This window comes from Carcharodon carcharias, chromosome 14, assembly GCF_017639515.1.
Source record: "Carcharodon carcharias isolate sCarCar2 chromosome 14, sCarCar2.pri, whole genome shotgun sequence".
Lineage (NCBI taxonomy): Eukaryota > Metazoa > Chordata > Chondrichthyes > Lamniformes > Lamnidae > Carcharodon > Carcharodon carcharias.
Window position 1 is genome coordinate 123,491,113 of NC_054480.1, and position 72,089 is coordinate 123,563,201.

A 72,089-nucleotide genomic window follows, 5' to 3' on the forward strand; every position below is an offset into this window, starting at 1 on the left:
CCCTTTAGAACAGAGACACTGCCCCTTTAATACAGCGACACTGTCCCTTTAGAACAGAGACACCGCCCTTTTAATACAGCTACACTGCCCGTTTAGAACAGCGACACAGACCCTTTAATACAGCGACACCATCCCTTTAATACAGTGACACTGCCCCTTTAATACAGCGACACCGCCTCTTTAATACACGACACTGTTTTTTTAATACTGCAACACTGCCATTTTAGAACAGAGAGACTGCCCCTTTAATAGAGCAACACTGCCCCTTTAGAACAGGGACACTGCCCCTTTAATACAGCGACACCATCCCTTTAATACAGCGACACTGCCCCTTTAATAGAGCGACATCGCCTCTTTAATACAGCGACACAGTTTTTTAAATACAGCGACACTGCCCCTTTAATACAGTGACACCGCCTCTTTAATACAGCGACACTGTCCCTTTGGAACAGCGACACTGCCCCTTTAGAATAGCGACACTGCCCCTTTAGAACTGCGACACTACCCCTTTAATACAGTGACACTGACCCTTTAATACATCGACACTGCTGTTTAACACAGTGACCTTGTACCTTTAATACAGCATCACTGTCCATTTAGAACAGAGACACTGCCCCTTTAATACAGCAACACTGACCCTTTAGAACGGTGACACTGCCCCTTCAATACACCAACACTGCCCCTTTAGAACAGCGACATTTTCTCTTTAATACAGCGACAATGTCACTTTGGAACAGCGACACTGTCACTTTAATACAGCGACACAGACCCTTTAATACAGCGACACTGCTGTTTAAAACAGCGACATTGTCCCCTTAATACAGCAACACCATCCCTTTAATACAGCGACACTGCCCCTTAAATACAGCGACACCGCCTCTTTAATACAGCAACACTTTTTTTAATACAGCTACACTGTCCCTTTAGAACGGTGATACTGCCCCTTCAATACACCGACACTGCCCCTTTGGAACAGAGACACTGCCCCTTTAATACAGCTACACTGCCCCTTTAGAACAGCAACACTGCCCCTTTAATACAGCGACACCATCCCTTTAATACAGCGACACCGCCTCTTTAATACAGCGACTCTGTTTATTTAATACAGCAACACTGACCTTAAGAACGGTGACACTGCCCCTTCAATACAACGACACTGCCCCTTTAGAACAGCGACATTGTCTCTTTAATACAGCGAAACTGTCCCTTTGGAACAGCGACACTGCCCCTTTAGAATAGCGACACTGTCCCTTTAGAACAGCGACACTGCCCCTCTAATACAGCCACACTGACCCTTTAATACATCGACACTGCTGTTTAACACAGCGACATTGTCCCTTTAATACAGCAACACTGCCCCTTTAGAACAGATACACTGCCCCTTTAATACAGCTAAACTGTCCCTTGAGACCAGAGACACTGCCCCTTTAATACAGCGACACTGTCCCTTTAGAACAAAGACACTGCCCTTTTAATACAGCTACACTGCCCCTTTAGAACAGCGACACTGCCCCTTTAACACAGCGACACTGTCCCTTTAGAAAAGTGACATTTTCCTTTAATAAAACAACACTGTCCCTTTAGAACAGCGACACTGCCCCTTTAATACAGTGATACTGTTCCTTTATTACAACTACACTGCCCCTTTAACACAGCGACACTGTCCCTTTAGAACAGCGACATTGTCTCTTTAATACAGCGACACTGTCCCTTTGGAACAGCAACACTGCCCATTTAATACAGCAACACCATCCCTTTAATACAGCAACACTGCCCCTTTAATACAGCGACACCGCCTCTTTAATGCAGCAACACTGATTTTTTAATACAGCAACACTGACCCTTTAGAACGGTGACACTGCCCCTTCAATACACCGGCACTGCCCCTTTAGAACAGCGACACTGTCCCTTTAATACAGCGACACAGACCCTTTAATACATCGACACAGCTGTTTAAAACAGCGACATTGTCCCTTTAATACAGCAACACCATCGCTTTAATACAGCGACACTGCCCCTTAAATACAGCGACACCGCCTCTTTAATACAGCAACACTTTTTTTAATACAGCTACACTGTCCCTTTAGAACGGTGACATTGCCCATTCAATACACCGACACTGACCCTTTAGAACAGCGACATTGTCTCTTTAATACAGCGACACTGTCCCTTGGAACAGCAACACTGCCCCTTTAGAATAGCGACACTGTCCCTTTAGAACCGCAACACTACCCCTTTAATACAGCTACACTGCCCCTTTAGAACAGCAACACTGCCCCTTTAATACAGCGACAACATCCCTTTAATACAGCGACACCGCATCTTTAATACAGCAACACTGTTTTTTTAATGCAGCAACACTGACCCTCTGGAACGTTGACACTGCCCCTTCAATACACCGACACTGCCCCTTTAGAACAGCGATATTGTCTCTTTGGAACAGCGACACTCCCCCTTTAATACATCGACACAGACCCTTTAATACATCGACATTGCTGTTTAACACAGTGACATTGCCCTTTTAATACAGCAATACTGCCCCTTTAGAACAGAGACACTGCCCCTTTTATATACCTACACTGTCCCTTTAGAACAGAGACACTGCGCCTTTAATACAGCGACACTGCCCCTTTAATACAGCGACACACTCCCTTTAATACAGCAACACCATCCATTTAATACAGCAACACTGCCCCTTTAATACAGCGACACCGCCTCTTTAATACAGCAACACTGTTTTTTTAATACAGCAACACTGACCCTTGAGAACGATGAAACTGCCCCTTCAATACACCGACACTGCCCCTTTAGAACAGCGACACTGTCCCTTTAATACAGCGACACAAACCCTTTAATACATCGACACAGCTGTTTAAAACAGCGACATTGTCCCTTTAATACAGCAACACCATCCCTTTAATACAGCGACACTGCCCCTTAAATACAGCGACACCGCCTCTTTAATACAGCAGCACTGTTTTTTTAATACAGCTACACTGTCCCTTTAGAACGGTGACACTGCCCCTTCAATACAACGACACTGCCCCTTTAGAACAGCGACATTGTCTCTTTAATACAGCGACACTGTCCCTTTGGAACAGCGACACTGCCCCTTTAGAATAGTGACACTGCCCCTTTAGAACCGCGACACTGCCCCTTTAATACAGCGACACTGACCCTTTAATACATCGACACTGCTGTTTAACACAGACATTGTCCCTTTAATACAGCAACACTGCCCCTTTAGAACAGAGACACTGCCCCTTTAATATACCTACACTGTCCCCTTTAGAACAGAGACACTGCACCTTTAATACAGCGACACCTCCCCTTTAATACAGCGACACACTCCCTTTAATACAGCGACACTGTCTCTTTAATATGGCAACACTGTCCCTTTAACATAGCAACACTGTCCCTTTAATACACCGACACTGTGCCTTTAGAACAGCATCACTGCCACTTTAATTCAACATCATTGCCCCTTTTATTCAGTGACACAGCCCATTTAATACAGCGATGCTGCCCCTTTAATGCACCAACACTGTCCCTTTTATACACTGAGACTGACCTTTTGATACAACGACATTGTTACTTTAACATTGTGCCAATGCTCCTTTAATACAGCGAAACTGCTCCTTTAATACAGCGAAGCTGCCCCTATAATACTGCGATTCCGTCCCTTTAATACAGCGACACCATTCCTTTAATACAGCGACACTGTCTCTTTAATATAGCAACACTGTCCCTTTAATACAGCGACACTGTCCCTTTGGAACAGCGACACTGCCCCTTTAGAATAGCGACACTGCCCCTTTAGAACCGCGACACTACCCCTTTAATACAGCGACACTGACCCTTTAATACATCGACACTGCTGTTTAACACAGCGACCTTGTACCTTTAATACAGCAACACTGACCCTTTAGAACAGTGACACTGCCCCTACAATACACCGACACTGCCCCTTTAGAACAGCGACATTGTCTCTTTAATACAGCGACACTGTCCCTTTGGAACAGCGACACTGCCCCTTTAATACAGCCACACTGACCCTTTAATACATCGACACTGCTGTTTAACACAGACATTGTCCCTTTAATACAGCGACACGGCCCCTTTAGAACAGAGACACTACCCCTTAAATACAGCGACACCGCCTCTTTAATACAGCAACACTGTTTTTTTAATACAGCAACACTGACCCTTTAGAACGGTGACACTGCCCCTTTAGAACAGCGACATTGTCTCTTTAATACAGCGACACTGTCCCTTTGGAACAGCGACACTGCCCCTTTAGAATAGCGACACTGCCCCTTTAGAACCGCGACACTACCCCTTTAATACAGCGACACTGACCCTTTAATACATCGACACTGCTGTTTGACACAGCGACCTTGTACCTTTAATACAGCATCACTGTCCATTTAGAACAGAGACACTGCCCCTTTAATACAGCAACACTACCCCTTTAGAACAGCGACATTTTCTCTTTAATACAGCGACAATGTCACTTTGGAACAGCGGCACTGTCCCTTTAATACAGCGACACAGACCCTTTAATACAGCGACACTGTCCCTTTAGAAAAGTGACATTTTCCTTTAATAAAACAACACTGTCCCTTTGGAACAGCAACACTGCCCCTTTAGAATAGCGACACTGCCCCTTTAGAACCGCAACACTACCCCTTTAATACAGCAACACTGCCCCTTTAGAACAGCGACACTGCCCCTTTAATACAGCAACACCATCCCTTTAATACAGCGACACTGCCCCTTAATACAGCGACACCGCCTCTTTAATACAGCAACACTTTTTTTAATACAGCTACACTGTCCCTTTAGAACGGTGACACTGCCCCTTCAATACACCGACACTGCCCCTTTAGAACAGCGACATTGTCTCTTTAATACAGCGACACTGTCCCTTTGGAACAGCGACACTGCCCCTTTAGAATAGCGACACTGCCCCTTTAGAACCGCGACACTACCCCTTAAATATGGCGACACTGACCCTTTAATACATCGACATTGCTGTTTAACACAGTGACATTGCCCTTTTAATACAGCAATACTGCCCCTTTAGAACAGAGACACTGCCCCTTTTATATACCTACACTGTCCCTTTAGAACAGAGACACTGCGCCTTTAATACAGCGACACTGCCCCTTTAATACAGCGACACACTCCCTTTAATACAGCAACACCATCCATTTAATACAGCAACACTGCCCCTTTAATACAGCGACACCGCCTCTTTAATACAGCAACACTGTTTTTTTAATACAGCAACACTGACCCTTGAGAACGATGAAACTGCCCCTTCAATACACCGACACAGCCCCTTTAGAACAGCGACACTGTCCCTTTAATACAGCGACACAAACCCTTTAATACATCGACACAGCTGTTTAAAACAGCGACATTGTCCCTTTAATACAGCAACACCATCCCTTTAATACAGCGACACTGCCCCTTAAATACAGCGACACCGCCTCTTTAATACAGCAGCACTGTTTTTTTAATACAGCTACACTGTCCCTTTAGAACGGTGACACTGCCCCTTCAATACAACGACACTGCCCCTTTAGAACAGCGACATTGTCTCTTTAATACAGCGACACTGTCCCTTTGGAACAGCGACACTGCCCCTTTAGAATAGTGACACTGCCCCTTTAGAACCGCGACACTGCCCCTTAATACAGCCACACTGACCCTTTAATACATCGACACTGCTGTTTAACACAGACATTGTCCCTTTAATACAGCAACACGGCCCCTTTAGAACAGAGACACTGCTCCTTAAATACAGCGACACCGCCTCTTTAATACAGCAACACTGTTTTTTTAATACAGCAACACTGACCCTTTAGAACGGTGACACTGCCCCTTCAATACACCGACACTGCCCCTTTAGAACAGCGATATTGTCTCTTTGGAACAGCGACACTCCCCCTTTAATACATCGACACAGACCCTTAATACATCGACACTGCTGTTTAAAACAGCGACATTGTCCCTTTAATACAGCAACACCATCCCTTTAATACAGCGACATTGCCCCTTAAATACAGCGACACCGCCTCTTTAATACAGCAACACTTTTTTTAATGCAGCAACACTGACCCTCTGGAACGTTGACACTGCCCCTTCAATACACCGACACTGCCCCTTTAGAACAGCGATATTGTCTCTTTGGAACAGCGACACTCCCCCTTTAATACATCGACACAGACCCTTTAATACATCGACATTGCTGTTTAACACAGTGACATTGCCCTTTTAATACAGCAATACTGCCCCTTTAGAACAGAGACACTGCCCCTTTTATATACCTACACTGTCCCTTTAGAACAGAGACACTGCGCCTTTAATACAGCGACACTGCCCCTTTAATACAGCGACACACTCCCTTTAATACAGCAACACCATCCATTTAATACAGCAACACTGCCCCTTTAATACAGCGACACCGCCTCTTTAATACAGCAACACTGTTTTTTTAATACAGCAACACTGACCCTTGAGAACGATGAAACTGCCCCTTCAATACACCGACACTGCCCCTTTAGAACAGCGACACTGTCCCTTTAATACAGCGACACAAACCCTTTAATACATCGACACAGCTGTTTAAAACAGCGACATTGTCCCTTTAATACAGCAACACCATCCCTTTAATACAGCGACACTGCCCCTTAAATACAGCGACACCGCCTCTTTAATACAGCAAGCACTGTTTTTTTAATACAGCTACACTGTCCCTTTAGAACGGTGACACTGCCCCTTCAATACAACGACACTGCCCCTTTAGAACAGCGACATTGTCTCTTTAATACAGCGACACTGTCCCTTTGGAACAGCGACACTGCCCCTTTAGAATAGTGACACTGCCCCTTTAGAACCGCGACACTGCCCCTTTAATACAGCCACACTGACCCTTTAATACATCGACACTGCTGTTTAACACAGACATTGTCCCTTTAATACAGCAACACGGCCCCTTTAGAACAGAGACACTGCTCCTTAAATACAGCGACACCGCCTCTTTAATACAGCAACACTGTTTTTTTAATACAGCAACACTGACCCTTTAGAACGGTGACACTGCCCCTTCAATACACCGACACTGCCCCTTTAGAACAGCGATATTGTCTCTTTGGAACAGCGACACTCCCCCTTTAATACATCGACACAGACCCTTTAATACATCGACACTGCTGTTTAAAACAGCGACATTGTCCCTTTAATACAGCAACACCATCCCTTTAATACAGCGACATTGCCCCTTAAATACAGCGACACCGCCTCTTTAATACAGCAACACTTTTTTTAATGCAGCAACACTGACCCTCTGGAACGTTGACACTGCCCCTTCAATACACCGACACTGCCCCTTTAGAACAGCGATATTGTCTCTTTGGAACAGCGACACTCCCCCTTTAATACATCGACACAGACCCTTTAATACATCGACATTGCTGTTTAACACAGTGACATTGCCCTTTTAATACAGCAATACTGCCCCTTTAGAACAGAGACACTGCCCCTTTTATATACCTACACTGTCCCTTTAGAACAGAGACACTGCGCCTTTAATACAGCGACACTGCCCCTTTAATACAGCGACACACTCCCTTTAATACAGCAACACCATCCATTTAATACAGCAACACTGCCCCTTTAATACAGCGACACCGCCTCTTTAATACAGCAACACTGTTTTTTTAATACAGCAACACTGACCCTTGAGAACGATGAAACTGCCCCTTCAATACACCGACACTGCCCCTTTAGAACAGCGACACTGTCCCTTTAATACAGCGACACAAACCCTTTAATACATCGACACAGCTGTTTAAAACAGCGACATTGTCCCTTTAATACAGCAACACCATCCCTTTAATACAGCGACACTGCCCCTTAAATACAGCGACACCGCCTCTTTAATACAGCAGCACTGTTTTTTTAATACAGCTACACTGTCCCTTTAGAACGGTGACACTGCCCCTTCAATACAACGACACTGCCCCTTTAGAACAGCGACATTGTCTCTTTAATACAGCGACACTGTCCCTTTGGAACAGCGACACTGCCCCTTTAGAATAGTGACACTGCCCCTTTAGAACCGCGACACTGCCCCTTTAATACAGCCACACTGACCCTTTAATACATCGACACTGCTGTTTAACACAGACATTGTCCCTTTAATACAGCAACACGGCCCCTTTAGAACAGAGACACTGCTCCTTAAATACAGCGACACCGCCTCTTTAATACAGCAACACTGTTTTTTAATACAGCAAACACTGACCCTTTAGAACGGTGACACTGCCCCTTCAATACACCGACACTGCCCCTTTAGAACAGCGATATTGTCTCTTTGGAACAGCGACACTCCCCCTTTAATACATCGACACAGACCCTTTAATACATCGACACTGCTGTTTAAAACAGCGACATTGTCCCTTTAATACAGCAACATTGCCCCTTTAGAACAGAGACACTGCCCCTTTAATACAGCTACACTGTCCCTTTAGAACAGAGACACTGCCCCTTTAATACAGTGACACCATCCCTTTAGAACAGAGACACTGCCCCTTTAATACAGCTACACTGCCCCCTTCGAACAGCGACACTGCCCTTTAATACAGGGATATCATCCCTTTAATACAGTGACACTGCCCCTTTAATACAGCGACACCGCCTCTTTAATACACGACACTGTTTTTTTAATACTGCAACACTGCCATTTTAGAACAGAGAGACTGCCCCTTTAATAGAGCAACACTGCCCCTTTAGAACAGGGACACTGCCCCTTTAATACAGCGACACCATCCCTTTAATACAGCGACACTGCCCCTTTAATAGAGCGACATCGCCTCTTTAATACAGCGACACAGTTTTTTAAATACAGCGACACTGCCCCTTTAATACAGTGACACTGTCCCTTTGGAACAGCGACACTGCCCCTTTAGAATAGCGACACTGCCCCTTTAGAACTGCGACACTACCCCTTTAATACAGTGACACTGACCCTTTAATACATCGACACTGCTGTTTAACACAGTGACCTTGTACCTTTAATACAGCATCACTGTCCATTTAGAACAGAGACACTGCCCCTTTAATACAGCAACACTGACCCTTTAGAACGGTGACACTGCCCCTTCAATACACCAACACTGCCCCTTTAGAACAGCGACATTTTCTCTTTAATACAGCGACAAAGTCACTTTGGAACAGCGACACTGTCACTTTAATACAGCGACACAGACCCTTTAATACAGCGACACTGCTGTTTAAAACAGCGACATTGTCCCCTTAATACAGCAACACCATCCCTTTAATACAGCGACACTGCCCCTTAAATACAGCGACACCGCCTCTTTAATACAGCAACACTGTTTTTTTAATACAGCAACACTGACCCTTTAGAACGGTGACACTGCCCCTTCAATACACCGACACTGCCCCTTTAGAACAGCGATATTGTCTCTTTGGAACAGCGACACTCCCCCTTTAATACATCGACACAGACCCTTTAATACATCGACACTGCTGTTTAAAACAGCGACATTGTCCCTTTAATACAGCAACATTGCCCCTTTAGAACAGAGACACTGCCCCTTTAATACAGCTACACTGTCCCTTTAGAACAGAGACACTGCCCCTTTAATACAGTGACACCATCCCTTTAGAACAGAGACACTGCCCCTTTAATACAGCTACACTGCCCCCTTCGAACAGCGACACTGCCCTTTAATACAGGGATATCATCCCTTTAATACAGTGACACTGCCCCTTTAATACAGCGACACCGCCTCTTTAATACACGACACTGTTTTTTTAATACTGCAACACTGCCATTTTAGAACAGAGAGACTGCCCCTTTAATAGAGCAACACTGCCCCTTTAGAACAGGGACACTGCCCCTTTAATACAGCGACACCATCCCTTTAATACAGTGACACTGCCCCTTTAATACAGCGACACCGCCTCTTTAATACACGACACTGTTTTTTTAATACTGCAACACTGCCATTTTAGAACAGAGAGACTGCCCCTTTAATAGAGCAACACTGCCCCTTTAGAACAGGGACACTGCCCCTTTAATACAGCGACACCATCCCTTTAATACAGCGACACTGCCCCTTTAATACAGTGACACCGCCTCTTTAATACAGCGACACTGTCCCTTTGGAACAGCGACACTGCCCCTTTAGAATAGCGACACTGCCCCTTTAGAACTGCGACACTACCCCTTTAATACAGCGACACTGACCCTTTAATACATCGACACTGCTGTTTAACACAGTGACCTTGTACCTTTAATACAGCATCACTGTCCATTTAGAACAGAGACACTGCCCCTTTAATACAGCAACACTGACCCTTTAGAACGGTGACACTGCCCCTTCAATACACCAACACTGCCCCTTTAGAACAGCGACATTTTCTCTTTAATACAGCGACAATGTCACTTTGGAACAGCGACACTGTCACTTTAATACAGCGACACAGACCCTTTAATACAGCGACACTGCTGTTTAAAACAGCGACATTGTCCCCTTAATACAGCAACACCATCCCTTTAATACAGCGACACTGCCCCTTAAATACAGCGACACCGCCTCTTTAATACAGCAACACTTTTTTTAATACAGCTACACTGTCCCTTTAGAACGGTGATACTGCCCCTTCAATACACCGACACTGCCCCTTTGGAACAGAGACACTGCCCCTTTAATACAGCTACACTGCCCCTTTAGAACAGCAACACTGCCCCTTTAATACAGCGACACCATCCCTTTAATACAGCGACACCGCCTCTTTAATACAGCGACTCTGTTTATTTAATACAGCAACACTGACCTTAAGAACGGTGACACTGCCCCTTCAATACAACGACACTGCCCCTTTAGAACAGCGACATTGTCTCTTTAATACAGCGAAACTGTCCCTTTGGAACAGCGACACTGCCCCTTTAGAATAGCGACACTGTCCCTTTAGAACAGCGACACTGCCCCTCTAATACAGCCACACTGACCCTTTAATACATCGACACTGCTGTTTAACACAGCGACATTGTCCCTTTAATACAGCTACACTGCCCCTTTAGAACAGATACACTGCCCCTTTAATACAGCTAAACTGTCCCTTGAGACCAGAGACACTGCCCCTTTAATACAGCGACACTGTCCCTTTAGAACAAAGACACTGCCCTTTTAATACAGCTACACTGCCCCTTTAGAACAGCGACACTGCCCCTTTAACACAGCGACACTGTCCCTTTAGAAAAGTGACATTTTCCTTTAATAAAACAACACTGTCCCTTTAGAACAGCGACACTGCCCCTTTAATACAGTGATACTGTTCCTTTATTACAACTACACTGCCCCTTTAACACAGCGACACTGTCCCTTTAGAACAGCGACATTGTCTCTTTAATACAGCGACACTGTCCCTTTGGAACAGCAACACTGCCCATTTAATACAGCAACACCATCCCTTTAATACAGCAACACTGCCCCTTTAATACAGCGACACCGCCTCTTTAATGCAGCAACACTGATTTTTTAATACAGCAACACTGACCCTTTAGAACGGTGACACTGCCCCTTCAATACACCGGCACTGCCCCTTTAGAACAGCGACACTGTCCCTTTAATACAGCGACACAGACCCTTTAATACATCGACACAGCTGTTTAAAACAGCGACATTGTCCCTTTAATACAGCAACACCATCGCTTTAATACAGCGACACTGCCCCTTAAATACAGCGACACCGCCTCTTTAATACAGCAACACTTTTTTTAATACAGCTACACTGTCCCTTTAGAACGGTGACATTGCCCATTCAATACACCGACACTGCCCCTTTAGAACAGCGACATTGTCTCTTTAATACAGCGACACTGTCCCTTTGGAACAGCGACACTGCCCCTTTAGAATAGTGACACTGCCCCTTTAGAACCGCGACACTGCCCCTTTAATACAACCACACTGACCCTTTAATACATCGACACTGCTGTTTAACACAGACATTGTCCCTTTAATACAGCAACACGGCCCCTTTAGAACAGAGACACTGCCCCTTAAATACAGCGACACCGCCTCTTTAATACAGCAACACTGTTTTTTTAATACAGCAACACTGACCCTTTAGAACGGTGACACTGCCCCTTCAATACACCGACACTGACCCTTTAGAACAGCGACATTGTCTCTTTAATACAGCGACACTGTCACTTTGGAACAGCGACACTAACCCTTTAATAAAGCGACACAGACCCTTTAATACATTGACACTGCTGTTTAAAACAGCGACATTGTCCCTTTAATACAGCAACACCATCCCTTTAATACAGCGACATTGCCCCTTTAATACAGCGACACTGTCCCTTTAGAACAGAGACACTGCCCTTTTAATACAGCTACACTGCCCCTTTAGAACAGCGACACTGCCCCTTTAATACAGCAACACCATCCCTTTAATACAGCGACACTGCCCCTTTAATAGAGCGTCACCGCCTCTTTAATACAGCGACACTGTTTTTGTAATACGTTAACACTGCCCCTTTAGAACAGAGATACTGCCCCTTTAATGCACCTACACTATCCCTTTAGAACAGAGACACTGCCCCTTTAATACAGCGACACTTCCCCTTTAGAACAGCGACACCGCCCCTTTAATACAACGACACCATCCCTTTAATACAGCGACACTGTCTCTTTAATATGGCAACACTGTCCCTTTAACATAGCAACACTGCCCCTTTAATACAGAGACACTGCCCCTTTAGAACAGCGACACCGCCCCTTTAATACAACGACACCATCCCTTTAATACAGCGACACTGTCTCTTTAATATGGCAACACTGTCCCTTTAACATAGCAACACTGTCCCTTTAATACAGCAACACTGTGCCTTTAGAACAGCATCACTGCCACTTTAATTCAACATTACTGCCCCTTTTATTCAGTGACACAGCCCATTTAATACAGCAACTCTGCCCCTTTAAGGCAACAACACTGTTCCTTTTATACACTGAGACTGACCCTTTGATACAACGACATTGTTACTTTAACATTGTGCCACTGCCCCTTTAATACAGCGAAACTGCTCCTTTAGTACAGCAAAGCTGCCCCTATAATACAGTGATTCCGTCCCTTTAATACAGCGACACAGCCCCTTTAATACAGCGATACTGTCTCTTTAATATAGCGACACTGAACCTTTAATACATTGACACTGCTATTTAACACAGTGACATTGCCCCTTTAATACAGCAATACTGCCCTTTTAGAACAGAGACATTGCCCATTTAATATACCTACACTGTCCCTTTAGAACAGAGACATTGCCCCTTTAATACAGCGACACTGCCCCTTTAGAACAGCGACACCGCCCCTTTAATAGTGACACCATCCCTTTAATACAGTGACACTGTCTCTTTAATATGGCAACACTGTCCCTTTAACATAGCAACACTGTCCCTTTAACACAGCGACACTGTGCCTTTAGAACAGCATCACTGCCCCTATAATTCAACATCACTGCCCCTTTAATTCAGTGACACTGCCCATTTAATAAAGCGATGCTGCCCCTTTAATGCAACAACACTGTCCCTTTTATATACTGAGACTGACCCTTTGAAACAATGACATTGCTACTTTAACATAGTGCCACTGCCCCTTTTTATACTGCGGCACTGCCCCTTTAATACAGCTAAACTGCCGCTATAATACAGCGAATCCGTCCCTTTAATACAGCGACACTACCCCTTTAATACTGCGACACTGCCCTTTTAATACAGCATCACTGCCCCTTTAATACAGCTACACTATCTTTGGAAAAGCGACACTGCCCCTTTAGAAAAGCGACACTGGCCTTTAATACAGCGACACTGCCCCTATAAATAGCAACAGTGACCCTTTAATATAGCCACACTGACCCTTTAATACAGCAACACTGCCCCTTTAACACAGTGATACTGTTCCTTTATTACAACTACACTGCCCCTTTAACACAGCGACATTGTCCCTTTAATACAGCAACACTGCCCCTTTAGAACAGAGACACTGACCCTTTAATACATCTAAACTGTCCCTTTAGACCAGAGACACTGCCCCTTTAATACAGCGACACTGTCCCTTTAGAACAAAGACACTGCCCTTTTAATACAGCTACACTGCCCCTTTAGAACAGCGACACTGCCCCTTTAATACAGCGACACCATCCCTTTAAACAGCGACACTGCCCCTTTAATACAGCGACACTGCCTCTTTAATACAGCGACAGTGTTTTTGTAATACAGTAAAAATGCCCCTTTAGAACAGCAACACCGCCCCTTTAATACAACGACACCATCCCTTTAATACAGCGACACTGTCTCTTTAATATGGCAATACTCTCCCTTTAACATAGCAACACTGTCTCTTTAATGCAGCGACACTGTGCCTTTAGAACAGCATCACTGCCACTTTAATTCAACATCACTGCCCCTTTTATTCAGTGTCACAGCCCATTTAATACAGCAACGCTGCCCCTTTAAGGCAATAACACTGTCCCTTTTATACACTGAGACTGACCCTTTGATACAACGACATTGTTACTTTAACATTGTGCCACTGCCCCTTTGATACAGCGAAACTGCTCCTTCGATATAGCGAAGCTGCCCCTATAATACAGCGATTCCGTCCCTTTAATACAGCGACACAGCCCCTTTAATACAGCGACACTGTCTCTTTAATATAGCGACATTGACCCTGTAATACATCGACACTGCTGTTTAACACAGTGACATTGCCCATTTAATACAGCAATGCAGCCCCTTTGGAACAGAGACATTGCCCCTTTAATATACCTACACTGTCCCTTTAGAACAGCGACACCGCCCCTTTAATACAGTGACACCATCCCTTTAATACAGTGACACTGTCTCTTTAATATGGCAACACAGCCCCTTTAACATAACAACACTATCCTTTTAATACAGCGACACTGTGCCTTTAGAACAGCATCACTGCCCCTGTAATTCAACATCACTGCCCCTTTAATTCAGTGACACTGCCCATTTAATAAAGCGATGCTGCCCCTTCAATGCAACAACACTGTCCCTTTTATATACTGAGACTGACCCTTTGATACAATGACATTGCTACATTAACATATTGCCACTGCCCCTTTTTATACATCGGCACTGCCCCTTTAATACAGTGAAATTGCCGCTATAATACAGCGAATCCGTCCCTTTAATACAGCGACACTACCCCTTTAATACAGCGACACTGCCCCTTTAATACAGCATCATTGCCCCTTTAATACAGCTACACTATCTTTGGAAGAACGACACTGCCCCTTTAGAAAAGCGACACTGGCCTTTAATACAGCGACACTGCCCCTATAAATAGCGACAGTGACCCTTTAATATAGCCACACCGACCCTTTAATACAGCGACACTACCCCTTTAATACAGCGACACTGCCCCTTTAATACAGCATCATTGCCCCTTTAATACAGCTACACTATCTTTGGAAGAACGACACTGCCCCTTTAGAAAAGCGACACTGGCCTTTAATACAGCGACACTGCCCCTATAAATAGCGACAGTGACCCTTTAATATAGCCACACCGACCCTTTAATACAGCGACACTGCCCCTTTAACACAGCGACACTGTCCCTTTAGAACAGCGACACTGCCCCTTTAATACAGTGATACTGTTCCTTTAATACAACTACACTAGCCCTTTAATACTGCGACACAGTCCCTTTCATACAGCAACGCCACTTTAATACAGCCACACTGCCCCTTTAATACATCGACACTGCCCCTTTAACACAGCGACACTGTCCCTTTAGAACAGCGACACTGCCCCTTTAATAAAACAACACTGCCCCTTTAATATAGCAACACTGTCCCTTTAATATAGCAACACTGCCCTTTTAATACAGCAACACTGCCCTTTAGAACAGTGACACTGCCCCTTTAATACAGCAACACTGCCCTTTAGAACAGCGACACTGCCCCTTTAATACAGCAACACTGCCCTTTAGAACAGCAACACTGCCCCTTTAATACAGCGACACTGCCCCTTTAATACAGCGACACCGCCTCTTTAATACAGCGACACTTTTTTTAATACAGCAACACTGACTCTTTAGAACGGTGACACTGCCCTTTCAATACACCGACACTGCCCCTTTAGAACAGCAACATTGTCTCTTTAATACAGCGACACTGTCCCTTTGGAACAGCGACACTGCCCCTTTAGAATAGCGACATTGCCCCAATAGAACCGCGACACTGCCCCTTTAATACAGCCACACTGGCGCTTTAATACATCGACACTGCTGTTTAACACAGCGACATTGTCCCTTTAATACAGCAACACTGCCCCTTTAGAACAGAGACACTGCCCCTTTAATACAGCTACACTATCCCTTTAGAACAGAGACACTGCCCCTTTAATACAGCGACACTGTCCCTTTAGAACAGAGATACCGCCCTTTTAATACAGCTACACTGCCCGTTTAGAACAGCGACACAGACCCTTTAATACAGCGACACCATCCCTTTAATACAGTGACACTGCCCCTTTAATACAGCGACACCGCCTCTTTAATACAGCGACACTGTTTTTTTAATACAGCAACATTGACCCTTTAGAACGGTGACACTGCCCCTTTACAACAGCGACATTATCTCTTTAATACAGCGACACTGTCCCTTTGGAACAGCGACACTGCCCCTTTAGAATAGCGACACTGCCCCTTTAGAACCGCGACACTGCCCCTTTAATATAGTGACACTGACCCTTTAATACAGGGACATTGTTTTTTTAATACAGCAACACTGACACTTTAGAACGGTGACACTGCCACTTTAATACAGCGACACCATTCTTTTAATACAGCGACACTGTCTCTTTAATATAGCAACACTGTCCCTTTAGAACCGTGACACTACCCCTTTAATACAGCGACACTGACCCTTTAATACATCGACACTGCTGTTTAACACAGCGACCTTGTACCTTTAATACAGCAACACTGCCCCTTTAGAACAGAGACACTGCCCCTTTAATAGAGGAACACTGTCCCTTTAGAACAGAGACACTGCCCCTTTAATACAGCTACACTGCCCCTTTAGAACAACGACACCGCCCCTTTAATACAGCGACACCATCCCTTTAGTACAGCTACACTGTCTCTTTAATATAGCAACACTGTCCCTTTAACATAGCAACACTGTCCCTTTAATACAACGACACAGTGCCTTTAGAACAGCATCACTGCCACTTTAATTCAACATCACTGCCCCTTTTATTCAGTGACACAGCCCATTTAATACAGCAACGCTGCCCCTTTAATGCAACAACATTGTTATACAACTTTTATACACTGAGACTGACCCTTTGATAGAACAACATTGTTACTATAACATTGTGCCACTGCCCCTTTAATACAGCGAAACTGCTCCTTTAAAACAGCGAAGCTGCCGCTATAATACAGCGATTCCGTCCCTTTAATGCAGTGACACAGCCCCTTTAATTCAGCGACACTGTCTCTTTAATATAGCGACATTGACCCTTTAATACAGTGACACTGTGCCTTTAGAACAGCATCACTGCCCCTGTAATTCACCATCACTGCCCCTTTAATTCAGTGACACTGCCCATTTAATAAAGCGATGCTGCCCCTTTAATAGAATAACACTGTCCCTTTTATATTGTGAGACTGACCCTTTGATACAATGACATTGCAACTTTAACATAGTGCCACTGCCCCTTTTTATACAGCGGCACTGCCCCTTTAATACATCGACACTGCTCCTTTAACACAGCATCACTGCCTCTTTAATACAGCTACACTATCTTTGGAAGAGCGACACTGCCCCTTTAGAAAAGCGACAATGGCCTTTAATACAGCGACATTGCCCCTATAAATAGCGACAGTGACCCTTTAATATAGCCACACCGACCTTTTAATACAGCGACACTGCCCCTTTAACACAGCGACACTGTCTATTTAGAACAGCGACATTGTCTCTTTAATACAGCGACACTGTCCCTTTGGAAAAGCGACACTGCCCCTTTAGAATAGCGACACTGTCCCTTTAGAACCTAGACACTGCCCCTTTAATACAGCCACACTGACCCTTTAATACATCGACACTGCTGTTTAACACAGCTACATTGTCCCTTTAATACAGCAACACTGCCCCTTTAGAACAGAGACACTGCCCCTTTAATACAACTACACTGTCCCTTTAGAACAGAGACACTGCCCCTTTAATACAGCGACATTGTCCCTTTAGAATAGAGACACTGCCCCTTTAATACATCTACACTGCCCCTTTAGAACAGCGACACTGACCCTTTAATACAGCGACACCATCCCTTTAATACAGCGACACTGCCCCTTTAATACAGCGATGCCGCCTCTTTAATACAGTGACATTGTTTTATTAATACAGTAACACTGAGCCTTTAGAACAGTGACACTGCCCCTTCAATACACCGACAATGCCCCTTTACAACAGCGACATTGTCTCTTTAATACATCGACACTGCTGTTTAACACAGCTACATTGTCCCTTTAATACAGCAACACTGCCCCTTTAGAACAGAGACACTGCCCCTTTAATACAACTACACTGTCCCTTTAGAACAGAGACACTGCCCCTTTAATACAGCGACATTGTCCCTTTAGAATAGAGACACTGCCCCTTTAATACATCTACACTGCCCCTTTAGAACAGCGACACTGACCCTTTAATACAGCGACACCATCCCTTTAATACAGCGACACTGCCCCTTTAATACAGTGACACCGCCTCTTTAATACAGTGACATTGTTTTATTAATACAGTAACACTGAGCCTTTAGAACGGTGACACTGCCCCTTCAATACACCGACACTGCCCCTTTACAACAGCGACATTGTCTCTTTAATACAGCGACACTGTCCCTTTGGAACAGCGACACTGCCCCTTTAGAATAGTGACACTGCCCCTTTAGAACCGCGACACTGCCCCTTTAATGCAGCGACACTGACCCTTTAATACAGGGACATTGTTTTTTTAATACAGCAACACTGACACTTTAGAACAGTGACACTGCCCCTTTAATACAGCGACACTATTCCTTTAATACAGCGACACTGTCTCTTTAATATAGCAACCCTGTCCCTTTAATACAGCAACACTGTCCCTTTGGAACAGCGACAGTGCCCTTTTAGAATAGTGACACTGCCCCTTTAGAACCGCGACACTGCCCCTTTAATGCAGCGACACTGACCCTTTAATACAGGGACATTGTTTTTTTAATACAGCAGCACTGACACTTTAGAACAGCGACACTCCCCCTTTAATACAGCGACACTATTCCTTTAATACAGCTACACTGCCCCTTTAGAATAGCAACACCGCCCCTTTAATACAGCGACACCATCCCTTTAATACAACGACACTGTGCCTTTAGAACAGCATCACTGCCACTTTACTTCAACATCACTGCCCCTTTTATTCAGTGACACAGCCCATTTAATACAGCGACGCTGCCCCTTTAATGCAACAACACTGTCCCTTTTATACACTGAGACTGACCCTTTTATACAACGACATTATTACTTTAACATTGTGCCACTGCCCCTTTAATACAGTGAAAGTGCTCCTTTAATACAGCGAAGCTGCCCCTATAATACAGCGATTCCGTCCCTTTAATACAGCGACACAGCCCCTTTAATACAGTGACACTGTTTCTTTAATATAGCGACTTTGACCCTTTAATACAGCGACATTGTGCCTTTAGAACAGCATCACTGCCCCTGTAATTCAACATCACTGCCACTTTTATTCAGTGACACAGCCCATTTAATACAGCGACACTGCCCCTTTAATGCAACATCACTGTCCCTTTTATACACTGAGACTGACCCTTTGATACAACGACATTGCTACTGTAACATAGTGCCACTGGCCTTTTCATACTGCAGCACTGCCCCTTTAATACAGCAAAACTGGCTTCATAATACAGCGACACTGCCCCTTTAATACAGCGACACTGTCCCTTTACTACAGTGACATCGCCTCTTTAATACCGCAACACTGTTTCTTAATACAACGACACTGACACATTAGAACAGTGACACTAACTCTTCAATACAGCGACACTGCCCCTTTAGAAAAGCGACACTGTCCCTTTAATACAGCGACACTGCTCTTTTAATACAGCCACACAGTCCCTTTAATACAGCCACACTGCCCCTTTAATACTGCAACACTGTCCGTTTAATACAGTGACACTAACCCTTTAATACAGCGACACTGACCCTTTAGAACTGTGACACTGTTCCTTTAGAACGGTGACACTGCCCCTTTAATACACCGACACTGCCCCTCTAGAACAGCGACACTGCCCCTTTAGAATAGCGACACTGCCCCTTTAGAACTGCGACACTGCCCCTTTAATACAGCGACATTGACCATTTAATACAGTGACACCACCCCTTTAATACATCGACACTGCCCCTTTAATACAGCAAAACTGCCCCAATAATACAGCGATTCCATCCTTCAATACAGCGACACTACCCCTTTAATAGAGCAACACTGCCCCTTTAATACAGCGACACTGTGCCTTTAATACAGCGACACTGCCCCTTTAATTCAACATCACTGCTCCTTTAATACAGTGACACAGCCCATTTAATACAGCGACACTGCCCCTTTAATGCAACAACACTGTCCCTTTTATACACTGTGACTGACCCTTTGATACAATGACATTGCTACTTTAACACAGCGACACTGTCCATTTAATACAGTGACACCGCATCTTTAATACAGCGACACTGTTTCTTTAATACAGCGACACTAACCCTTTAGCACTGTGACACTGTCCCTTTAGAACGGTGACACTGCCCTTTAATACACCAACACTGCCCCTTTAGAACAGCAACACTATCCCTTTAAACAGCAATACTGTCCCTTTAGAACAGCGACACTGCCCCTTTAATACAGCAACACTGCCCCTTTAATACAGTGACACTGTCCCTTTAATACAGCGACACTGCTCCTTTAAAACAGCGACACTGTCCCTTTAATACAGCAACACTGCCCTTTTAATTCGACACCGCTCCTTTAATACAGCGACAATGCCCCTTTAATACAGCGACACCATCCCTTTAATACTGCGACACTGTCCCTTTAATTCAACATCACTGCCCCTTTCATTCAGTGACACAGCCCATTTAATGCAGCGATGCTGCCCCTTTAATACAACAACATTGTCCCTTTTATATACTGAGACTGCCCCTTTGAAAACAACAATATTGCCACTGCCCCTTTAATACAGGGACACTGCTCCTTTAACACAATAACATTGCCTCTTTAATACAGCGACACTATCCCTTTAATAAGGAGGCACTGTCCATTTAATATGGCGATCGTGCCCCTTTATTATAATGTTACATCTCCTTTAATACAGCGGCATTGCCCCTTTAATACAGGGACACTGCCCATTCAATACAGGGACACTGACCTTTTTTTTCATTCATTCATGAGATGTGTGCTTTGCTGGCTGGTCAGCATTTATTGCCCATCCCTAAACGCCCTTGAGAAGTAGGTGGTGAGCTGCCTGTTTGAACCGATGTATTCCATGTGTTAAAAGTACAATGGCAGGACAGACCAGCAGAAGTAGTGGCATAGTGGTATACATTCGGGAGGGAGTTGCCCTGGGAGTCCTCAACATGGACTCCGGACCCCATGAAGTCTCATGGCACTAGGTCAAACATGGGCAAGGAAACCTCCTGCTGATTTCCACGGACCGTCCTCACTCAGCTGATGAATCAGTGCTGCTCCATGTTGAACATCACTTGGAGGAAGCACTGAGGGTGGCAAGGGCACAGAATGTACTCTGGGTCCATCACCAAGAGTGGCTCAGTAGTACCACTACAGACCGAGCTGGCCAAGTCTTAAGTGACATAGCTGCCAGACTGGGTCTGCAGCATGTGGTGAAGGAACCAACAAGAGGGAAAAACATACTTGGCCTCATCCTCACCAACCTGCCTTCCACAGATACATCTGTCCATGACAGTATCGGTAGGAGTGACCACTGCACAGTCTTTGTGGAGACAGAGTCCCGCCTTCACATTGAGGATACCCTCCATTGTGTTGTATGGCACTAGCACTGTGCTAAATGGGATAGACAGTGAACAGATCTAGCAACTCAAGACTGTGCATCCATGAGGCCCTGTGGGCCATCAGCAGCAGCGGAATTGTACTCGAACACAATCTGTAACTTCATAGCCCGGCATATCCCCCTCTATACCATACACAGAAACATACAAAGGAAATAGGAGCAGGAGTAAGCCATTTAGCCCTTCGAGCCTGCTCTGTCATTCATTATGATCATGGCTGATCATCCAATTCAACAGCCTGCTCCCGCTTTCTCCCCATATCCTTTGATCCCTTTCGCCCCAAGAGCTATAACTAACTCCTTCTTGAAAACATAACATACAATGTTTTGGCCCCAACTACTTTCTGTGCAAGCGAATTCCACATGCTCACCACTCTCTGGGCGAAGAAATTTCTTCTCATCTCAGTCCTAAATGGTCTATCCCATATCCTCAGACTGTGACCCCTGGTTCAGGACTCCCCCACTATCGGGAACATGCTTCCTGCATCTACCCTGTCTAGTCCTGTTAGAATTTTATAGGTTTCTATGAGATCCCCCCTCATTCTTCTGAACTCCAGCGAATATAATTCTAACTGACTAATCTCTACCATTACTATTAAGCCAGGGAATCAACCCTGGTTCAATGAAGAGTGCAGGAGGGCATGCCAGGAGCAGCACCAGGCACACCTAAAAATGAGGTGTCAACTTGGTTAAGCCATAACACAGGACTACTTGCGTTTCAAACAGCATAAGCAACAAACAATAGACAGAGCCAAGCAATTCCACAACCAAAGGATCAGATGTCGTGAATGGTGGTGGACAATTAAACAACTCACTGGAGGAGGAGGCTCCACAAATATCCCCATCGTCAATGATGGAGGAGCCCAGCACATCAGTGCAAAAGACAAGGCTGAAGCGTTCGCAACAATCTTCAGCCAGAAGTGCCGAGTGGATGATCCATCTTGGCCTCCTTTGGAGGTCCCCAGCATCACAGATGCCAGTCTTCAACCAATTCGATTCACTTCTTGTGATATCAAGAAACAGCTGAAGGCATTGGATACTGCAAATGCTATGCGGCCTGACAATATTCCAGCAATTGTACTGAAGACTTGTGCTCCAGAACTTGCCATGCCCCTAACCAAGCTGTTTCAGTACAGCTACAACACTGGCATCTACCTGGCTATGTGGAAATTTTCCCAGGTATGCCCTGTACACAAAAAGTAGACCAAATCCAACTCAGCCAATTACTGTCCCATCAGCCTACTATCAATCATCAGTAAAGTTATGGAAGGGGTCATCAACAGTGCTATCAAGTGGCACCTGTTTAGCAATAACCTGCTCACTGACACCCAGTTTGGGTTCTGCCAGGGCCACTCAGTTCCTGACCTGATTACAGCCTTGGTTCAAACATGGACAAAAAAGCTAAACTCTGAAGGTGAGGTGAGAGTGACTGCCCTTGACACCAAGGCCACATTTGACCGAGTGTGGAGCTCTAGCAAAACTGGAGTCAATGGGAATCAGGGGGAAAACTCTCCACTGGTTGGACATACATAGCAGAAAGGAAGGTGGTTGTGGTTGTTGGAGGCCAATTATCTCAGTTCCAGGACCTCACTACAGGAGTTCATCAGGGTAGTGTCCTAGGCCCAACCATCTTCAGCTACTTCATCAATGACCTTCCTTCCATCATAAGGTCAGAAGTGGGGATGCTCTCTTGCTTTCTGTTTTCTAACTTTCTCAGCCTTCAGGAAGTGGTGGACTCTGCTACAGGAGAAGCAGCCAGTTATTTGGTGAGTATCTGGTAAGTGACTAAGGCTTATTCTATTCCTAAGGTTCAAAATAGTCTCGCAGCTGGTGGTAAGGTTAATAAAATATATAAAAACAAAAGTAAATATATAATTGAATAAAATAAATAAATAGTTAACTAGAACACATTAAGGATGTCAGGGCAGGTGATGCGTCACAGCTGCAGCACGTGGGATCTCCCAGATGCCAGTTTGATCCTGGGCAAACACGTCTGCTGTAAGTGTGTGAAGTTTGAGCAGCTTCGGCTCAGAGTTTATAAACTGGAGGCTGAACTACAGACACTGCAACGCATCAGGGAGGAGGAAAATTACCTGGATTCTTTGCATCAGGAGGCAGTCATACCTCTTAGGCAGTGTCTTCTGACTTGGTCAGTGGTCAGGGACAGAGTGTAACTGTGAGTGAGGCAAGTAAGGAGACTCAGTGCAGGAGCCTCAGCTGTTACAATTGTCCAACTTTGTGTTTCTTTTTCCACTTGTTTGGATGAGAGCGGAACTGCAGGGTGGATGAGTTAACTGGCCATGACACCATTCAAATGGAGCAAGCAAAAAGGAATTTATTAGTGGTAGGATATAGTATAGTCAGAGGGATTGACACCATTCTCTGCAGCAAAGAGCGTGAGTCCAGACGGCTGTGTTGCCTGCCCTGTGTCAGGGTTCAGGACATCTGCTGGGGGCTGGAATGGAATTGAGAGGGGGAGAACTCAATCATCGTGGTCCATGTAGGTACCAACGACATAGGCAGGACAAAGAAGGAGGTTCTGCATAGTCAGTATGAGGACCTAGGCACCAGATTAAGAAACAGAACATCAAAGGTAATAATCTCTGGATTATTACCTGAGCCACATGCAAATTGACATAATACTGCGGAAAGTGGGATCTGTACTGTTGGGATGGTCTACCTGTGCTGGGACCAGTGTTCTTGCGAGCAGCATAACTAGGGAAGTAGAGAGGATTTTAAACTAAATCTTGGGGGTAAGGGATCAAATTTGAGAAGATATGGTAAATCAAAGAGCAGAGACAAGGCAAGAAGAAAAGGGAAGTGAAAGAAAGACAGTGACAGGAAGGGATTGAGAGTACAAATCTAACAGTAAATAAACACAGGCTATAAAAGAATGAAAGGATAAAACTCAAGGCTTTGTATCTGAATGCATGTAGCATTCGAAACAAAACAGATGAATTGAGATTGCACAGAGAAAAAGATAACTATAATTTGATAGCCATACAGAAACATGGCTGCAGGAGGACATGGATTGGGACCTGAATATTGAAGGGTACAGGACATTTAGGAAGAACAGGAAGCAAGGAAAAGGTGGTGGGGTGGCTCTGTTAGTTAATAGTTAGTATTAGCACAATAGAGAAGGATGACCTAAGTTCAATAACCAGGATGTGGAAACGGTTTAGGTAGAGATGAAAAATGGTAAAGGTGAGAAGTCACTTGTGGGAGTTGTGTACAGGCCCCCTAACAGTAACCATATGGTAGGATGGTGCATATAGGAAGAAATAATGGGAGCTTGTCAGAAAGGCACAGCGATACTCATGGGAGATTTTGATCTACATAGAGACTGGAAAAGTCAGATGGGCAAAGATGGCCTAGATGAGAAGTACATTGAATGTTTTTGGGATAGTTTCTTAGAACAGCATGTTCTGGAGCCAACCAGAGAACAGGCTGTAGTAGACCTGGGGCAGAATTTTTCTCTCGTCAGGCAGGTCTGCGCCCGACTTGAACAAAAGTAAAATAGTGTGCGATGATGTGTCCTGACATCATCGTGCACTCTCGCGATACAGGCGGGATGAGGTTTTCAACAGGAATTTAAAATAAAATAAAAATGTTTAAATCTCATTTATAACATGTCCCCGCTTATGTGACAGAGTCACATGAGGGGACGTGGTCATTTTATTTTTTTAAACCTTTATTTGTACTGTTATAAATCTTCAGCCCCCTGAGGCAGCTCTGTGTCTTCGGGGAGCTTTCAGTGTGTGCACCCGTGTTCGTGCGCGACCTTCCGTGCTTGCCCTCCTCCTGCCCCCACCCTGGCAGCGCTCAGCATTGCACGGTGCAATTCATGTGGGCTGGCCATTATTTGGCCAGCCAGCATGAAATCACTGTTGGGCCGGCAGGTGGTGGTCAGTCTCGCGCCCACTCGATGAGGGCAAAGTTCAGGCCCTGGTATTTTGTAAAAAGATGGGATTAATTAATGATCTCACAGTGAAGGTTAGGTAGCAGTGACCACAATATGATTGAATTTTACATTCAGTTTGAGGGAGAGAGGAGTCGGTCTGAGACTAAGTTTTTAAACTTAAATAAGGGCAATTATGAGGGCATGGAAGCTGAGCTGGCTAAAGTGAATTGGCAAATTAGGTTAAGGGATAGGTCAAAAGAGATGCAGTAGCTAAATTTAAGGGGATATATTCCAACGAGTAGGAAAAAGTCCAAGGGACAGACGCACCATCCGTGGTTAACCAGGAAAGTTAAAGATAGTATCAAACTTAAAGAAACAGCATATAATTGTGCAAAGATAGGACGAAATATAAGGAACAGCAAAGACTAAAATGGAGAGAAAAAATTACAGCATGAAAGATAGCTAGCCAGAAATGTATAAACAGATAATAAGAGTTTTTATAAATATCTTAAAAAGAAACAAGTTAACAAAGTGAATGTTGCTCCTATAGAAAATAAGTCTGGAAAATTGTTAATGGGAAACAAGGAGATGGCAGATGAATTTAACAGGTATTTTTCATCAGTTTTCATTATAGGGGGTACAAGTAACATCCCAGAAGCAGCTATAAATCAGGGAACTGAAGGGAGGGAGGAGCTCAGGAAAATTACAATCACCAGAGAAGCGGTACTGAGTAAATTGTTGGAGCTGCAGGCTGACAGGAGCCTGGGTCCTGATGGGCTTCATCCTAGAGTCTTAAAAGAAGTGTCTAGTGAGATAGTTCTTGCATTGGTTTTAGTTTTCCAAAGCTCCCTAGATTGGAAGATAGCAAATGTAACTCCATTATTCAAAAAGGGAGGGAGACAGAAAGTGGGAAACTATAGGCCAGTTAGCTTAACATCTGTCGTAAGGAAAATGTTAGAAGCTATTATTAAAGAAGTTATAGCAAAGCACTTGGATAAGCTCAAGGTCATCAGGTAGATTCAACATGGTTTTGTGAAAGGGAAATTGTGTTTAATCAATGTATTGGAGTTATTTGAGGAAGTAACGCGTGCTGTGGATAAAGGGGAACCAATGGATGTACTGTACTTAGATTTCCAGAAGGCATTTGATAAAGTGCCACATCAAAGGTTATTGTGGAAAATAAAAGCTCATGGTATAGGGGGTAACATATTGGCATAGATAGAAGATTGGCAGCTAACAGGAAGCAGAGAGTAGGAATAAATTAGTCTTTTTCAGGTTGGCAAGATGTAATGAGTGATGTGCCATAGGGATCAGTGCTGAGACCTCAACGGTTTACAATTTATATAAACGGGTGAAGGGATGGACAGGATGGTTGCCAAATTTGCTGATGACACAAAGATAGGTAGGAAAGTAAGTTGTGAAGAGCACATAAGGAGGCTACAAAAAGATATAGATAGGTTAAGTGAATGGGCAAAGATCTGGCAAATGGAGCATAATGTGGGAAAATGTGAAATTGTCCATATTGGCAGGAAGAATAAAACAGAAGCATATTATCTAAATGGTGAGAGATTGCAGAGCTCTGAGGTGCAGAGGGGTCTAGATGTCCGAGTGTATGAATCACAAAAGGCAAGTATGCAGGTACATCAAGTAATTAGGAAAGCTAATAGAATGTTATCATTTATGGCAAGGGGAATTGAATACAAATGTAGGGAGGTTATGCTTCAGCTGTACAGGGCACTCGTGAGACCACGTCTGGAGTACTGTGTACATATCGGTTACCTTATTTAAGGATGTAAATGCGTTGGAAGCAGTTCAAAGAAGGCTTACCAGACTAATACCTGGAATCGGCGAGTTGTCTTATGAGGAAAGGTTGGACAGGTTAGGCTTGTATCTGCTGGAGTTTAAAAGAGTAAGAGGCAACTTGATTGAAACATATAAGATCCTGTGGGGTCTTGACAGGGTGGAAGTGGAGAGGATGTTTCCTCTTGTGGGAGAATCTAGAACTAGGGGTCGCTGTTTAAAAATAAGGGGTCACCCATTTAAGATAGATGTGGTGAATTTCTTTCACTCAGAGGGTCATGAATCTTTGAACCCTCTTCCTGAAAATATGTTGGAAGCAGAGTCTTTGAATATTTTTAAGGCAGAGATGTTTAGATTCTTGGTAAGCAAGGAGGTGATAGGCTATCGGGGGTAGGTTGGATGCAGATTTTAGGTTACTATTAGATCAGCCATAATCTTATTAAATAACGGAGCAGGCTCAAGGAGCTGAATGGCCTACTCCTGCTCCTTGTTCGTATGTTCATTTGCAACCCCTCAGATACCAAAGCAGTCCATGTCCAAATGCAGCAAGACCTAGACAATATCCAGGCTTGGGCTGACAAGTGGCAAGTGACATTCGCGTCACACAAGTGCCAGGCAATAACCATTTCCAACAAGAGTGAATCTAAACATCGCCTCTCGACATTCAATGGTATTACCATCACTGAATCCCCTGCTATCACCATCCTGGGATTACCATTGACCAGAAACTGAACTGGACTAACCATATAAATACTGTGGCTACAAGAGCAGGTCAGAGGCTAGGAATTGTGTGACGATAACTCACCTCCTGACTCCCCAAAGCCTGTCCACCATCTACAAGGCACAAGTCAGGAATATGATGGAATACGCTCCACTTGTCTGGACGAGTGCAGCTCCAAAACACTTAAGAAGCTTGACACCATCCCAGACAAAGCAGCCTGCTTGATTGGCACCACATCCACAAACATTCACTCCCTCACCACCAATACATATTGGCAGCAGAGTGTACCACCTACAAGGTGCACTGCTGCGCCTTTACCAAGGAGTCACTCACCATCCTGACCTGGAAGTATATTGCCGTTCCTTCACAGTCACTGGGTCAATATCCTGGAACTCCCTCCCTAACAGCACTGCGGGTGAACCTTCATCACATGGATTGCATGGAAGGCTCACCACCATCTTCTCAAGGGAAGGTGGTGGCATTGTGGTTTTGTCACTGAACTGGTAATCCAGAGACCCAGGGTAATGCTTTGGAGACCTGGGTTTGAATCCCAGTGGGTTTGAATCCCACCACGGCAAATGGTGGAATTTGAATTCAGTAAAATCTGGAATTAAAAGTCTAATGATGATCATGAAACCATTGCTGATTGTGTTAAAATCCATCTGGTTCACTGATGTCTTTTAGGGAAGGACATCTGCCATCCAACCTGGTCTGGCCTACATATGACTCCAGACCCACAGCAATGTGGTTGGCTCTCAAATGGCAATTAGGGATGGGAAATAAATGCTGGCCTAGCCATGAATGAATAAAAAAAAGTTGTGGAACAAAGATGTGAATGCTGCTCAGGCACTATAAACACAGCTGACTTCTCCAAAAGGACAACAGAGATTTCACATGGTGCATCCATCAACTGGAAAGATGAATCATCCTCTAGGACCTCAACCTTCACAGCTCACTCAGTGTTGTGAGGGATTCTTCCTCATCACTTTCTAGGAGGAGTCAATTCAGTTCCAGTAGCTCTTCATGGTGATGGTCATTGTAGGCCAGAGTGCCTTCTGTATCCACCACTTCTGGCCTTACTTCATGAAGGACTGAGGGATTCAGAACTTCAATCTCTGCCAGGAGCCTAGTGAATGGTGTCACTGTGAAAGAAAGGAACTCGCTGCTGAGTATATAAACATCCTCAGCTTCCGAAGGCCGAAGTTCTAAATAAAAGGTCGAAGATTGTTGCATGAAAGACATTGAGTTGTTCAAAGCTGGGTGTCAGCTGGTTTCTGTAGGGTACCTAGAGGTATGTCAACATCACCAGTCAGTAAGGATGTACCTTGATTGTGGACAACGCAGAGAGAATAAACAATCTATTGCCCTTTGTAGTGAAGATGAACAATAATCCTGCCTTTAATTGGAAGGACTCTGCCACCTGGGCCTTGTAATTTGATGACTGATGGATAAAGAGTCATTGGCTGAAGGGTCATTGGTCGAGATCATCTGCTAGTATGTTAACAGCAACTCCAGTATCAATTTTAAAGGTGGTATTGAAGCCTTGAACTTGGTTTGTAACTGACCAATAGTCTGAACTAAGATTATCAACTTGCCCAAGGAACTCTGTAAATTCATCTTTGTCTTAGTTTCCCATTTCTTGGATGGAGTGAGTTTTATAAATTTTTTTGGTCTTCTGAGGAACAAAGTGACCTTGGCGCGTGTGTCCATAGATCTCTGAAGGCGGAGGGCATGTTAGTGGGGTGGTGAAAAAGGCATATGGGATACTTGCCCTTATCAATCGAGGCATAGATTACAAAAGTAGGGAGGTCATGTTGGAGTTGTATAGAACCTTGGTGAGGCCACAGTTGGAGTACTGTGTGCAGTTCTGGTCACCACATTATAGGGAGGATGTGATTGCACTGGAGGGGGTGCAGAGAAGATTCACCAGGATGTTGCCTGGGATGAAACATTTAAGTTAGGAAGAGAGGTTGGATAGACTTGGGTTGTTACTATGTAAAATAAAGAGCTCATGGTGTAAGGAGTAACTTATTAGCATGGATAGAGGATTGGTTAGCTAACAGGAAACAGAGAGTAGGCATAAGTGGGTCATTTTCGGGTTGGCAAGATGTGACAAGAGAAGTGCCACAGGGATTAATGCTGGGGCCTCAACTATTTACAATGAATATTAATGACTTGGATGAAGGGACCAAATGTATGGTTGATAAATTTGCTGATGACAGAAAGATAAGTAGGAAAGTAAGTTGGGATAAAGACAGATTAAGTGAGTGGGCAAAAATTTGGCAGATGGAGTAAATATGTCCACTTTAGCAGGAGGAATAGAAAAGCAGCAAATTGTTTAAAGGGAGGGAGATTGCAGAACTCTGAGGTACAGAGGGATCTGGGTGTCCTGATACATGAATCAGGAAAAGTTAGTATGCAGATACAGCAAGTGATTAGCAAGGCAAATGGAATGTTGGTATTTATTGCAAGGGAAATGGAATATACAAGTAGGGAAGTTTTACTCCAGCTGTACAGGATATTGGTGAGACCACACCTAGAGTACAGTGTATAGTTTTGGTCTCCTTCTTTGAAAAAGGATATAATTGTGTTAGAAGCAGTTCAGAGAAGGTTCACTTGCCTGATGCCTGGTATAAAAAACAAAATACTGGATGCTGGAAACCTGAAATAAAAACAGAAAATGCTGGAAAAACTCAGCAGGTCCGGCAGCATCAATGGAGAGAGAAAAAGAATTAACCTTTTGAGTCCGTATGACTCTTCAGAGCTAAAGATTGTATACCTGGGATGGAGGGTTATCTTATGAGGAAAGTTTGGACAGGTTGTGCCTGTATCCATTGGAGTTCAGAAGGTTGAGAGCTGATCTTATTGAGACATATCAGATCCTGAGGGGACTTGACAGGGTGGATGCTGGAAGGATGTTTCCCCTTGTGGTGAGACTAGAACTAGGGACACAGTTTAAAAATGAGGTGTTTCCCATTTAAGACGGAGAGGAGAAGAATCTTTTTCTCTCAGAGGGTTGTTAGTCTGTGGAACTCTCTTCCCCAGAGAGCGATGGAGGCAGGGTCATTGAATATTTTTAAGGCAGGGGTAGATAGATTCTTCACTAACAAGGGAGTCAAAGGTGTGGGTGCAAAGCAGAGTTAAGAGTTAATGCTACAATCGGATCAGCCATAATCTTATAGAATAGCGAAGCAGACATGTGGGGCCGAATGGCCTACTCCTGCTCCTACTTCGTATGTTACGTCTGTAGGACAAATCCAACCCGGCCAATTACCACCCCATCAGTCTATCTTGATCATCAGTAAATTAATGAAAGGGGTCATCAACTGTGCTATCAAGCGGCACTTGCTTAGCAATAACCTGCTCACTAATGCCCAGTTTGGGTTCCAGGGCCAGGGCCACTCAGCTCTTAACCTCATTACAGCCTTGGTCCAAACATGGACAAAAGAGCTGAACTCCCAAGGTGAGGTGATTGTGACTGCCCTTGACATCACATTTGACTGAGTGTGGCATCAAGGAGCCCTAGCATAAGGCCATAAGACGTAGAAGCAAAAGTTGTCCATTCGGACCATCGAGTCTGCTCCACCAATGAGATCATGGCTGATCTGATAATCCTCAACTCCACTTTCCTGCCTTTCCCCCATAACCCTTGATTCCCTTAGTGATTAAAAATGTCTATCTCAGCCTTGAATATACATAACGACCAAACGTCTACAGCCCTCTGTGGTAAAGAATTCCACAGATTAACAACCCTCTGAGAGAAGAAATTCCTCCTCAACTCTGTTTTAAATGGGCACCCCCTCACTCTGAGATTATGCCCTCTGACTCTCTATCAAGGGGAAACAGCCTCTCAGCATCTACCCTGTGAAGCCCCCTAAGAATCTTATATGTTTCAATAAGGTCGCCTCTCATTCTTCTAAACTCCAATGAGTACAAACCCAACCTACTCAACCTCTCCTCATAAAAAAATCCCTCCATACCCAGGATCAACCTAATGAACTTTATCTGGACTGCCTCCAATGCCAGTAAATCTTTCCTTAGATAAGGGGACCAAAATTGTTCACAGTATTCTAAGTGTGGTCTAACTAGTGCCTTGTATAGTTTAGCAAGACTTCCCTATTTTTATACTTCATTCTCTTTGAAATAAAGGCCAACATCCATTTGCCTTCCCTATTACCTGAACTTGTACGCTAGCTTTTTGGATTCATGCTCGAGGACCCCCAAATCCCTCTGTGCTGCAGCTTTCTGCAGTCTTTCTCCATTTAAATAATATTCAGCTCCTCTATTCTTCCTCCCAGTGCATAACCTCACACTTTCCCACATTATATTATATTCCATCTGCCAAGTTTTTGCCCACTCACTTAACCTAAGTTCCTCTGTAGACTCCTTGTGTCATCCTCATCACCTGCTTCCCCAGCTATTTTTGTGTCATCCAAGTTCATTAAAATATGTTGTAAATAACTGAGGTTCCCACATAGGTAAAAAGAATAAATAAAAGCAGATTCCTGAACCACCTTATCACTTGCCTGGCCTTCAATGATCTGGGAATATGTACCCACACCCCCCCCTCCCCCCCCCACCCACAACACCCTCCCCCCCACGACACCCCCTCCCCCCCACCCAAAACACACCCCCCCAACACACCCCCCCACCCCACCCACGACACTCCCTCCCCACCCCACCCACGACACCCCCTCCTAACCCCACCCACGACACCCCCTCCCCCCCCACCCACGACACCCTCTCCCCCCCCACCCACGACACCCCCTCCCCCCCACCCACGACACCCTCTCCCCCCCCACCCACGACACCCTCTCCCCCCCCACCCACGACACCCCCTCCCCCCCACCCACGACACCCTCTCCCCCCCCACCCACGACACCCTCTCCCCCCCCACCCACGACACCCTCTCCCCCCCCACCCACGACACCCCCTCCCCACCCCACCCACAACACCCCCTCCCCACCCCACCCACAACACCCCCTCCCCCCCCACCCACGACACCCTCTCCCCCCCCACCCACGACACCCTCTCCCCCCCCACCCACGACACCCCCTCCCCACCCCACCCACGACACCCCCTCCCCACCCCACCCACGACACCCTCTCCCCCCCCACCCACGACACCCCCTCCCCACCCCACCCACAACACCCCCTCCCCACCCCACCCACAACACCCCCTCCCCCCGCCCCCCAACCCCATGTCCCTCTGCTCTTACACCTCCTCTAATTAATCAATTACACGGCCTCTCCATGTTGTTTTTTTAATTAATTCATGGGGCGGGGGCATCGCTGGTTGAGCCAGAGCTTAATCCCCATCCCTAACTGCCCCTGACAAGACGCTGCTGAGCTGCCTTCATCAACCTGCAGACCTCGCAGGGGCGGGGACGCGGGGCGCGTGCCCGTGGGGGCGGAGGGACAATTCCGGGCGCGTGCCCGCGGGGGCGGAGGGACACTCGGGGCACGTGCCCGCGGGGCCGGCGGGGAGTGGGGTGGGACCTGGGGCGCGTGCCCACCGTAGCGGAGGGACACTCGGGTCGCGTGCCCGCGGGGGCGGGTTATTAATAATTTTCTCCTCGCATCATGAGAGCTATGAGTTTATAAATATTCCAAGTCTGAAAGATGGCCGCCAAAGAGGGCGTGGCCTGCCAGTACGGAAATGACGCAACAATACCGCGTGCAGCCCTTATATTTCCGGTTCCGACAAATCGCCATTTTCCTTTTCGATTTCGGCGGTGGAGGCGGTGAGGGAGCGAGAGAGAGGGGTCCGATGGGGGTGGCGGTTATAGAGGGAGGTCCGGGGTGGGGGGTTATGGAGCGAGGCCCGGTGGGGGGGGGGCGGGGGGGGGCGGGGGTTATGGAGTGAGGCCTGGTGGGGTGGGGTATTAGAGAGCGGCCCTACCTGATGGGGGGCGGTATTAGAGAGCGGCCCTACCTGGTGGGGGGGGGGGTTATTAAGCGGCCCTACCTGGTGGGGGGGGGGTTATTAAGCGGCCCTACCTGGTGGGGGGGGGGGTTATTAAGCGGCCCTACCTGGTGGGGGGGGGGGGTTATTAAGGGGCCCTACCTGGTGGGGGGGGGGGGGTTATTAAGGGGCCCTACCTGGTGGGGGGGGGGGTATTAGCGGCCCTACCTGGTGGGGGGGGGGGGGTATTAGAGAGCGGCCCTACCTGGTGGGGTTGAGGGGGTTATGGAGAGAGGCCCGGTGGTGTGGTTATAAAGAGAGGCCGGGGTGGGGGGGCGGCAGGGTATAGAGAGGCCCAGTGGGGTGGGGGGTTTTTTAGAGAGCGGCCCTACCGGGTGGGGGGGGATTATAGAGAGAGGACCGGTTGGTGGAGGGGGGGTGGGGGTGGGTCGGGCTGTAGAGAGAGGCCCGGTGGGGGGAGGGGTTAGTGAAGAGAGGCCTTGTGGGGAAAGAGGGAGAGCCTGGGGGTGGGGGTTCTGGGCTGTATCGGCATGTGACCAGGCCCGGTCATTGGGATCGTGCTGTGATGATTTTAAGGGTATCTTTTGGCCATTTGAGATTCTTATTCAAACTCTTCGATTTTTTTTTTTCCAGACAAGATGCAGATTTTTGTGAAAACTCTGACTGGGAAAACCATCACCCTCGAGGTGGAACCGAGCGACACCATCGAGAATGTGAAAGCAAAAATCCAGGACAAGGAGGGTGAGGAGGCAGGGTGTTTGTGGGAGAATGTGTGTTAGTGTGTGTGCGGGTGGGCAAGGAGAGCTGTTAGTGTGTGTTTGTGGGGGGGGAGCAAAGAGGAAGTTAGTGTGTGGGGGGACCGGGGGCAAGGAGGACGTTAGTGTGTGGGGGGACCCGAGGGCAAGGAGGACGTTAGTGTGTGGGGGGGGCCGAGGGCAAGGAGGGCGTTAGTGTGTTGGAGGGGGCCGAGGGCAAGGAGGGCGTTAGTGTGGGGGGGGGGCCGAGGGCAAGGAGGGCGTTAGTGTGTGGGGGGGGCCGAGGGCAGGGAGGACGTTAGTGTGGGGGGGGCCGAGGGCAAGGAGGACGTTAGTGCGAGGGGACCGAGGGGTGTGAGGGGGATCAGCATGGGGGTAGTGGGGAATGTTGCGATCAGTTGGTAGGGGCGAGAATGAGGGGGATCAGCATAGGAGCAATGGGGCAGTGGTAAAGGAGTTAAAAGGGTTAAATTAAGGACAGATTGTATAAACTGCTTGTGTTCCTTTGAGTTTAGGAGTTTGAGGTGTGATTTAATTCATCATTTTAAGGACCTGAAAGTGTGCAGTAATGTAGCTTGAAGAACATCATCGCCTCAGGGAAGCCCAGAGCCAGAGCCAGACTGTTCTGGAGAGATTCCAGAAAAAGACCTGTTCCATCCACAAGCCTATTAATATCCCAAAAGGCTGCCAATACATTTGGAGACATTTGGACTCTAAAGACTTTTCTCATTGTGGAATATGAAATTGAGGTGAAGGTCAAACATGATCTAAATTAAATGGTCTCCTGTTCCTAACCTGGGGCTTTTGGAGGTGGAGAATTTGTCAGTGACCAATGGGTTTATTGTTGGGGGATGCCGAGGAGTCCCTTGTGTTTGCCTGCTGACGCTGTGTTTTGGTGCAGGGATTCCCCCGGATCAGCAGCGCTTGATCTTTGCTGGGAAGCAGTTGGAAGATGGCCGCACCCTGTCTGACTACAACATCCAGAAAGGTCAGTTCACTGGGAATGCTCACTGTCTATCTAGTTAGATTGAGATCTGGTGTTGGGGTGGGGTTTCTGGGTGTTTGTGGGGCATGGTAAGAGTGGGGTGGGTTTATTGCCCTCAGTGGAGGGGGTTGTTCACTTTGCTTTTTCATTGGATCTTCTGGAATGTTTTAATTTCCATTCAGAGTCGACTCTACATTTGGTGCTGCGCCTGAGGGGTGGTGCCCTGGACCCCTCCCTCCGAATCCTCGCTCAGAAATACAACTGTGACAAGATGATCTGCCGCAAGTAAGCAATGGGATAGGAGAGACAATCTCGACATGGAGTATGTGGGGTCATGTGTGCTGAGGTGGGGGCCACTTCTGTGCTTGGATTGAGGTGGTTTGACTGAAGTAGGTGATGTTGCCACATATGGGTATAGCAAGAGGAGGCCATTCAGCCCCTCAAACTTGTTCTACCTTCAGTTAGATCATTGGTGATCTGTATCTCAACCCTATATACATGCTCTTGCTCCAGATCACTTCCAGATTCCCACTCCCCTTTGTGTGAGGAAGTGCTTCCTGACATCAACTTTGAACAACTTGGCTTGAATGTTAAGGTTCTTTTTCTTTCATGTGATGTTGGTGGTGCTGGCTGGGCCAGCATTGGTTGCCCATCCCTAATTGCTCCTGAACTGAGTGGCTTGCTAGGCCATTTCAGAGGGCAGTTAAGAGTCAATCTCATTGTTGTGGATCTGGAGTCACATGTAGGTCAGACCAAGTAAGAATAGCAAATTTCTTTCCCTAAAGGGCATTAGTGTAGCAGATGAGTTTTTACAACAATTGATAGTCTTGTGTTCACCATTACTGAGATTTATTAATTGAATTTAAATTCCATCAGCTGCTGTGGTGGGATTTGAACCAATGCCCCCAAAGCATTAGCCTGGGCCTCTGGGTTACAAATCCAGTGATATTACCATTACCCCAATGTCTCCCCCTATTCAATGTCAGAACCCATTATTCTGGAACCTGTAGACCTTATGAAACATTTTAATCATAAATAATTCAGATATTCTCTCAATCTTCAACAGATCCTCTTAATTTAACCCTTTTAGCCCTGGGACTATTCTAGTGCTGCACCCCCCTCTTAAGCTAATATCTCTCCCTGAGGAGTAGTGTGCAGAACCGAACCCTGTTACTCCAGATAGGACTGCTCAGGGCTTTAACATAGCTGGCCAAGACTTGGAATCCTTTGTATTCCAGCCCCTTGTAATAAAAGCTAGCATTCTATTAGGGTTTTCATTGCTTTATACTAGTCCATTTTTCTGTTGAATCCCTATAGCTCTAGGGCTTCTTCATTGTTGTGGGCTTCTCACCATTTAAGAAATACCCGGACTTTTGTTCCTTGGATGACCTCATAGCTCTAGGGCTTCTTCATTGTTGTGGGCTTCTCACCATTTAAGAAATACCCGGACTTTTGTTCCTTGGATGACCTCACTTTCCCCGCATGAATTCTACTAGCCACAATTTTGATCTCACTTCATCAATGTCTCTTTGCAACTTTATGCTCCCATTTACCCAGCTTACTGTGACACTTAATGATACAGACTGGAATCAAAAACACTTTCTAAACTTGTGGTGACTTCAAGTGGGAGGGAATAGTCGATACTGAAGGGAATTCAGCGAGGGTTCACCAGACTGATTCCTGGGGTGGCAGGATTGTCATGAGGAGGCCCGTATTTAGTGGAGTTTAGAAGAATGAGGGGATCTCATTGAAATGTATGAAATTCTGACAGGACTGGTTGCAGGGATGATGTTTCCTCTGGCTTGCAGGGTGAGGTCTAGAACAAGGGTCACAGGATACAGGGTAGGCCATTTAGGACTGAGATGAGAAGAAACCTCTTCACTCTGAGGGTGGTGAACCTGTGGAATTCTCTACCACAAAAATATGGATACCAGGTCACTGAATATATTTGAGGAAGTAAATTTCTGGACTCCAATGGCATCAAGGGGTATGGGGAGAGCGTGGGATTATGGCATTGAGATAAAGGATCCACTGCCATGAATGGTGGGGCAGACTTGATGGGCTAAATGACCTACTCCTCCTGTTTTTTATGTTTGTCTGCAACAAATTACAGGAAGAGATAATAAACTTGCAGAACGGAAAAATAATTGGGCAGATGAAGTTTTAACATGCATGCGAGCGAATACATTTTGGTAAGAATAGGGAGGTCGCTTATTACTTGAAGGTGCAAGTCCCAGTAGGGTAAAGGAACAAAGCGACCTCAGAGTACAAATACATCAGTCACTGAAAGTTACTCCACAAGTTACAAGGCCAAAAAAACCAAACCAAAGCCCTAGGTTTTATTTCTAGAGGGATAGAATTAGGAATTGGGGAAGTTATGTTGAACCTTTATTCAACTTACTGGTTACTATACTTAGAATACTGTGTGCAGTTCTGGTCACCATATTATAAAAATGATAGAGACACTGGAGAGGGTGCAGAGAGATTTACAAGGATGATACCAGAAATGTGGGTATACAGATCAGGAAAGGATTGACAGACTGGGCCTTTCCTCTCTTGGAAATAAAAGGCTGAAGGGTGACCTAATAGAGATTTTTATAATTCTGAAATGTTTTGATCGAATGGATACAGAGAAGTTTCCTATTGTGGGGAAGAGCAGAACTAGAGACCATCAATATAAGATAGTCATCAAGAAAACCAATAGAGAATCCAGAAGAAACCAGAGTGGTGAGGATGTGGAACTCGCTACCACAGGGAGTGGTTAAAGCGAATAGAATAGATGCATTTAAGGGGAAGCTGGACAAGAGTATGATGGAAAAGGGAATAGAGGGTTGTGATAGATTTAACTGAGGAAAGATGGGAGGAGCCTTGAGTGGAGCATAAACCCAGCAGGGACTCTGAAATGGGGCCTGAAGAACGATCATACAGACTCAAAAAAATTCAACTCTCTCTCTGCACAGATGCTGTCAGACCTGCTGAGTTTTTCCAGCATTTTCAGTTTTTGTTCCAGCAGGGACTGGTTGGGCTGAATGGCCTGTTTGTATCACATATCGTGTGTAATCCTAACTCAGTACATGTAAGCTTGGATGTGCAGTTCTTTCTCTGCAGTCCTAGGGTTTGTAGGGGTGTGATGCTTTTTCTTGTGATGACTTTTAACTGTATGTCTGCCTGCCCACAGATGCTACGCCCGTCTGCATCCTCGTGCATCAAACTGTCGTAAAACCAAGTGTGGCCACACGAACAATCTGCGCCCCAAGAAGAAGCTGAAGTAAATATCGGAGGCATTTACTGCCCTCGGTAAACTTGTGTTTGTGCTAACTTTCCAATAAAAGCGCACATTGTATCACTTGTTATTTGCTGCATACCTTCAGGTGCATCAGCTACTGATGATCAAATCATAGGTGTTGCTGTGGGGGTGGGGGGGGGGGGGCGTGGGTGTGAGGGGAGAGGGAGGAGTGGGATTTTTGGGGGAAGATGTGGGGAACTTTGGGCTATAATCTGAGCATTGTGGATCTGATCTTTGCCGTTAAATATGCTTTCAGTAGTGGAAACTGAAGCTAATTAGGAAACATTCTGTATGGTATGTAAAGTCAATTAATAGACATGGCTGTCATGCAAATCAAGATCACACATCCAGCAGCTTGATGAATGGCCAAGTAACTGGTTTTGATATTGGTTGTGGAATCTCTGCAACATCTGGTTTACCATCTCCAAAGGGTGGGATCTGTGGCAGTGCAGCTCTCCCTGTGTGCTTAGGTTGAGCCCAGCTTCTGATTGGGGGTACTGAGTGCATCCAGGGTTGGGGGCAGCAGCTGTTCCATTTTCTAGTTTGGGGCAGGAGGAATGTTGAAAATGGTTGTCATGTGGTGAGCTGCATTTTACTCTGGGACTGGGGCCTTGTATACAGACATGAGGAGAGGCAGGAGTTCAGGTTGTGTAATGCCAGTGAAAGGAAGAATTTGAGGTGGCCAAGTGGCTTCTTCCTGTTGTGTTACGTGATGTCACCATTTCACTGACAGCAGTTGAGCTTTAAATAAAATGCCCCTTGTGCACTGGCTGAGCTGTACCCCTTCATCTTTGCTCCCAAATCCATGATAACCAACAATTTCTCCACCCAAGTGTTGAAATTTTCAATTGACCTCTGGCATTCACAGCTTTTTGTGGGTGAATTTAGATTTTCATACTTTTTGTTTGAAGGAGTGCTTCCTGACATCACCCTGAGCAGCCTGGCTTTAATCTTAACGTTATTCTCCCTTGGTGTAGATTTCCCTCACCCTGAGAGGGGTTTTTTATTCCATTGAGGCTTTTACCTTAATGATGAGGCAGAGTGGTGGCAGAGAGGAAAGAAAAGGAAGCAGATTCTGCGCTCTGAATCTTGCCACTTTGTGGGACATCTTGCCCCATATATCCAAATATCTGAGGGTTGAGAATTGGCTGGTTCAGTCACACTGCTGTGGCACAGCTGATGGTAAATGCAGAGATGTCCAAATCCCAATGGAAATTTGAAACAGCTGCCAAAATGGTTTTTTGCAATTTGTACAGAGGTGCAAAGTTTTGAAATCAGGTAATTATGTCCCTGACTACCTGTGACTTTATTGTAAACGTTTATTTAAAAAGCAAAAAAACATAATTACACTTAAACACAAGAATGGCTGTGCAGAGTAAACAGTACTTTAAAACGGTTCCAAAAGATCTTAACTACCCTCAGCTAACCTTCCCCTCCTTTGTTCAGCAACTATCCTTATAGATTTTAAAATCTATAGGATTCCAGTAATTTTTTATGACACGGTGCCTTTTTCCTTGGGGGTGTCTGAAGCTGACAGTAACTGGGTCTCTAAGTCTGGCCTTGTTCACACTGTCTTCTGGGAGATCTAAAGAGCTACCCCCACATAGGCTTCAGTATTTCCTTAAATGCGTTCCTTCCCTTTGATCTCTCTTGTCTCAACCAGTCTCTTCAAAAATGCTTTCTTCCTAGAATTGGTTAAACTCATTTCTATACTCTAGCTTTTAAGCTTTTTAAAAAAAAATAAACTTACCCTATTTTTACCATGTATCTTTTACAACCTGCATATATGCTCCTTTGAACTAAAACAACTCAATTCAAAACTAACATTCTAGTTGAAGTGCCTCTTGGTTCATTAACATATCAAACCCACTTCTTAATTGTGGCTTTACATTCTTGCAGTCACTCTGGTCTCTCACTTCCAATTACCATACTTACAATCCCCAACAGCCTGTTTTCCAGTACATAAGAAATATGATGGTGATATTACCAAAAGAAAAATATAATTTCTTCTTTACTTGACAACATGGCGACTCAGAATTTTAACAGCGCAGGCAGAGGCCATTCGGCCCATTGTGTCTCCACCGGCTCTCCAAATGAGCATTATGACTTAGTGCCATTGCCCTGCCTTTTCCCGTATCCCCTCACATTGTTTCTACTCAAATCACCTAATGTTGTCTTGAATGCCTCAAACTGTTAAGAGAGATTTGAGGCAAAAGGTTACAAAAAGTATATTTACACACAGGTCTTTTTTGGAGAATGGAATGTTTTTGCTTCAAGTAGCTGAGGATGGATGGCCTCAGCTGGTATGGGAATTGAATCCATGGTGTTGGTGTCTCTGTACCACAAAGCAGCCACCCAGCTAATGGACCCGCCCCCTACTCATGACCATGAGTCACCATCACCCTTGAATCGAGGGACAGCTGATGACTGATTAGGAGGGTGAGGGGCAGTGATACTGCTCAAACGTGGAGGTGGTGTTGGGTATCCTACTTAATACAATTTTTAAAAAAAGTTTCTTTTGAATCAAATGTTTCAGGAGGAAAGATACTGTATATTTGGTCTACATACAGCAGGTCTGTAAGTAAATGATGTGATAAGGTCTTTATATATCTTAACTGTATTCAATAGGAGCATCAACCAGTGGGGACAGATTGCAGCTAATTAAGAAACATACCAGAGGGGCAGATGAGAAATTTTTTATATAGTGAATTGTTGTGATTTGATATGTGCTGCCTGAAAGGACAGTGGAAGCTGATTTAATAACTTTCAGAAGGATTAGATCATCTCTTTAAATTTATTCTTTCAAGGGTTTTGGGCGTCGCTGGCAAGACCAGCATTTATTGCCCATCTCCTAATTGCCCTTGAACTGAACATTTCACAGGATGGTTAGGAGCTACAAGAATTATCTTGAATGACAGGTTTAACTGACATGCTGTACACTGAATGGGTGGTTGAAAGTTTTTCTATCTGGTAAATATGTAGGTCCCGTAGTAACCCTCAATACCTGTTACAAAGGTTTGGGTAAGTCCTACATGCAGTGTTCTGGGAAAACCTTGCTGCTCGAGTCCTATCAAATTGGAGAGTCCCAAAGCAAGTTTTCCCGAGTGAACCTAGAACAGAACCAGAAACTACACCGAGTGGGGAGGGCTTGGCTGTGAAGCACTGCTGCTCTGAATGAGAGTCTGAGCTGATTTGCCAGAACTCATTTCGTTTTTAGGGGCACAAATTGTACTTGTCACTTTGTCCCTGAACTCCTCAGAGATGTAATAGTAGATGAATGGGTCGATGCAGTTATTGAAGGTGCTAAGCGCCAGGCAGAGCATGGAATAAGCATAAATGTCACTGCTGTGTGTGTAAGAGTGAATTAACAAGATCACATTAACGGGGGTCAGACACACCAGGAACACTAGCAGAACTAACAGCGTGACCTTAATCGCATGGACATACTGCCTGTTGTTTAAAATCAATGTGGAAATGACGGACACGTAACAGAAGATGGTGATTAAACAAGGAATCACAAAGCCAAATATCACCAGACAAACAAAGTAATAGAAGAGGCCATCACGCAGTGTCTCTTTTAAGAGTGCGTCATTGCATGTGGTAATGTTGAGAGTGGAAATCTCGTACGACTGCTTAGTGATATAAATTGGCAGCATGGAGAGAAGAACCAACAGCCAGACAGCTCCGCAGATGCAGTATGTGAATCCCTTCTTCCGGATCTCCTTTGCAAGGAAGGGATGCACTACAGCCAGGTATCGATCAGCACTAATACAGGTCAGGAACAGGATGGAGCTGTACACATTCCCGTAGAATAGAGCACTGCAAACCCTGCAGAGCAACTCTCCAAATACCCAGTCATTCCCCAGCAGGTGGTAGGAGACTCTGAAAGGCAGGGCGAAGGTCAGGAGAAGGTCAGCCAATGCAAGATTCATCAGGAAGATTGTGGATGGCAACTTCTTGATTCTTGTGATGAGGATGTAGAGCGCCAGGCCGTTGGCTGGTAGGCCAATGATCAACACTATGAGGTACAAGCAGGCGAGCAGGACCGTGCTCATGGGACTGCTCAGATGCTGAAGTGAGGAATCATTGAAGGTGTTGATAGATTTGTTTGTATTCGGGTCTGTTACCTGGATGATGGGGAATCTTCGGCTTTTATTCATATTCTTCTGTACACATTCTGTGATTTGAGCAAGAGAACATGTTATAAAGAATGATTTTAAATCACATGGGAAAAGATTGCCAGTGCCTGGGTCTATACTTTGGTTTTATAGCAAAGGCATATGATAGAAATGTTTAAAATGATAGGTTTAGATAAATTGCATCTACGGTTTGAACATTCACTCCCTCTACCACCGACGCACAGTAGCAGCAGTGTGTACAATCTACAAGATGCACTGCAGGAACTCAACAAGCCTACTTAGACAGCACCTTCCAAACCCACAAACACTACTGTCTAGAAGGACAAGGGCAGCAGATAATAGTTATCTTCCAAGTTGCACACATTCCTGATTTAAAGGAGAGGTGGTGATGAGGTGTTAATGTCACTTAATCCAGAGACCCAGACTAATGTTCTGGGGACATGAGTTCAAATCCCCCACAGCAGCTGGTGGAATTTCAGTTCAATTAATTTACCATCACTGAATCCCCCACTATCAACATCTTAGGCAAAAACAGAATTACCTGGAAAAACTCAGCAGGTCTGGCAGCATCGGCGGAACTGATGAAGGGTCATGAGCACTCAAAATGTCAACTCTTTTCTTCTCCGCCGATGCTGCCAGCAGAACTGATGAAGGGTCATGAGGGCTCAAAACATCAAGTCTTTTCTTCTCCGCCGATGCTGCCAGACCTGCTGAGTTTTTCCAGGTAATTCTGTTTTTGTTTTTTCTTTCAGAAAAGAGTTGTATTGCTTGTCATAAAACTCTCCACAGACAGAACTAGTCTCAGCTTTTACACATTTGGCCTGAACCGTGCTGAGAGTAGTGTTCTGGTGAGTCTTATAACTAGGGCAGTAAAGAGGGCTTTAAACTAAATAGTCATGTGATCCCACAGATGAAGCTGAAAATGGTAAAAAAAAAAATTGGAGTGCAGCCTGTATCTGAATGCATGTAGCACTTGTAACAAAAGGGATGAGTTGCTAGCACAGATAGAGATAAATATGTATGACCTGATAGGCATTACATAAACATGGCTAAAAGGTGACCGAGGCAGGGACCTGAATGCTGAAGGGTTTTTGACATATCAGCGTGACAGAAGGCCAGGTATAGGTGATGGAGTAGCTCTTAATTAAAGATGGCATTAGTTCAGTGCTGAGAGAAGACCTTAGCTTGAAAGAGCAAGATGTAGAATTAGTTTGGGTAGAGATAAGAAATAGTAAAAGTAAGAGGTCATTTGTGGGAGTATTTATAGGTCTCCTAGCAGTAGTTAGACTGTAGGACAGAGCATATAGGAAGAAATAAATGGTGTGTGTAAGAAAGGCACTGCAATAATCATGGGTGACTTTAATCTACATGTAGATTGGGAGAATCAGATTGGTGAAGATGGCCTGCAAAATGAGCTCTTAAGAGTGTATTCAGGGCAATTTTTTAGAGCAGCATGTTCTAGAGCCAACCAGGGAGCAGGCTTTTCTAGACCTGGTAATGAGCAATGAGACGAGATTAATCAATAACCTCGTGGTAAAGGAGCCTGTAGGTGACAGCGATCACAACATTATAAAATTTCAGGTTCAGTTTGAAATGGAGAGTGTGAGTCTATGACGAGTGTTTTAAACCTAAATAAAGGCAACTAATAAGAGTATGAAGACAGAACTGGCTAAGGCGATGTTAAAAGGTAGCACAGTGCAGTTACAGTGGCAGACTTTTAAGAAATGCTTACTAATTCCCAGAAAAATGTATCCCAGTGAGAAAGAAAGGCTTTTTGAGAAGGATGCATCATACGTGACTAAATAAGGAAGTTAAGGCTAAAATTAAATTGAAAGAAACAAATCTGCAAGGATTGGTGGTAGGTCAGAGGATTGGACAGATTTTAAGAACCAACAAGGAATGACTGAAAAGACATTAAAGAGGCAGAAAGCCAAGTGTGAGAGAAAGCTAGTCACAAATATAAAAACAGAAAGAATTTCTACAAGTATTTAAGTAGGGAAAGAGTACCTAAAGTTACTGTTGGTCCTCTAGAGAGAGAGTCTAGGGAATTAAATTGGAAAACAAAGAAATGGTGGAGGCATTGAATGGCTATTTTGTGTGTGTCTTCACTTTAGAAAACTTCCCAAAGAAATGTGAAAATCAAGAGGTAAACAGGAGGGAAAACTTGAAACAATCACAATCACCAGAGAAAGGGGATTTAAAAAACAAATAGACTTAAAGTCTGACAAGTTCCCAAGACCAGAGAGCCTGCATCCTCAGGTCTTAAAAGAAGTGGCTGCAGAGAAAGCAGGTGTATTGGTTATAATCTTCCAAAATTTCTTAGGGCAGAATATTCCCCTCCAGCCTGCAGCAGCTTTTATGGATGGGGCTGGAAAATTCCACCCTTGCCCTCACCACTTTCATGGAGGGTGGAGAGTGGGTTGGGTTTCTGTCTGATCAATGGGAACCCCACCTGCATGTATTACTGTCTCATGAATGCCCATAAAAAACGCTACTGCGGAATCACCATAACCTCTCCCAATCTACGCTATGTCTGTGGGAAATTAGACCAATCTGAAACATGTTCGGAAATAAGTGACAAGCAGCTGTCAGCCCTCATTCTGCTCCTGACTTCGAGGTGAATGCAACACTCAAAGCCAAGCTGCAGCAGCCCCACTCTGGGTTCTTACTAAAGCCAGTGAGACACCACCACTGCTAGGGGTGTAGGCTTGCTCACCTCACTGGCTTCCTCCGTTATCTGGGAGGGTGTTATCTGGTTGACTCAGGCAGGGCAAGAATCCAGACAGAGACCAGCACAGCGACTGGGGCGGGGGAGGGGCGGAAGGGGATGGGAAGGAGGAGAGAGACATTGGGGATAATGGGCAAGGGTGGCGTTGGAAAGGAAAGGGGAGGGGAAACAATGGCAGCAGGATGATGAGCAGCTTAGACCCATCCCACAGAGGCGACTTGCACTACCGAGGTCCACTGAAGAAGACTTTTCTATCCGGAGCTGAGCACCAGATAATGCCACGCCCATCTGTGCTTGTCAAGAGAGCTGCTGGATCAACCTGCCATATTCTGCAGGAGAATCTAATGCCCCATGGACTCAGAGGGCATCCCCTGCCAGTGCCCCTGAAGCTCACCGCCGTACCATTATTTTGTGGACCATCCCAGGGATCCACAGGTTCCCTTTGCTGCATCTCACAGTCCTCAGCACATAAATGTATCAAGAATGTGACAGTCCTCTACCGTAAGTGTCATCATTATGTGAAGTTCACACTCGATGAAGCTGGACAGGCTGCTGGATTTCTGGGGTTTGCAGCTATCTCAGGCTTCCCTAGAGGACAGGGTGCAATCGATTGCACACATGTGGCATTGAGAGCTCCGGGGCAGCAGCCCCTGATATTCATTAACAGGAAAGGCCTCCACTCCCCGAACGTTTAGTTGGTGTGCGATCATCAGAAGCACATCATGCACGTTTGTGCCGGGTACCCTGGGAGTTCCCATGATTCTGAGGCACATCCTGAGGCACTCCCAGGTGCCTCACATAGTCGAAAGGCCTCAGCGATTACAGGGCTGCCTGCTGGGGATAAGAGGTATCCACTCAATTGATGTCTTATGACACATGTGCATCGTTCCCTGGGTCACTCGGAGAGATACAAGGTGGCACATAAGGCAACACGATCCACCATCGAGCAGACCATTGACATTCTGAAGATGTTTGGACTGCTCAGGTGGGGCACTGCACTACGCTCTACAGAGGATGTCCCGCATCATCATGGCCTGTTGCACCCTTCACAACCTAATGCTTCAAATGGGGGATCCTTTGCTAGAGGGAGACATGGAGGAGGCTGAAAGCTCCTTGGACAATGAAGAGCAGGAAGAGCAGGGACCTGAACTGGGAGATGACAGCTTCCATGTGAGGATGCCATCGAAGAAGCATGATTTGGAAGACGTGCCCGTGCCACACTGATAGCCACACAATCCCAGGATGATTAAGATACAGGTCATGGCCACATTCCTTCCGTCCATTACTGACTGAAAGGCCTTTACAACCAGTGTCACTGAGAGCAATGTCAGCATTCGGCCTTGCACCTTCAACCCTCATGATTCACTCGACTCTGTTCATTTAAAAGCTCAGCGGTGAACCCTCCATTGGTGCATTCTGGGAAGTGATAGTCACCACAACAGCGCAGATGCTGCGTCAAAAGCCATGATGGAGTGGTGGCCATCTTCGTGGGAAGCTTTTACGAACATTGAGATGCGCACATGGTTGGGAAGATCATCATGGCTGCAGGGCTTGTGCTTTGGGACGAACAATGAAGGCAGCCTTTTCGTTGGAGAGACAATTACAGTTACTCCTCCAAGGCTATTGAGGATGGCAAACATCATGCTGTCTGGTAAGGAATATGGTTGCTAATGCATTTTGCAGACCCTTCAGTAAAGAGTTTCACACATCACCCTGACACAGAATAACTATCATGAGTCATCTACATATCACAATAATGTGAGGCTCATAAAAGAAGGCGATTAGATTGGGAGCATGAGGGCACATAGATGCATATGGCAATGCTTTCAAATGAATACACCATTGTCATGAACAGCAAATGTATTTACAAAGGCGCATGACATTTACAATAATTGAACACCCATGACCCAGAAGTGATTTCAAAGCTTCTTAATTTTTTTATCCCTACCGTTATGTCAAGGTGCATCCCCTGATATCCACAGCAGCAAGCATCCTCTAGACGGTCAGGAGCTGGAGGGCCCTGGCCTGCTTTGGTTGTCCTGCAGTGGGGCAGGTGAACCCTGCTTGACCTGTACAGCTGGAGATGAGGGTGTCACAGGCAGAGGGAATTAGGATTGCCTTGAATCTCAAACTCACCTGGGTGGATGGCCACAGAGCTCCAGGCTGCTGGGCCTCCTCACTGGGGTTCCCGCGAGTCCCTGCCTGACTCTCTGAGGAGAAGTGGCACCTGGAAGGAGGTCAACATGCCCCACTCCACTCTCACCTCGCCACCGATGGATCCCACTAATATTTATAGCAATGGAGTGCAGTTCAGAGCACAAATCTGGCAGGATCTGCTGGGCTAAGGTCTCCAAGGCGGTCACCACCCTTCCCCTGGAGATCCTGAGGCACTCGCAGGTCATAGCCATGACATTAGACAACGCGGATGAACTCCTCCACCCTTCGCTCTAGTCTGTTGATTGCCTCTCGCAACCATACCTGATTTTCCATTGCCTGTCGTTGCATCTCCAGCATGTTTGACATGGTTGTTTCCAGAGTCTCATCACCAGACTCAGATTCAGAGGATGCTTGATTTCCGGCAGTCCTCCGAGTGCTAGAGACATGGGCAGTCACTGCCTCCGACTTCTGTGGTGGCATGTCAATGAGGTGTTCTCCAAAATGTGGCCCCGAGCCTACTCTACAACTAAGACCCACCAAGGTGTATCTCTGAGCTGGTGGAGTGTGCAGGTGAATGCAGTGATGGGTCTTCCTCGAATGGATCCTTGGCTTCCTTGTCTGAGATGGCCTGGGGCTTATGTCAGCTCTGGAGGTGTGTTTAGACCTGCTGGCACCTGTAAGAGGGAGCAGATAGACTTAGTTTTTGAACAGACTGAATACAAGATTGCATGTCACTCACTGAGACTGCCAGGATGTGATGAATTCATGGAGGGCTCATCCGTACTGGCTTACTGGGAGAGGCTGATCTCGTCTTCCCCACAGGAGTGATCTTTGTCTTTGCCGCATCCTCCTCAAATTTCATGAGTTCCAAAATGTTGGCCCTCCCTCCTCTGGTATGCTGTGCATAAGCTTGGCCTGGAAGTAGACAAGTGGACGGAATGTGATGAGAAGAGATAGAGGAGAGGCTGCTGTGTGTGCTGAGCCCCCCTCAGGCAGCATGATAGCTGAGATGCAAGTGATGCTAAAGTGCCTATGAGACAATCAGTGGTGATGCGCCCCCACTAATGTTGTGTGAGATCCTGTAGCAGTGTAACCCTTTGAGAGCATGATGCCTTAATGAGTGAGATTGGAGTGAGGAGATGGTTGACTTACCTTGGCGCTGTGGCTGAAATCATTCACCTCTCCCTACATTGGACAGTGTTTCTAAGGCAGTTGCCCGAGGCAGTGAATTCCCTTGCAATGGTCTCCCAGGCAGACAAGGTGAGATTGCTGGGCTTCCTTGAGCCATCCCTGGGGTAGAGAATATCCCGGTATTGCAACACGCTATTAATGAGTGCCTCCAGCGAGTCATTGCAGAACCTCGGAGCAGTTCTCTTATATGTGTCAAACCCCTAGATTATTTATGGACATATTGAACTTTTAAGTAAAACATGAGTTTTTTTTTAAAAAGGACATATAAGCAAACGCTGGCTGAGACTGTAAGATAACCACTTGCTTGAAAATTCCAATGTGGATTACTTGACCAACTAGTTCAGAGAGAACGGATTGTCGCACCTAAAAGGTGTAACACAGCCCCCTTCAGACAGAGGCACTTCTAAGGAAAAGATACAATGCAAACTAAACTGTAATCTCCTGTGGTTGTGGAGATAATGGAAAAATGACTACCATCTCAGCCGAAACCACCTCCTGTGAGTTATAGCCCAGACTGTGAACATGAACTGAGGTAAAAGAAAACAGATCTGAGCGAAAGACATGTTTGCTTTTTCCCTTCCAGGAATACACAAGGAAAGGGGTCTAAAAAAGCCAACTGCAACACTAGTTCTGTGTGCTAGTTTGGTGTTCTGTTCTTGTGTGTGTACTCTGAAGGTCACAGCTGAAGAACACCAACTGGGCATCCCTGTGCTTGTAGCTAAAAAAACTCTTCTCCCTGACTGCTGAAAGCAAGTCACAAGTCAGCAAAGCCACAACTGAAAAGGAAACAGGACAACTCCTTTCAGCTAACCTGCAGAATCAAGGATCTCCAAACCAGCTGCTCAAACGCCAAAGTCAGTGCTACCTGAATCAAGTCTTATGGCATTAGGTCAAATATGGTCAAGAAAACCGCCCAACTTAATGGCTGCAACATTTCACCATCTACTCCTCATGGACAAGCCAAAGGACTGATTTGTATATCTTTATAACTTTTATTTTTGGACTCAATTTCTCATTTCTAACCTGTGTGTATGTGCGATACATTTTTTTTCTCGCGTTTAGTAACTAACAAACTCTCTTTCTTTAACTCAATAAAGCCTGGTTAAATTAGCTCCTTTTAAAAGGTAAATACATTTGGACTGGGAAAAGGTATCCATGAGGAAAGGGATCCTTTTTAAGTTAAACATGTTGTGACAAATTGAGGGGGTTGAATAAAGAAGGGGAGCCAGTTCATCCCTCCTCACCCGGCAGCATAACAATTTGGGGCACCTTGTCCAGGATCATAACAAATTGGGGATCTCATCTGGGAATTTAACAAACCAGGGGGACCTCACCCAGGGACCCGTTGTAACACTTGCCGAAGTCATTTTGAAACACATTCCTCTGAAAGCTGGGCCGGAGAGAGTAAGCGTGAAATATGGCGCCCCAACCTTCGATCCTATTCGATGATGGAAGGGCGAGCGAGTCAGTTCCCGACCTGCCGCGTGAGTCAGAGAAACACTCACCTATTCATAATTAATGAGCTTCCAAGCCCCAAATCGGGTGTGATTTCCCACCAAGCCGCCCAGTAGGAGAGGTGCCTTGGAACCTGCCCGCCACCACACTTAGGTTCAAAAATGGAACATTCCACCCTTAGCTTCTGGAAAGGCCCCAGCGGATTGGAAAATAGCAAATGTAACATCTTTATTCAAAGAAAGTGGGGAGACAGAAAGCAGGAAACTGTCATAGGGAAGTTGCTAGAATCCATTATTAAGGATATTATAGCAGGATACTTAGAAAATCATAATTTGATCAGACAGAGCCAACATTGCTTTCTGAAAGGGAAGTTGTGTTTAACTAATCTGTTAGAATTTTTGGCCAAATAACATTCAAAGTGGAGAAAGGGGAACCTGTAGTGGTGTTCAACATGAGGAGCACTGATTCAACAGCTGAGGGGGGAATGGTACGTGGTAATCAACAGAGGTTTCCTTGCCTGTGTTTGACCTGATGCCATGAGACTTCATATGGTCTGGAGTTGATGTTGAGGACTCCCAGGGCAACTCTCTCTCTCCTACTGTACGCCATTGTGTCGACAGTTCTGTTGTGGTATGTCTTGTCCACCAGGGATGGTGATGGTGGTGTCTGGGACATGTTCTGGGACATGTTCTATAAGATCTGATTCCGTGAGTATGACTATGTGAGGCTGGTGCTTGACTAGTCTGCGAGACAGCTCTCCCAATTTTGGCACTAACCCTCAGATGTTAGTAAGGAGGACATTCCAGGGTCCGTTTGAGTTTGCCTTAGTGTTTCTGGCACTAGCTTGATGCTGCTGGTCCATTCAGTTTTATTCTTACTTAACTTTCTGTAGCAGTTTGGTACAACTGAGTGGCTCGCTAGGCCATTTTGGAGGGCAGTTAAGAGTAAAGTACATTGCTGTCATGATGTGGGTCTGGAGTCACATGTAGGCCAGACCAGCTATGGATGGCAGATTTCCTTCCTAAGGGCATTAGTGAACCAGATGGGTTTTTACAACAATTGATTATGGTCACCATTACTGAGACTAGCTTTTAATTCCAGATTTAATTAATTTAAGTTCCTCCAGCTGCTGTGGCGGGATTTGAACTCAGAGTCCACTGCCTTAGTCCAGGCCTCTGGATTATTGCTCTAGTGACATTATCATGATATGTCTGTTAGTGTTCACTGTGTTTCATGTTTGGTTCTTAATGTTCACTGTGAGAGGCTTTTTTTTGTAAATCATGATAATGACCTCTTGCTGTTTGTGTTACCATATACACATACTTGAAATAAAGGAACTGATATCCCACATGTAGCTTCAACAATTCACCATACAGATTAATAACTTAATTAACACAATAGAGAGCCATATAACCAGCTTTACCAATTCCACAAAGATTGGTGGAATAGTGAGTAGTGTAGACGGGAGTATAAAATTACAAAGAAACATTGATAAAATGAGTGAGTAAAACTGTGCCACATGGAAGCAACACAGGAAAGTGTGAGATCATCCATGTGGAGCCAAAAAAGGGATTGATCCCAGTATTATTTAAATGGTGTAAACATAGAAGCAGTGGAGGTTCCCAGAGATTTAGGAACCTCTATATACAGATCATTAAAATGTAATAAGTACAAAAATAGGTTCAAAAAATAACTAAAATGATTAATGGAATGTTAGGTTAGCCTTTATATTTAAGGGCCTAGAATATAAACGGAAGAGGGCAGAAAGAGTAGTTTTTGCTTCTGATAGACACAGCCCTGGTTAGACCACATCCGGAGACTGTACAGTCTTAGGTGTAATACCTCATAATGTTATTGGCCTTAGGAAGAGTACAGCACATATAGACCTGAACAAGAAAAGGAGCCCTTTGAGCCTCCTCCACTATTCATGGCTGATCTTCTACTCTAACTCTGCTATCCCACACAATTTCCAAATCCCGCTATTCCTTTAGTATCCAAAAACTTACAAATCTCAGTCTTGGGCAGATTCAATGATTGAGCATCCATAGCCCTCTGGGATAGAGAATTCCAGAGATTCGCCACCCACTGAGTCAAGAAATTTCTCCTTATCTCAGTCCTAAATGGTCGAGCTGACCTGAGGCACTGACCTCTTGTTCTGGACTCTCCAGTCAGGGTAACTGAATTTGACTGGTGTTTGAAGGATTAGATTATGAGGAGAGATTACATAAAATAGGTTTGTATACTGTGACATTCAGATGGTTAAACAGTGAGTTGATTGAATTTTTTTGGAAGTAATTGAGGGGTAAGGCAGGAAAACCTTCCCACTGGTGGGGAAGGGACAGGAGCATAACTTAAATCAGAGGCCGGCCATTCAGGACAGAGTTAGGAAGAATAAGAGGCAACTTGATTGAAACATATAAGATCCTGTGGTGTCCTGACAGGGTGGATGTGGAGAGGATGTTTCCTCTTGTGGGAGAATATAGAACTAGGGGTCACTCTTTAAAATAAGGGGTCGCTTATTTAAAATGGAGATGAAGAGAAATTTTTCCTCCCAGTGGGTCGTGAGTCTTTGGAACTGTCTTCCTCAAAAGGCAGTGGAAGCAGAGTCTGGGAATATGTTTAAGGTAGAGGTAGGTAGATTCTTGATAAGCAAGGGGGTGCAAGGCAATCGGGGCTAGGTGGGAATGTGGAGTTGAGGTTACAATCAAATCAGCCATGACCTTTTTAAATGGTGGAGCTGGCTCGAAGGGCCAAGCGGCCTCCTCCTGCTCTTAACTTGTATGTTCCTAAACACTTTTTCACATAAAAGATTGTAGAAATGTGGAACTCTCTCCCACAAAAGGCCACAAATGCTGGGGATCAATTAATCATTTTAGATCTAATATTGATGGAATTTTACTAGACAACAGCATTAAAGGTTATGGAGCCAAGTCGGGTGAATGGAGTTAAGTTGCAGATCAGCCATGATTTTACTGAGTACTGGAACAAACTTTTGGGCTGAATGGCCTCATGCTGTTCCCGTGTTAAAAAGTCATACGACACATGAAAACCTGGCCCAGTAAGTGCAAGCTGACTGGTTTTCTGTGGAAAAGGTCACAATAGCAGCTGATTATCTTCACTTGACTTCCTCATACCATTATTCAGCAGAACTGTGGGAGCTCGGCTGCATTTCCTTCCTCAGCTGGGAACTCTTCATTGCTGAGGTAAGGACAGACATGGAGCTTAGACCAGGGACAAGTTTCAGTTCCATAACTATCTTTACCACAATGAATCTAAATTGTTCAGACTGCAACTTTACAGACAATTAATTTGAACTGTTTTTAACATTTATACTCTGGTAAAGATAAGTGTGGTCATATCTGCCAGATAATGGAGGTTGCTGAAACTTTCCATGGATCAATAGTGTTCTTAATTTATTTTTTCTAAGATCATTTACGTTCACATTATTCACATAAAGTGTTTATGAAGTGAATTCAAATGCACTCATACTTAGTCATAAGAGAATAAAATACTTTGAGTTAAATATTCAAGATAGAATTCTCGATAGAATACTTCTCATTAAATACACAATTATTCATGTGAAATACACTGCACAAAATTCCCCAGATTAAGTACTTCAGATAGCATATTCTGGATTAAATAATTAGAATAGCTTACTTTGATGTTGACCTGTTGAGACGACAATTTCAATAATTAAGATACTGCATGGAAACAGTTTACGGGAGAAGATTGAATTTTTTGCTTGCATTTAAAAGAAAGTTAGATCAGAATCTATTAAGTTCTATACCTTTAGCAGCGTAGCAGTTTATAAAACAACTGATCAGGACAAACAATAGCAATGTTTGCAGCGATTTCATTCTGTGTCCTTCTTCAATGCCAGAGCTGAGAGACTGGAACAAGCAAAGATGTGCTGACAGGCAGAGAAATTGCAACTAAATCTGGGAAACCACAGACGCGTCAGCAATGAAGCAGAGTTCAAGCACAACTCGTCAAAGGTTTGCTGTAATGGCAAAATATGGGGACAGGTATTTATAGAAGAGGGAACCAAATGACATCCAAAGTTTCTTTTAACACACACAGTTCACATCTTTTTATAAGCTGTAAGACAGTGTGGAACAAGATAATTAGCCTAATTTCAAGCAGTTTACATTTAAATTAAGTTATCCTGGTTCACTGGCATAACAGAGTTTATAGAGTTCATTGTGAATGCTACTAGGCATAACTATACCAAATTGGAAAGGATTGCTTGAGTTAGAGATGTGTGGAGATAACAGCTTTCAGACAATTGAGCAGGTTACAAGGAGAGAGATTTCAAATCTCTGGTTACCAAGAGGGAATCTATAGCAGACCACAAGCTTCAATCTAGGAAACACGACTACATAAGAACATAAAAAATAGGAGCTGGAGGAGGACATTTGTCCCCTCTATTCTTTTTCGACATTCAGCAAGATCATGGCTGATAGTCTACCTCAACTCCAACATCCTGCTGATCCCCTTCTTCATTGCAACTTACTTTCCCACCTATTTTGGTGTCATCTGCAAATTTAGCTATAGAACCTTCTATCCCTGAATCCAAGTCATTAATATAGATTGCAAATAGTTGGGGCCCAAGGACTGAACCCTGTGGCACCCCACTAGTTACAGCTTGCCATCTAGAAAAATACCCATTTATCCCGACACTCTGCTTTCTGTTGGTTAGCCAATCCTCTATCCAAGCCAGTATATCACCCCTAACTCCGTGTGATCTTATCTTGTGTATTAATCTTTTGTACGGTACCTTATCAAAGGCCTTCTGGAAGTCCAGATACACTACATCCACTTTGCTTGTCACATCATCAAAGAACGCTAGCAAATTAGAACCATAGAACCATAGAAAAGTTACAGCACAGAAGGAGACCTACCTTGTCCATGCCAGCCCGAGGACACCCAGGTGACCTTTCTAATCCCACCTTCCTGCACCTGGCCCATAGCCCTGTAGCTTACAGCACTTAAGGTGCAGATCCAGGTATTTTTTAAAAGAGTTTAGAGTTTCTGCCTCTACCACCAACTTGGGCAGCGAATTCCAGACACCCACTACCCCTGTGTAAAAAAGTTCTTCCTCATGTTCCCCCCTACACCTTCTGCCACTTGTCTTGAATCTATGTCCCCTGGTTCTAGAATTCTCTACCAAGGGAAACAATTTTATCCTGTCCACTCTTTCTATTCCCCTCTTAATTTTGTACACCTCAATCAAGTCACCTCTCAGCCTTCTTTATTCTAAGGAAAATAACCCCAACCTATCCAATCTCTCCTCGTAGTTACACTTTTCTAACCCTGGCAACATTCTTGTAAACCTCCTCTGTGCTCTCTCCAGAGCTATTACGTGCTTCCTGTAATGTGGTGACCAGAACTACACACAATACTCCAGTTGTGGTCTCACCAGTGTTTTATACAATTCCAACATTATATACTTACTTTTATATTCTATACCTCTGCCAATGAAGGAGAACATTCCATATGCCTTCTTTACAACCTTGTCTACTTGAATTGCTGCCTTCAGGGACCTGTGTACTTGTACGCCAAGATCTCTCACTTCATCTACCCCTCTTAGTATATTCCCACTTATTGTGTAATCCCTATAACTGTTTGACCTCCCTAAATGTATGACCTCACACTCCTCTATGTTAAAATCCATCTGCCAATTTACCGCCCACTCCACCAACCCATCTAAATCATTTTGGAGATTATGGCTATCCTCTACACTATCCACTACTCGGCCAATCCTTCTGTCATCTGCAAATTTCCCAATTGTGCCCCCCACGTTCACATCCAAATCGTTAATATATAACACAAACAGCAAGGGTCCCAACACCAAGCCCTGTGGAATACCGCTTGAGACAACTTTCCATTCGTAAGGGCATCCATCGACCATTACCCTTTGTTTCCTGTTACAAAGCCAACCTTTTATCTAGTTTTCCACATTACCCTGAATCCCATGAGTTTTTACTTTCCTGACCAATCTGCCATGTGGGACCTTGTCAAATGCCTTGCTAAAATCCATGTACACAACATCCACTGCACTACTTTACTTCAACCCTTCTTGTCACTTCCTCAAAGAATTCAATCAAATTTGTGAGGCAAGACCTTCCTTTAACAAATCCATGCTGACAAGATGACAATTTCATTAATTAAGATACTGCATGGAAACAGTTTATGGGAGAAGATTGAATTTGTTGCTTGCATTTAAAAGGAAGTTAGATCAGAATCTGTTATGTTCTATACCTTTAGCAGCGTAGCAGTTTATAAAACAACTGATCAGGACAAACGATAGCAGTGTTTGCAGCTATTTCATTCTCAGTGTCCTTCTTCAATGCCAGAGCTGAGAGACTGGAACAAGCAAAGATGTGCTGATAGGCAGAGAAATTGCAGCTAAATCTGGGAAACCACAGACGCGTCAGCAATGAAGCGGAGTTCAAGCACAACTCGTCAAAGGTTTGCTGTAATGGCAAAATATGGGGACAGATATTCACAGAAGAAGGAACCAAATGACATCCAATGATTCTTTCAACCCACACAGTTCACATCTTTTTATAAGCTGTAAGACAGTGTGGACCAAGATAAGTAGCCTAATTTCAAGCAGTTTACATTTAAATTAAGTTATCCTGGTTCACTGGCATAACAGAGTTTATAGGGTTCATTGTGAATGCTACTAGGCATAACTATACCAAATTGAAAAGGATTGCTTGAGTTAGAGATGTGTGGAGATAACAGCTTTCAGACAATTGAGCAGGTTACAAGGAGAGAGATTTCAAATCTCTGGTTACCAAGAGGGAATCTATAGCAGACCACAAGCTTCAATCTAGGAAACACGACTACATAAGAACATAAAAAATAGGAGCTGGAGGAGGACATTTGTCCCCTCTATTCTTTTTCGACATTCAGCAAGATCATGGCTGATAGTCTACCTCAATTCCAACATCCTGCTGATACCCACATCCCTTTATTTCCTTAGTAGCCAAAAGTTCATCGACCTCAGTCTTAAAAATACTTAATGACTGGGAATCCACAGTTCTCTGGGCTAGAGAAATCCAAGATTCCTTCTCAGTGGTCGACATCATGGGCTTGGAAGGTGCTGTCTAAGGAGCCTTGGTGAATTCCTGTAGTGCATCTTGTAAATCTACAGTGCTGCTACTATGCAGCACCACCTGAAAGTTCCCCTCCAAGTTACTCACCATCCTCGCTTGGAAATATATCGCCGTTCCTTCACTGTCACTGGTCAAAATCCTGGAACTCCCTGAGGTTATGAACCCTACAGGATTGGCCTGGGGGCTCCAGGAATTGAACACCAATCTTCAGGACACCACTGGAGAAAAATCGTCGAGATATTAAAAATAGTTGTGGAGGGAGTGAATGTTTGTGGATGGAGTGCCAATCAAGTCGACTGCTTTGTCCTGGATGGCGTCAAGCTTCTTGAGTGTTGTTGGAGCCGCACTCCTCCAGGCAAGTGGGGGGTATTTCATCACACCACTGACTTGCACCTTGTAGATGGTGGACAGGCGTTGGGGAGTCAGGAGGTGAGTTCCTCACCACAGGATTCCTAGCCTCTGACCTGCTCTTGTAGCCACAGTATTTATATATCTAGTCCAGTTCAATTTCTGGTCAATAGTAACCCCCAGGATGTCGATAGTGGGGGATTCAGTGATGGTAATGCCATTGCATGTCAAGGAGCAATGGTTAGATTCTCTCTTGTTGGAGATGGTCATTGCCTGACACTTATGTGGTGTGAATGTTACTTGCCACCTGTGAGCCCAAGCCTGGATATTGTCCAGGTCTTGCTGCATTTGGACATGGACTGCTTCAGTATCTGAGTCGTCGCGAATGGTGCTGAACATTGTGGGAACTGATCACTAAGTTACTTAAGCTGTGCCTCAGACAGGGTAGTGATTTACAGCAGCTCCAAACACAACAATAAAGTGAAATGAAAGTGATTGACCCTGCCAAGCAGACAGCTGCTTTGATGCATCATCGTGAATCCCCATGATGGAGTGTCTGCAAATAATCTTTACTTCATCAGGTCCTCTCAATCTGTCACTTTATAGTTTCATTACACAGCCCCTTCCAAACCCATGACCACTACCGCCTAGAAGGACAAGGGCAGCAGATAGATGGGAAAACCACCACCTGGAAGTTCCCCTCCAAGTCACTCACCGTCCTCGCTTGGAAATACATCGCCGTTCCTTCACTGTCACTGGTCAAAATCCTGGAACTCCCTGAGGTTATGAACCCTACAGGATTGGCCTGGAGTCTCCAGGAATTGAACACCAATCTTCAGGACACCACTGGAGAAAAATTGTTGAGACATTAAAAATTTTTTTTTGTCATTTCCTTTGAATATTTCTCTTTGCTAGATATAAAAATATTGAAAATGGGCAGAAAAAAGGGAAGTTGCAACTGGACTCAAGATGTTACATATCTGCGATGCCATCTTGGTCACCTTGTGTGTGGCAGTGTCTCAGGGACAAGGCGTCACCAGCCACCATGCAAGTAGAGCAGGAGAAACTATGGACCCTTATGGTCTCCAAATGTGTCATCTTCTGAGATTCACTTTCTTGCCCCTTGAATCATTAATGTCAATGTTTCCTTTCAGAGAGAAGACAAAAGCAGATGTGGGTCTCAAATCCGTCATTGTAAGAACATGTTGCAATTCTCCCAACGGTGAGAATGCTGCCTTTGTCAGGGTCCTAATGCAATGGAGGGGGCGAATGAGGGAGAGGTGACTACGTGCGTAGCACCAGCAGGAGGGACACGGTCAAGTGGAGCAAGACCATGAACAGGAGGGTCAGGAGGAGAGACCCAGATCTGGGGGTGACTCACCAGATCTAGGTTTTATCATCCAAGAGCCTCCTATTTACAAAAGAGTGAGAGGCAATGCCATGCACGTCTGTGCTTGTTCCAAGATCTGGTCCATCACATATGTCACATTCTTCATGAAGACCTGATGCCACGTGGGGTTGGAGGGTATCTCCTGCCAGTGGCTTTGAAGGTGATCACTGCACTCGATTTCTTTGCTGCTGGTTCTTTTCAAGGATCAACAGGCAACCTGTGCGGCATCTCTCAGTCCACAACACATCAAATGATAAAGGAGATCACAGATGCCATTTACAGGAAGGCCCATCATTATGTCAGGTTTGCTCTGGATGAAGGTAGCCAGGCTGCGAGATTCACCAGCTTTGCCGCTATCTTAGGCTTCCCTAAAGTGCAGGGTGCAATAGACTGCACCCATGTGGCTAAACATGCTCCATGGAGTAAAGAACCTATTTTTCTTTTCCTTGGACTGTGGCTTTAAAATTGGGCTGTGGATTTAAAAACTACCATGGCTACTGTTTGAAAGAGATGTTCACTGGAATAGGATGAGGAATATCTACAATGTTGCTATCCCGGAACAGAGTGTGCCATAAAAGAACAGGATGGTGCCGAAAAGGAGTCCAGAACTAAGGGAAACTGCCTGATGATAGCATTTTAATTGGCTCCTGACCAGTAACCAGGATTTTGTGTGGTAACAGTGCAGACAGAACAGCTTCTAGCCCGCAAAGAGGGAAGATCTAAAACCTCTGTCTTCTGTGTGTGGAAGATTTCAGTAATTCCAAAATAACAGCTAGCCGGCTTTTTCTCCTCATATCTCTATCACCTGCTTTCTCTCTGAAAACCCCTGTCAAGAGGCAAAGTGGAAAATCACTAGCAGAGACAGTGAAAAGTAAGTTTTTTCAACCAGTGAAACACAGACTGAAAGTGCTAGGAAACCACCTTGTGTCATCAACAACAAACTGCAAGGAATTTATGCTGGAACTGTACAAAACGCTGGTTAGACCACAACTGGAGTACTGCATGCAGTTCTGGTCATCACATTATAGGAAAGATGTGATTGCATAGAGAGGGTGAAGAGGAGATTTACCAGGATGCTGTCTGGGCTGGAGGGTCTGAGCTATGAGGAAAGATTCGATAGCCTGGGGTTGTTTTCCTTGGAGCAGTGAAGGTTGAGAGGGGACCTGATAGAGGTGTATAAGATTATGAGGGACATAGATAGGGTGGATAGGAAGGCACTTCTTCCATTAGTAGAGGGGTCAATAACCAGGAGGCATAGATTTAAGGTAAAAAGTAGAAGGAAGACGTGGGAGATGTGCCCATGATACATTAATCGCTAACAGATTCCAGGAAGAGTAAAGTGAGGGAATATGGCCACATCTCTCCTAGCCCTCAATGCCATTTTCTTTCAACTCATGTTGGTTCCACCCACTTGCAGCGAGAATGAGTCCAGCATTCACACTTGCCTCAAGAATCGCCAGGGCCATGATCTTTGCTTTGGTCTGTGGGGCCCTGTGAGTGAACTCATTCTGGGAACTGAGTCCACTCAGGAACAAAAGCAATGTGAGAGAAGACTTGAAGCCTTCGCTGCCATCTAATGGTGTAAACACTGCTGCAACTGAGATGTGGATATACCTAGGGATCTCCTCCTCCCGTATATGTCTTGTCTTCTGCCACCAGCATGGAGGAGACACAAATGCCATTAGATAATTATTATTATCGTGTCCACGGACAGTCTATACATGGTCCAGCCAGAACTGGACATATTTTTGCGCCTTGTTGTTGAATTTGGCAAGATCTGCAACAGTGCAGGGTTCCTCTAGCAAAGGGCATTGCAGGAGATGTTGCATAGTCTGTGGCTCAGTTCCACATTCACAAGTTGTTGGGCTAGTTGTATATCCCCATTTGCTTAGTGACAGCTTTGAATGACCTACACCAGTCCTAAGTCTGTTAAGGCACTTCCAGGTTGCCCAGTTGCAATTAGCTCCTGGGGGAAGGCTTCCATCCGGTAGAATTTCCATCTCTGGCGAGCCGGTCTTTCCACAAGGGCATGCGGGCTTCAGATGGTTGATTGTTATGGAACAACACTGTTCATGAAGCTCTTCCTTGACTTTAGGCGGCTGGGTGTAGGTGTATCACCACGTAGAGGGTGCCCCTCATCTGATGTTTGACGGAGTCGCTCTTTCTTGCTGGCTACCGTTCTTCTTATATCAGGGGGAGCGACACCCACCAGGATATATAGGCTGTTTGTTGGTTTTAAACAACCTGTGATAAGTCGGCAGCTTGCATTCAAAACGGCATCCATCTTCTTAGCATCTTTCCCATGCAGGGCAGGCGTATTCGCCAGTGGAATAGCAAAGAACAAGTGCACTGGATCGCAATGTTTTCGAGCTTGCTCCCCATTTTGTGTTAGTGAGCTTATTCAGGATGTTTTGTGTGCTCACTTTTGCCTTTGTCTTTTTGATGTGGTTCTTGAAGGTGAGGCATCTGTCAAGGGTGACTCCTAAGTTGATAGAGTGCTCGCAATGCATCAGTGTTGCTCCACACCAGGTTACTTTAAGCTGGAGTTTTGCTTCATGGTTTCTGAGGTGGAATGCACAAACCTGCGTCTTTGAGGGGTTTGTGCGAAGGTGGTTTTCTTCACAGTAGGATGTTAGTCCCTCCAAGGCCTCAGAAAGCGTTTTCTCCACGGTGTTAAAATCAGTGCTTTGGGCAGTGACACATAAGTCATCAGCATATATAAAACGGCGTGTGACACCATCTATAGGTTGGTTCATGTAGATGTTGTACAGCAGCGGTGCAAGCACGCTTCCCTGAGGAAGACCATTCTTCTGAATACGCCACCTGCTGCGCTTCCCACCTAGTTCAACATAAAACCGACGATTCTGAAGCATGCTTTCTAACAGCTCTGTTAAGTGAATATCTTTTGTCATCTCTAGGGTCTTGCAGAGGAGACATCTATGGTTCACTGTATCATATGCTGCTGACAGGTCTACAAAAACAGCACCTGTTACCATCCCTTGCTCAAAACCATCTTCGATATGTTGTGTGAGGTTGAGCAGTTGGCTTGTTGTTGATTTGCCGGGGTGGAAACCTGCTTGCTCTGGAATGATCTTCTCATCTACAGTTGGTGCTATCCTATTGAGTATCAGGCACTCAAACAGCTTTTTGGTGTGGCAAAGCAGTGAAATTGGCCGAAAACTCTTAGGATCTAAGGGATCTTTTCCGGGCTTTAAAAGTGCTATTACATGTGCCTTCTGCCAAATATTATGTAGCTTGTGTGTTGCCAGACAGTGGTTGAACAATTGTAGGAACCATTTCTTTGCTTGCTGGCCAAAATGCTTTATCTGCTCCGTTGCTATGTTGTCAAGACCAATTGCTTTTCCATGTTTTAGACTAGATATACCAGTTTCCAGCTCCTCCATGGTGCATGGTCCAGTGAAGCCAGGTTCATCGCTGTACTTCTTCCTATCTAGTTGTGCTCTTGGTTGTTTCTTGTTGATTTTTCCATTTAGGAGCAACTGGTGTGTAACTTGGTTTGCAGACAGATTTGGATGTTGGGCAGCTTTCTTAGGATCGCCTCCAAGTTTGCATATGAGAGCCCATGCCTTCTTGCTGTTTTTTGTAAGATCTGTTGTCTCTATCAAGGTGTCCCAGGTGTTTTGACGCTCTTGAGAGATACTTAACATCACCCTCTCACCGGTAGATATTGTTTCCTCTGAAAAGGGGTCAGATTCAAACATTGAGACATTAGATTATCAATGCTGATGAACTGCCCTTGCTCAATGGTGTTTCTTGAGGAAGAAGGGTTAGAAACGCTTACATCCCACACTTCCAATAAAGATTTAAACACATCTTCCTGACATCACACAGGGAGTATGAAGATTAGTTCAACTGAGGTTGACATCACAGGAATGTGAATCTCACAGTGGGACACTATTACTGAGCGGGAGGAAGGCTAAACCTTGAAATAAGAGGATTCCAAAGTACAAAATCACAACCCCTTCAGTTGACAGGAACATTCACATAACCATCAAATGTATTTTAAAAAGTGCAAGTTATTTACATGTCTAGCACACCCATGACCCAAAAGTCACATCAACTTTTCTTAACTTTCCTAACTCTATCGCTAGGCCTGGCTGCAGCCCTGACATCCGCAGCAGAGGTGGAGGCAGCCTGCTGATCGCTACATCCTGATGTCTGTGACGACCTTGGCAAATGTCCTCTGTTGGCCTGAGGCCTGGACGATCCCCGTCTAATAAGGGTCACCTGTTCTGGGGCAGAAGTGCCCTCAGCAGCCTGAAAAGCTGGAGTGGATGGGGTCACAGGCAGATGGGGCTGAGAGCGCTGCACACCCTTGGAGTGTCCTGAGAGGAGGCCCCGGAGTGTCCGGCTGACACTCATCCTGTGGGTGCCTATGGACCCCACCCTGATTCCTGCAGGAGATGGTGGGGGAACCTGGAGGATGGTCAAGGTGCCTCGTTCCCATGTCGCCCACATCCTGATGGTGCCCACCAGGGTGTGTGGATTAGGTGTGCAGGGCCGAGCGCAAATCCGGCAAGAGCTGCTGGACCAAGGTCTCCATGGTGGTCGCCAGCCTTCCCATGGCGACCATAAGGCACTCGCATGTCGGAGACCCAACCTCAGATAGAACGCAGACGGACTCCTCTATCATTCGTTCTAGTCTGCTGAGTGACTGCTGAATCTCTGCCTGATGTTCTGTTGCCTGTCGTTCCAACTCCAGCCTTGAGTTGGCAGCCGCTTCCAGCAGCTCATCATCTGACTCAGACCGAGCAGGTGGCTGGTCTCCAGCAGCCGTCCGAGTGCCAGAGACCTGGGCTGTCCATGTCTCCGGCTGCTGCAGGTACTTGTCAGTGAGGTGTTCCCCAGAAAGTGAGCCTGAGCCTAAACTACATCTGTGCCCCGTCGATGTGTGTGTCTCTGAGCTGGTGGAGGGTGTGTGTGAGTGCCATGACGGTTCTTCCAGAGCTTCCTGTTTGGATGAAGTCTGGGGTCCACCCTGGTGCTGGACTGGCTTGGGGGCCTCGATCTGCTAGAAAATAGAGTTTCAGTTAATGAGCATGAGCTCGATAAGACTGCACGTGACTCACTGTGAATGTCAGGATTTGATGAGGTGATGGAGCTGTGGTCTGCACTGGGTTGGTGGGAGAAGCTGATCTCCCCTCCCCCATAGGAGCGACCCCTGTCCTCCCCAGCCAGCTCAGCTGCAGCCTCCTCAAACTCACTGAGGGCGATGATGTCGGCTGTCCCTCCTCCAGTCTGCGCTCTCTGGCTCCTGTTGTGTGCCAGCTTGTCCTGTATGAAGAGGAAAGAGAAGCAGGTGATGAGAAGGGACGGAGCAGAGTTTGGGTGAGATGCTTGTCCCCTGTGCGTGGGGAGCCCTCCCCAGAAGGGCCAGAGGATGGAGTGTGAGCAACATGATCAATGGGATGGTGGTGATGTGAAAGTCTCAGATGGAGAATGAGTACTGATGTGTCCCCCGCTAATGGTTGTGTGGGATCCCTGAAGAGAGTAGCTATTGGAGTGTATGATGCCACGATAAGAGTTTGATATTGGAGGGTGTTGAAGGATGACTTACCCTAGCGGAGAAGATAAGATCATTCAGCCTCTTCCTGCACTGGATGGCATTTCAGGTGCGGTGCCAGCCACACTGACCTGCTCCACGAAGACCTCCCAGGCCAGAGAGGTGAGGCTGCTGCGTTTCCTGCAGCCATCCCTGGGATAGAGCACTTGCCTGTGTGCCTGAACCCCTCAGGTTAAGACCTGGAGGGCTTAGTGCGTGAAGCAGGTGCTGCATTCCTCTTCTGGCTGCTGGACATCTCTGGTGGGCTGGAGAGAGTGAGTCTGTGTGTTGGACTGCCTTTTAAATATGGCGTCCGGACCAGTGAACCCACCAGCTGACGGCGGCCACACACAAAACAACTCCCAACCTGCCAGCTGATTTGGGTGCATACCCGCCTTTGCATAATTAATGAGGCTTCAAGCACAGAATCGAGCATAAGTTCCCACCATTCTGGACAGCGGGTTGGGCGCTGCTGCAACCAGCCACCACCGCACTTAGTCTCATTTACGGAGAATTCTGCCCAACTTGTCTAAATCGCCTTGTAGCCTCTTACCAGCCTCCTCACCACTCAAATTCCCAACTAGTTTGAGTCGTCAGCAAGTTTGGAAATATTACATTTAGTTCCCTCATCCAAATCATTGATATATATTGTGAATATCTGGGGGTCAAGCACTGATCCCTGCGGTACCCCACTAGTCACTGCCTGCCACTCTGAAAACGACCCATTTATTCCTACTCTCTGTTTCCTGTCTGTAAACCAATTCTCAATCCATGCCAATATATTACCCCCAATCCCATTGGTTTAATTTTGCACACTAACCTCTTATGTAGGACTTTATCAAAAGCTTCCTGAAAATCCAAATACACCACGTCCACTGGTTCTCCCTTATCTATTCTGCTAGTTATGTCCTCAAAGAACTCCAGTAGGTTTGTCAAACATGATTTCCCTTTCATAAATCCAAATTCGCTGAAGACTGGCATCTGTGATGCTGCGGACCTCCGGAGGAGACTGAAGTGGATCATTTACTCAGCACTTTTGGCTGAAGATTGTAGCGAATGCCTCAGACTTATCTTTTGCACTGATATGATGGGCTCCCCCATCATTGAGGATGGCCATATGCTCCTCCTCCAGTGAGCTTTTTAATTGTCCGCACTATTTATGATTCAATGTGGCAGGACTACAAAGCTTAGATCTGGTCTGTTGTTTGTGGAATTGCCTAGATCTGTCTGTCGCAAGCTGTTTCCTCTGTTTGGTATGCAAGTAATCTGTATTTGTTATGAGCTCAAAGATAACAATCTTTCTGTTTTAACGTTGTTATTGAGCTGAATGTATCATGCCAGCCCCAGACATTCCCTCATTCTAGAGATCACATGACCATGGTAAGCCAGGTAGGACATGTAGTAATGATTGCATTTCAAAACCCAAACATCCCCCTTTCCATCATGAACAGACAAATTTGCATGCACTATTATGCATAACTGTGAGTTGCCCAAGTTACCCACTATACAACAGCCGTTCTCATGCATTAACAAACTGTTAGTCTAGTCAGATACTGCACAAGCATTGCATACATCATCATTGAGCTGTGCAGCTCTTTAATGGTATGCATGGCTGCAAAATTAATGAGACAGGAAGGGGACGATACGTTATGAAAACCCACCATTGCAGCTGGTGGGTAAAATAACATTTTTCCGGCCCACTGCTGCACTTTGCAAATCTGGGATGATTCTGCCCCATGTTACCAGCTCAAAGGCTACTGTCTCTCTAGTGTAGTGGCTTTATTGGACTGAATGCAACACGGCTGCCCCCAACATTCCCTCATGGTAGAGGTCACATGACTTTGGCAAACCAAGTATGCCATGTACAAATAATTGCATTTCAAAACCCAAACACTGTTGTAGCTTCATCAGATTGGCACCTCATTTTTAGGTATGCCTGGTGCTGCTCCTGGCATGCCCTCCTGCACTCTTCATTGAACCAGGGTTGATCCCCTGGCTTGATGGTAATGGTAGAGTGGGTGATATGCCGGGCCATGAGATTATAGGTTGTTTTTGTACGTTGTTCTGTTGCTGCTGATGGCCCACAGCGCCTCATGGATGCCCAGTTTTGAGCTGCTAGATCTGTTCAAAATCTATTCCATTGAGCACAGTGGTAGTGCCACACAACACGATGGAGGGTATCCTCAATGAGAAGATGGGACTTCATCTCCATAAGGAGTTCACTCCTTAAGGTGGTCACTCCTTCCAAGACTGTCATGGATAGATGTATCTGTGACAGGTAGATTTGTGAGGATGAGGTCAAGTATGTCTTTCTCTCTTGTTGGTTCCCTCACTACCTACCACAGACCCAGTCTAGCAGCTATGTTCTTTAGGACTCGGCCAGCTGGGTCAGTAGTGGTGCTACCGAGCCACTTTTGGTGATGAGCATTGAAGTCCCTCACCCAGAGCACATTCTGCGCTCTTGCCACACTCAGTGCTTCTTCCAAGTGGAGGAGTGCTGATTCATCAGTGGATGGTTGATGGTATGTTATAATTAACAGGAGATTTCCTTGCCCATGTTTGACATGATGCCATAAGATTTCATGGGGTCCGGAGCTGATGTTGAGGACTCCCATTGTCTGTAAACTATGATTCTATGACTTTTTAAATTCATTTACAGGATGTGGGTGTTGCTGGCTAGGCCAGCATTTATTGCTCATCCCTAATTGCCCTTGAGAAGGTGGTGATGAGCTGCCTTCTTGAACCATTGCAGCCCACGTCATGTAGATACATCCACTGTGCTGTTAGGGAGGGAGTCCCAGGATTTTGACCGAGCGACAGTGGAGGAACGGAAACATATTTCCAAGTCAGGATGGTGAGTGACTTGGAGGGGGAACTTCCAGGTGGTAATGTTCCCATGCGTCTGCTGCCCTTGTCCTTCTAGATGGTAGCTGTCATTGGCTTGGAAGCTGCTGTCTGAGGAACCTTGGTGAATTCCTGCAGTGCATCTTGTAGATAATACATTCTGCTGCTACTGTGCGTCGATGGTGGAGGGAGTGAATGTTTGTGGATGAGGTGCCAATCAAGCGGGCTGCTTTGTCCTGGGTGGTGTCAAGCTTCATGAGTGTTGAGGGAGCTGCACTCATCCAGGCAAGCGGATAGTATTCCATCACACTCCTGACTTGTGCCTTGTAGATGGTGGACAGACTTTGGGGAGTCAGGAGGTGAGTTACTCACTGCAGGATTCCTAGACTCTGATCTCTTATAGCCACAGTATTTATATGGCTAGTCCAGTTCAGTTTCTGATCAATGTTGATGTTGTTGATAGTGGGGAATCCAGTGATGGTAATGCCGTTGAATGTCAAGGGGCAATGATTGGATTCCCTCTTGTTGGAGATGGCCATTGCCTGGAACTTGTGTGGCATGAATGTTACTTGCAACTTTTCAGCCCAAGCCTGGATATTGTCCAGGTCTAGCTGCATTTGGACATGGACTGCTTCTGAGGAGTCATGAATGGTACTGAACAACATGCAACCATCAGCGAACATCCCCACCTCTGACCTTATGATGAAAGGAAGGTCATTGATGAAGCAGCTGAAGATAGTTGGGCCCAGGACACTACCCTGAGGAACTCCTGCATTAATTTCCTGGAACTGAGATGATTGACCTCAACTGCAGCCATCTTCCTTTGTGTTAGGTATGACTCCAACCAGCAGAGAGTTTTCTCTCTGATTCCCATTGACTCCAGTTTTGCTAGGTCTCCTTGATGCCACACTCAATCGAATGCTGCCTTGATGTCAAGGGCAGTCATTCTCATCTCTCCTCGGGAGTTCAGCTCTTTGGTCCATGTTTGATCCAAGGCTGTAATGAGGTCAGGAGCTGAGTTGACCTGGCAGAGCACAAACTGTGTGTCAGAGAACAGGTTATTGCTAAGCAAGAGCCGCTTGATAGTACTGTTGATGACCCCTTTCATCGCTTTACAGGTGATGGAAAGTAGACTAATGGGGCAGTAACTGGCCGGGATGGATTTGTCCTGCTTTTTTGTATAGAAGGCATACCTGGGCAGTTTTTCCACATTGCTGGGTAGATGCCAGTGTTGTATCTGTACTGGACCATCTTGGTTAGGGGCATGGCAAGTTCTGGAGCACAAGTCTTCAGTACTATTGTTGGCATATTATCAGGGCCCATAGCCTCTGCACTATCCAGTGCCTTCAGCCACTTCTTGGTATCATGTGGAGTGAATTGAATTGGCTGAAGACTGGCATCTGTGATGCTGGGGACCTCCGGGGGATGCCGAGATGGATCATCCACTCGGTAATTCTTGCTGAACATTGTTGCGAATGCTTCAGCCTTATCTTTTTCACTGATGTGCTGGGCTTCCCCCGTCATTGAAGATGGGGATATTTGTGGAGTCTCCTCCTCCAGTGAGTTGTTTAATTGTCCATCACCATTCATGACTAGATGTGGTAGGACTGCAGAGTTTAGATCTGATCCGTTGGTTGTGGGATCTCTTAGCTTTGTCTATCACTTGCTGCTTATGCTGTTTGACAAGCAAGTAGTCTTGTCACCTATGTCAGGTTATTGCTTGACTAGTCTGTAAGACATTCTCCCAATTTTGGCACTAGCCCCCAGATGTTAGCATGGAGGGCTTTGCAGGGTCAAGAGGGCTGGGTTTACTGTTGTCGTTTCCAGTACCTTTTTATTGGCTTTTTAGTGATTTGGTACAGCCAAGGCCAATAAAAAGCAACTGAGTGGCATTTACTGCGGATTTGGAGTTACATGTAGGCCTGGCCAGGTGAGGAAGGCACATTTCCTTCCCTAATGGACATTAATGAGTCAGATGGGTTTTACGACAATCAACAATGTTCTCGTGGTCACCATTAGACTAGCTTTTCAATTGAAGATTTATTAATTAAATTTAAATTCTACCAGTTGCCGTGGTAGGATTCAAACACCTGTGCCACCACACTCCTGTGTTAAAACATTCTAGGCTCGAAAAGTTCACTGTGTGACTGCCTTTGCCCTCATCTCTCTCCTCACTCAGTGACACGTTTAAATCGATGAGTTTCCGACTTTGCATTTCCCTATTCAGCCTCTGAAATCCCTTCATCAGCAGATCAGGAGAGGGAGCCTGGAGAATGGATGAGAAGATTGAAGAGCCTGGCAAGTTTCAGGAATGTCTCCATCCCCATATCACAATATTATTCTCAGAACCAGCTGCAGGGTGCAGATAATGCTTTGGTGAGATTCCAATTAACCCTGACTGGGAAATATATCACTGTTCCTTTACTGTCGCTGGGTCAAAATCTTGTAACTCCCTTCCTAACAGCACTGTGGGTGTACCTACACCACATGGACTGCAGGGGTTCAAGAAGGCAGCTCACCACCACCTTCTCAAGGGCAATTAGAGATGGCCTTATCTCAACCAGCTGACTCAACCAGTGAAGCCCAAGTCCTGTGAACGAATAAAACATAACTATTTGGTCCTGGTCTTGTCTGTGAAAACCATTCACTATTCCAGTCTCAGTCTGGAATGCAAAATGACTCATAGCTTCTTCTCTTTACTGCAGTCTGTCTAGTTAAAGTCCCCTCCCCACCTCCCCTTCTTCCCAACCCTCACCTCCAACACGAAGTGTAAGAAGGCAAAAAAAAAGAAAGATTGCATTCCTATAGCCCCTTTCATGACCACTGGACATCCCAAAGTGCTTTACGGACAATGAAGTACTCTAAAAGTGTAGCCATTGTTGTAACATAGGAAACCTGGCAGCCAATTTGCGTAGAGCAAGATCCTACAGATTACAATGACAATGACCAGAAATTGTGTTTTTGTGTTTTCGTGAAGTTGAGGAATAAACATTGGCCAGGACAAAGTGGAGAACTCCCCTGTCTCCTTCAAAATAGTGTCACGGGATGTTTGAAATAATATGAGGCACAGGAAAGGCCTGTTTAAAATTGCATTCAAAATATCTCACCTCCGACACTGTGGCACTCCCTCAGTACTGACCCTCTGACAGTGCAGCACTCCCTCAGTACTGACCCTCTGACAGTGCAGCACTTCCACAGTTCTGACCCTCCGACAGTGCGGCACTTCCTCAGTACTGACCCTCTGACAGTGCGGCACTCCCTCAGTACTGACCCTCTGAGAGTGGAGCACTCCCTCAGTACTGACCCTCCAACAATGCAGCACTCCCTCAGTGCTGACCCTCTGACAATGCAGCATCTCCTCAGTACTGAGCCTCCAACATTGGAGCAGTCCCTCAGTATTGACCCTCCGACACTGCAGCACTCTCTGAAAACTGACCCTTTGACAGTGCAGCAGTCCCTCAGTACTGACTCTCCAATTCTGCGGTGCTGTCTGAGTACTGATGCTCTGACAGTGCAGCACTCTCTTAGTACTGACCCTCTGACAGTGCAGCGCTCCATCAGTACTT

General features: G+C 45.4%; 2 protein-coding genes across 5 annotated transcripts; one reads left to right on the forward strand and one right to left on the reverse strand.

Annotated features, from left to right (window-relative positions):
• The first annotated feature begins 34,278 nt into the window (after positions 1-34,278).
• On the forward strand, positions 34,279-39,641 carry LOC121287408 (ubiquitin-60S ribosomal protein L40). The gene is made up of 5 exons (XM_041205257.1): positions 34,279-34,376; positions 35,192-35,299; positions 36,215-36,301; positions 36,481-36,583; positions 39,477-39,641. The coding sequence occupies exons 1-5, from the start codon at positions 34,292-34,294 to the stop codon at positions 39,568-39,570; spliced, it is 477 nt and encodes a 158-aa protein (XP_041061191.1). The 5' UTR covers positions 34,279-34,291; the 3' UTR covers positions 39,571-39,641.
• A 1,244-nt stretch (positions 39,642-40,885) lies between these two features.
• Positions 40,886-57,586, reverse strand: LOC121287496 (proteinase-activated receptor 3-like). Of its 4 annotated transcripts, XM_041205429.1 has the most exons (3): positions 54,912-54,958; positions 49,348-49,523; positions 40,886-43,761 (listed from the first exon to the last, which is right to left on the reverse strand). In XM_041205429.1, the coding sequence occupies exons 2-3, from the start codon at positions 49,373-49,375 to the stop codon at positions 42,713-42,715; spliced, it is 1,077 nt and encodes a 358-aa protein (XP_041061363.1). In that variant the 5' UTR covers positions 49,376-49,523; positions 54,912-54,958; the 3' UTR covers positions 40,886-42,712. The 4 variants fall into 4 exon arrangements, with proteins under 4 accessions (XP_041061363.1, XP_041061364.1, XP_041061362.1 ...); XM_041205430.1 differs by lacking the exons at positions 49,348-49,523; positions 54,912-54,958 and adding an exon at positions 57,516-57,586; XM_041205428.1 differs by lacking the exons at positions 49,348-49,523; positions 54,912-54,958 and adding an exon at positions 55,042-55,194.
• Positions 57,587-72,089: the final 14,503 nt, after the last annotated feature.

What these genes read in the sequence shown, in the direction of transcription:
- LOC121287496 (XM_041205427.1), bottom strand. Translation starts at nt 55,002, where the DNA reads ATGCAAGCAAAAAATTCAATCTTCTCCCGTAAACTGTTTCCATGCAGT. An exon ending in CTCAACAGGTCAACATCAAA is followed by an intron (nt 43,762 to 54,911) that starts GTAAGCTATTCT and finishes CTCAAATCACAG; the next exon opens with AATGTGTACAGAAGAATATG.
- LOC121287408 (XM_041205257.1), top strand. Translation starts at nt 34,292, where the DNA reads ATGACGCAACAATACCGCGTGCAGCCCTTATATTTCCGGTTCCGACAA. An exon ending in CGATTTCGGCGGTGGAGGCG is followed by an intron (nt 34,377 to 35,191) that starts GTGAGGGAGCGA and finishes TTTTTTTTCCAG; the next exon opens with ACAAGATGCAGATTTTTGTG. An exon ending in AAAAATCCAGGACAAGGAGG is followed by an intron (nt 35,300 to 36,214) that starts GTGAGGAGGCAG and finishes GTTTTGGTGCAG; the next exon opens with GGATTCCCCCGGATCAGCAG.